This window comes from Phoxinus phoxinus, assembly GCF_949152265.1.
Source record: "Phoxinus phoxinus genome assembly, chromosome: 9".
NCBI classification, from domain to species: domain Eukaryota; kingdom Metazoa; phylum Chordata; class Actinopteri; order Cypriniformes; family Leuciscidae; genus Phoxinus; species Phoxinus phoxinus.
The window spans coordinates 30,867,093-30,939,054 of record NC_136884.1 but is presented as its reverse complement, the minus strand read 5'-3'; the positions used below and the strand labels follow the sequence as shown (position 1 = coordinate 30,939,054).

The following is a 71,962-nucleotide window of genomic DNA, read 5'->3' as shown; positions in this document are numbered from 1 at the left end:
CAAAGCAAGTAGTAGGCCTACATATAACCTACTTTACCTGTGCTGTGTTGTTGTCTCGTCTCTCCTCAGACGCGGTGCTGCAATGGCGAAATTCTCAAAACGCCCACAAGATGGCGCCATCTATCGGTGAATCCGATATTACAAAACTGATACCCGATTATGGGAAATAAAGCTTAAATATCGGTAAAACGATAAATCGGTTGATCACTAATATTTACAATGACAGTTTAAATAAATAAAAGAATGATTTAAACTATGATGCATTTAAACTATGACTACTTTCTACAGTTGCCATTCATTGTGTGCATTTTAGCATTGCTTTAGGTCCCACATTCTTGCACGCCACCATTGGTTGGTCGGTCATGTGCGTAAGGCAAACATTGGTCAAACTGCATCTCAATCATTACCCTCAGCACCACGGCAACAGCCAAGAGACACAGAGCAGTGCTTGCTTGTCAACAGTGTACTAACAACCTCAAAGCCCAGATAAGGAAAGTAATACAAGAGACCATCAGGAGGACTGAAATATTTTTTTTTATGACTGATTTTTTTTTTTTTTTTTTACCAATGGCCATGAAAAGAAACCGTGTCATGTAAAAGGTGTTAGGGGTCTCACACATTTTTAGCGTCCTAATTATTTGGATATATATCAGGTACATCCATGTTTTTCTCAAACAAAGACATAGAAAGGAAAAATGTCAGCAAATTTAAGTTTGACATTAATTGCACTAAACTACAATATTAACAATTATTTTGATCTTTTGACAACTAACCTGTCGTGTCCTACACCCTTTTAAACTCAAACTAAAGACATTTACTAAATTAGAATGCCTACAGTTCACAAAACCTTTGGACTACATGCATGACTGTAGTCTGATTGCATGCATGATTGTAGTCTCGTCTGGAAGAAGACAGACTAGAGTTTGTTATCATCAAGATATTACACATCTCCGGCCTGGATAGTGTGCTGCAGTCGTGACGTCAAAACCGGAAGACTCATCACCGGTTCGAGATTTCATATGGGTTTTTATAATGTCTTTATAATAAGTTTTTTTTATAAGACAAATAAATTAGGAAAAATGTGTTTAAAAAATAGGTGTATATATGGCTTTACATTGGGATCTGATGTGCCTTCCAATCGCACAATAAAGCAGAAAATATTATAAAAAATGTTTTATATAATATTTGTAATGTCTGTCAATATAGCATTGCACTAACTTATTAGAAAAATCTAACTTATGTAATTAGCTTAAACATATTAGGGTCAGTCTTCAATAAAAAAAATTAAAAAATTATAAGCACAAATAAATGTTTAAATTCTTTAATTCTTATAGAAACATGGCACAATGGGGAGGTGTGAGTTCTGTTACCAAATGGAGGCGTGTTCAGAATATACTTGACAAGCTCCGTACTCCACAAAAAAAATTACACTGACACTCCAGTGACAAGTCCCAAGGAATCTCTCACGTCAAATAAACCAACATGTGATGAAGACATGATCTGTGAGAACAACACAGACAACAACATTGACCTTGACAATAACAGTAACATTGATGACGATGACAGATTCACTAACTGTCTCAGCAACTGACTTGCTTGACGAACTGCGTCAATGGGTTGTAGAGTCTGGCGTGACACAAAATGCAGCCGACAGCCTACTTAACATTTTAAACAAACACATCCCCTCACTCCCAAAATGTATAAGAACTTTAATCAAAACATCACATTCACATAAGGTGAAAACAATTGATGGTGGGGAATATGTCCATTTTAGAATATTGGAACATTTGCTCCAAAAGAGAGATGGATTGCTGTCACAAACTGACACAATCAAATTGCAGGTGAATGTAGATGGACTGCCATTATTTAAAAGCTCTCAGAAGCAACTTTGGCCAATTTTAGGAAAATTTCCCTTTGAAAGGGATCCATTTGTTATAGGTGGAAACAGCAAACCACAAAATCCAAACCAATATCTGCAAGACTTTGCTGAGGAGGTTTCCACTCTAGAACAAGGTTTCACTGTCGATGAGAGGATGTTTCATCTGTCCCTGGACTGCTTTATGTGCAATGCACGATCATTCTTAAAGCAAACAAAGGGACATGGAGGCTATAGTGGTTGCGACCGCTGCACGCAGGAGGGATCCTGGGACGAAAAATTAAGTTTCCCGAAACACACCCGGAGAACAGATGATTAATTTGCTGAACTTCGTGATGAAAATCAACACAGAGGTCACTCAATACTCACTAGGGCTGTAACGATTAATCGCGATTAATCAAAATTCAAAATAAAAGTTTGTGTTTACATAATATATGTGTGTGTATTGTGTATAATTATTTTGTATATATAAATACATACACATGCATGTATATATTTGAGAAATATTTGCATTTATATACTGCATATATATTTTTATATGATTTATATTATATATAAATAGAACTATTTTATATATAAATAACACATTTTTATTAAATATATACATGCATGTGTGTGTATTTATATATACAAAATAATTATACACAATACACACACATTTATTATGTAAACACAAACTTTTATTTTGAATTTTGATTAATCGTTACAGCCCTAATACTCACCACTTTACATTTGGGAATGGTCACACAATTCGTGCTGGACTATATTCATGTTGTTTGTCTAGGTGTGACAAGGAAAATTATTAACTTTTGGACCAAAGGCGACTTAAAATACAGACAGAGCTCCCTTAAGATAAAAGCCTAATTGGATCGTTGGAAAGCTACAGAGTTTAGGCAATTTCTCCTGTACACTGGTCCAGTAGTACTGAAAGATGTTCTCCCAACTCCACTTTACAACAACTCCCTTTCACTGTCCATCAGCATCTATTAGACTAAATGTCATCAGTTTTCGTCGACTAAAACTTGACTAGACTAAAAAGAGTATGAACATGACTAAAACTAACAAAAACTAAAATGACAGCTTGACACAAAGACTAGACTAAACTAAAATTAAAACAGGCCGCCTCTCGCTGTCACTTCTCTCATTGAATGGTGAGTACATGCCAGTTAATACTTTTAGTTTGATCCAAGTGAGAACAATACAATCTTAATGCTGATAGGTCTAATAACTTAATCTGCTATAAGGGGAAGTTGATGAGAAGAGATTCAGTGTGGTGATGAGCAGGATCAGTCGACTCCCATGCAGACATGGAGATCCAGAGCTGTTGTTTGTTCATTTGTTTTTAATATCCACCATGCAAAGTTATTTAGTTTTCTGTATCTGAAAAATGCTCATAATTGCTTGAATAAAACAGACTAATGAGAAAAAGAAAATAATAAATAAACAAATAAAATCAGAATAATTATTGTGATTTGTGACTCTTTTAACAAAACAACAACAGTAATAGCAGAGCAAACATTGAGGTCATAACATTGTGGTCGGTGGCCCTTGGCTTTATATTGTCGGCAGAATTTGGCCCTTGGTAAAAACTAATTAAGGAACCCTGGACTACAATGTCCACTCTCTGTGTCATCTGGCAGATGATGTGAGGAGGTTTGGTCCCTTATATACTCGTCGCCGAACCCATTGGTTCCAGATCATTTATAAGTCTTTATTAGGCATATCCCCACCTTATCTTAGCTCACTGGTCACCGTAGCAACATCCACCCGTTGTTTGCGGTCTAGTAGGTATATTTCACTGGCTGTCCCCAAAGTCAACACCTCTTTTGGCCGCCATTCCTTCCAGTTCTCTGCTGCCAATGACTGGAATGATTTGCAGAAATCCTTGAAGTTAGAGGTTCCTATCTCCCTTTCTAACTTTAAGCATCAGCTGATAAAGCTGTCTATCGATCACTGCACTTGTCGACAGCTCTTTTATTTCTGTTTATTGTTCATCCCAGTATGTTTTTTACTGCAATTTTTTTCCGCCATTATGGCCAATTTATTTAGTGTCTTATTTTAATAATTATATTGTATTTTGCTTCACACTTGTATGTTGTATATGGATTGGTTTATTGATTGTATGTGTATTTATTTCTATGTGTAACTGTGTTGTTGTTTTTGTCGCACTGTTTTCGCTCTGTCTTGGCCAGGTCGCAGTTGCAAATGAGAACTTGTTCTCAACTGATTTTACCTGGTTAAACAAAGGTTAAATAAATAAATAAAATAAAAAGACGGTGTGTCTGCATTTTGCTTCGAAAACTTCCTGGGCCAGCTTAAAAGAAAGGTCAGAAAACCACAACACATTCTCCAGCAAATGACACGTGTTGTTGAGAGACAGTCCACACAGAACAAGTCCACGTACCAGTCAGATAAACCCAAACTCGATGGAAATCACTCAAATGGCCCAACAGTGCAAGACGGTGCATCAAGACTGCAATACAAAAGGGTCACACTTAAAAATGCTACAATAAAATGTAGGACAGGAGACAACTGCGTGATGATTGGTGGACAACTTGGTTTGGTTGCGAACATTTTGCATGACACCACCACAGAAGAAACTTTCATTCTGCTGAGAAGGTTTCTGGATCTGGCCCCGCTGTACACAGAGCTAATTATCTCTACAGCTATTGGCATCTACACAGCTTGTGACCTTGCTGCAGAGGTTAAACTGTACAAGCTTTCTGACATTGAGGCAAAATATGTTTTGCTTCCATTTGGTTTGAAATGGGCAGCAACCCCATTGCTACATTTCTATTAAAGCTTCAATTCAACTAATAACTACGAACGAAGTGTACAAACAAACGCAGTCAACCGCTATAAACAACAGGCAGATAGTGTCCACACAGCTCGTTGAGATGACGGTTACTTTGACGGATTCTTTAGCTCAGGTGATCAAAACAGTAGTTCAGTCACTAGGGTACGAACGCAGTGTCAACAACATGCAGAGTCAGTATCAAAATAGTTGCGCTGTTGTGTTCGATGAGAGAAAGCTGAACTGCACCACAACTGTGGCGCCTGACCCAACAGACTTTTCTCTGATCATCCCTCTGGTTCTTCTGGTTCTGATCATCGCTGGACTCTTACGGTTTCTCTGTATGAAGCGCCAGTCTCGAAGGTCAGACAACTTGGCGAAGGAGGAGAACATGGCAATGGCATTGCGGAGACGATGCGTGCTGAGATGTTGCGTGGCAGGGATTGCCGACCCGCACTTCTTTTTACATCAAGAAGGCCGCCTATTGCGTGGTAAAACAAACTTGTCAGCAGCCACATCAACCTACTGATTCAGTGGGCCTACTGTTAAACAGTATAAACGTATAAAACAGTATAAAGTATTCACAATGTGCTCTTCACTCTGTTGCTGCTGATCACTATCGCATTACCTTTGCGAATCTACCTGTCTGGAACCATCTAAACCTCGGAAATCAGTGGAAACATCGGATGAACTGGGCTGGTGTAAACCGGGCTCCTTCCAACTACACAGCGAGCATTGATGCCGCAAGCGTTCGCTACAATCTGCTGGGCTTCTATACAGTCTACTCTTCTGTGCTGGGCCAAGGGCAGGCCATGGTAACGTTAGACCGAGGTAAACAAACCACCAAACGGCAGACACTCACCACCCCAGCTCGAGGGATTCATGCCATTCTACTGTTGATATTGATGCTGTCATGGGATGTTCATTTAAATCCAGGACCAGTTACTCCGGAGGCATCACAAAACACCGGTGCTGAGCTTCGTTTTGAATCCCAGGTAACATCTCCCTTGGAGGTGAGTAACTATGGAATATCTAACGTTATATCCAGTGCCCCCTTAAACAGCGCGGTTTCAGTTGCCATTGGTAACTGTGACTTTTTGACTGACACACAACCGGCAATTGAAGTTTCCCGTGAACATAATCTTACGGATTTAAACCCCACAAGTTACCCGAAGTGTTGCAATCCTGCAGTGATAAAGCAGCGATCTTCTTATTTATTTCAGACTGTTAACCACGCAAAGGTCGTATGGGATCCAAAATTGAAACCTATGGGGCTCTTTGGTGAACACTTGAACATCAGAAGTGTTGTTTCAAAGATTGAACAGTTAACTCATTTACTATTAAATTCCAATCTGGACTATTTATGTTTATCGGAGACGTGGTTACAACAGTCAACCCCAGCTAATGTCTTCTCTGTACCGGGGTATCAGTGCTTCAGACGAGACAGAATTGAGGGGGAGAGGAGGAGGGGTATTGATATACGTCAAAGACGACATCAAATGTGAGCGCATTGCTTTTAAAGCAGCAGACACACTGGAATACATTGCTTTAAAAATTATATTATCCCAACAAATGTCTTTTATTTTAATAGGATTGTATAGACCTCCATCAGCAAATGACACATTTTATGACCAACTCATTGATATGTTAAAAGAGTGTAACCTTAACAAAGAGCTTATTCTCATGGGTGATTTTAATTTAAATTGGAAAGATAAGGGGAAGAGACATTTTTTTTTAAAACAATTACTGACAAATATAACTTACAACAGCTGATCAAAGGCCTAACAAGAATTGCAAAAAATTCAAGTACAGTGTTGGATCTTGTTTCTCTAGTAGGCCAGAGAGGATCACAGAAAGCTACAATTTGATCACTTGTCTATCTGATCATAATTTAACACTAGTAGCAAGGAAATTAACTAAAAACAGATTTAGGAATATAACACCATATCAAACAGACATTATGTCTCGTTTACCTAAAAGTAAACAACCTGCATTTGACAGTGAGATCAGTGGTTTGATCTGGGATGATATTTTGTCAACAGAAGATGTGGAACATGGTTGTGACTTATTTACAACAAAAATTTAATCTGTTAGGAAGAAGTTTATTGTTAAGGTCAAGAGAAAACAGAGAAAGAGAGTTAATCTACCTTGGTTTAATGACAACTTGTGGCAAATGATGAAGTGTAGAGACTCCGCTTTAAAAAAAGCTATTAAGTCTAAAAGAGATACCGATATTTTAATTTATAAAGGTTTGAGGAATAAAGTGGTTAAGGAACTGAGATTAGCCAAGTCACGTTTTTATCTTCAAGTAATAAACGAGGCTAAAGGTAATAGTAAATAAACCTCTAAAAATATTAATAACCTCATAGGACGAGAACCACTTCACACAAGAGATATACATCTCAGATTTCAGGGTCAGACAATTGAAGAAAATGCTACAATTGCCTCTATTTTTAATTATTTTTTCATTGAGTCAGTCCATGAGTTAGGAAACCATTTAAAAAAAAGAGAACTTACTATACATACTAATAAAGGTCAGGGTTTTAATTTGGTGAAAACTAACGAATGACAAGTTAGAAAGATAATCTGTTCTTTAAAGAATTCAAAAAGTAGAGATGCTTTTAACATGGATAGTATGTTAGTTAAGAAACATTTAGAGACTTTAAAAAGAGGATAACACGGTGTAGGCAACACTGATTTTTGTCATTGTTCGCTGTATTGACAGCACTCCAAATTTACTAAAGCTCAATGTTAAAATTGACCGGAGTTCTCCTTTAAGTTACACCTTAAGCTGTACCTTATCGTTAATATACATGTTTCCCGAAACGTTCTTAGTTAAATATACCTTCTTTAAGTCTTACGTTCGTAAGGTTGGTCTGGACCACTCTTAGCTTTACCTTATCACTGTTGCAGGTCTATATACGAATATAATTCTGAAGCTTTAATACAACCAGACAGTGTTCAATTAGGCTAATTCAAGTGTTTTCATGCAAATAATAAAATTGTCATTACACTGATTGTTGTTAGATTTTTAATTATAACATCCAAAGGTACATCAGCTGGCAAACCATTAAAGGCTTAATAGTCTATTTAAAGGTAATGATGGTGGGGAGTTTGGTCAAACTATACCAGCGATATAGCGTATAGCTGCAAAGGCCAGTGAAAGCTGTCAGTTAAGTCCTATTCGGACGCTAATTGTTTCTCATGGGTTCGTACGGTATTTTAAACATTTATATGGGTAAGTCGGTGATTTTATTGCCGTCCAAATCCATAATGTCAGTGTTTTTTTCTCACCCAACCCGCGTAAAAATCCCTGGCCAAATTACCTACTGCTTTTTGACAAACCGGTCGTGTGGCAATTTAATTGCTGTCTGAATCCACATCTCTGAGTTTACAAGAAGAGATTCAAAACTCACTGTTTAAATCATTTTTGATCACTGCCGAGCACCGTACATAAGATGTACACTTTCATTATTGAAATGCTGGAAAGTACAAGAACATTTCATCGCAGCTCCACCTCAGCGAACAAAAGATGGGAAAGAGAAGAAAGCACGTAAAAAAATGAAATGGGTTGGGCAGCAATATATGATACAATTTTAAAATATGTAGGCTAGGCTATTATAGTTTGGATTAATTTAATATCCCACGAGTCCTAATAAATGCATTTTCAACTATTTTATATTAGTTCTTTATAACTATCTATCTATAACTTTTATAAATAACACCGCTTTCTCAAATAATGCAGTGAATTAGCTCCTGCACGAAAGAACAATTGATTCACGAGTCGTCGACAGATTCAGCAGTATAGCCACGGACAGCACCGGGTAACGTCGCACGTAAGAAGGTAAATCTTAAGCAGCTTCCTAAGGTATGGTTCGGGGTACACGCCTAGAAATGGTAAACCTTTAGTTAAGTTATACCTTAAGAGTCTTCGTAGCGCGCTAAAAGACAACGTTCTCAGGAAACGCAGCCCAGGTCACTTCTGTCAAAGAGATTTTTAATCTCAGCTAAAATGGGTGTTTTTCACATATTTAGATTTTTTGACTGTAAAAATTCTAAAACAATGTTATCTTCATGTGCAAGGTCTTATCTATCTTCTTTTTCAGAAAAAGATTAGCTTTCAACAAATTATAGTTATTGACCATTATTGTGTGTGGTGAATTTGTAAATAGAATTTAAATAGACAAAAATAAACGAGAATAAATTTTGCGATTTTTATTTAGAAAAAAACAGAAAAAAAATCACGAACGAAAAAAACTAACACTTTAAAGTTAAAAATTAAGTATAATACAACTATACAAGTCTTTTTTGGGACATTGGGTTACACAGTTTTCATTTAGGACACTTTTTTTCATACACGCACACATACAAATGCGTCCATTCATATTAGGCACGCACACATACACCACATGTACGTGAAAAAGTAATGGCCATCCGCCTCCCAAGTTTCATTAAAAATCATCCCAATCCCCTCTTCTGCTGTCTATCCTTCCTTCCCGCTCTGCCAGAAAGCCCGCTGTCATTTGCTGACGAAAAACATGAAATTACCGTAATAAGCCGTATATTGCCGAAAAGCGCATGTTGTCTACTGTCAGGGGCAATTTGAATGGTTTTGATAGTGCAAACGGTTGAAGAGTTACGGTATAATGAATACAGCTTGATGATCTGTGTCGGCGACGACACATTCAGTTCACATCACGACACATCAATGATTTCTAAGTTTTGAAGACAACATCCTCTCCACAGTCCTTTGCGAAAATGCAGAACTGAAAGGATATAAAGGTTTCAGAATAACTTCTGCTCAAGACACATTTTCAGTGGAGGATCAAGAAACATCTCATCATTATTCATGGCTAAAAAATACTACTTCTAACCACAAGTTGAGAGCTGTTGTTCCAGCTGTTATAACAATCCCCAACTACACTGGGTAAGAGATGTTATAAATCTGAATTTTGGGTGGAGTCAACAACTAACTATAAACATAAATTAAACAGTTTGAACCCAAAACAATTAAGCATAGTGAATTATTTACATTCCATAGGAAGGCATAGTACAAAAGCAACCCAGCAATTGATAAGATACCAAAGTAGATAAATATTAATGAAAGGATGGTTCAGATGATGAGTTATATTGAGATTATGATGAATCGAAGAAACTTTGTTTGAGGTAGTCTTTGAAAGAAAGTTTATCTGGTAATCGATATAATCCGTGCATGTAGTGAGATCCAAAAAAATAGAGAAGAAAAAGAGTCCACCACATAAAATGACAGAAAGCCATGAAATTACACACTACAGGTAACAAAAGGCAGATCTTACTTTGATTGAGCTGCAAAATAGTTTTTCAGTCAAGCCATGCTTCCCTCTGTCCAAACAAATTTGTCTTCCTCTAATTCTTACCTGGCTATCTTCTTCTTCTTCTGGCTTTTTATGGCGGTTGGCAAACAAACAATAGGTGCATTCCCGCCACCTACTGGGCTGGATTGTGGACCATTGATGGAATGTGAAGAACTAAATAAATAAATGAGAAAAAAAATACCTTCTAAATCCTATTAAAGGGTAACTAAACCTCAAAACCTGACTCCACCCATTGGCAATATTTGAAAAATGCTGGAAAAGTGGGCAGAGCCCAGTGGAGGGGGGCGTGCACCTGAGACGTGTCTCTCTGTAGGCAAGGGCGTGGCTAGCTGGTACCCTCTTACATCACAGGGTACCACAACTGCCAATAGGAAAATTCAACTGCAGTAGCCACCGTTCAACCTGAAGAGGGCAGCACTCAGACGTTTTTACACCATATATTGTAGAATTAAAACACTTTATACCCAAATGTCAAAAAAAAAATACTTGAATCAATGAACAGCATTAATAAAGCCCCAGTCTTACAGATTCATTAACTAAAAAAAGTTGTTTTAGGGTTTAGTTACCCTTTAAACAGACATACCTTTCGTATCTCACTAATGCATTATGTTTTATGATGATTCAAGCTATTATATTAAAGCCGTGTATCCACCAAAGCGTTTTTTCACGCGGCTGGCTTTATTTTTCTATTGTTGTCAATGGGAACGCCGCGTTTTTAGAACGCCAGGAGCGTAACGAGGCGCTGAGCGAGTATTTAACGCTCAAGTGCTGAGCGCTCGGCGTTTTTTACAGGTCGCCGAGAGTTGAAGAATGTTCAACTTTAGGTAAAACGCAGCGCTCATCACTGTCACTTTTTAGCCAACCGTCCAATCACAGTGGAGGAGGGGCGGGACTAATACCACACGGACCAACGGATATTCTGTATCATAGCAACGATGCGTCTCAACTGAAAAAAAAACTGCGCTGCCAAAACGCTCTCAAGCGCCCGCAGCTCGGCGTTTTCAGCAGAAAACGCTTTGGTGGACACACGGCCTAAGTGTAATGCCTGGTTCAGATTACACTATTTTTTTGTCTGTTACGATAGCCACTGTGTTAGATTACACAATTTTGACTCCGAAAATCTTGTCGTGTCATGGACAAGAAACATGTCAGACTACTCGTTGCTTTCTGACCAGTCATCGCGAGCCGTCTCACACGCAGACATTCACTCTCACATATAGTATATGTTATACACACGCACTCACTCTCACACGTATACACACACACACACACACACACACACACTAGGGTGAGGGACAGTCCTGAAGTTTGAAGCTTTGTCCTGCAAGTCATAAGCAGTGTCCCGCATTTTAATTTTGTCTACATCATTTTATTTAATCGTCCTTTCAAATTACAATTCTACAATAAAAATGTTAATAAGAAAACACTGAACATGCGCAGCCGTTATTATTGGTTCTAGCCAGAGCGGGAAAACAAACACTGAGAAAAAAAGGAAAAAAATCTGCAACAGAAAAATGGATCTATCCGGAGCTCCCGAGAAGAAAAAGTGTCTTTGTTTGTATGATAAGGAATGGGAGAAAAATATACATGGTTAAAAAACCAGTTACAGGTGACCCTAAAAAATTAGATTACTTTGTAGGCTACGCCACCAAAGTTTCACCATCACGCATGGAAAAGACACAAAAATATACTGAATCCGGTAAGAACGCATTTAATCTGTCTAGTCTTGCCTAATGGAATTTATGTGCTTATATGGAAATGTGCTTTTTAGCGATTGGATTATTATTTTCACATAATTATTTAGATTGAATAGACCCGTGCTGTTGAGTTTTATATTATTAGACGTTCACAGCGCCGGTCAGCACCGTCATAGACTAATATTTTTATAAAGCCTATTAGCAATAAAGACATCTAATATAAAATCAATATTTATTCATCTAGTATAATAATAGTAAGTTATCCCTCGTGTCCCGCGAAATCAGGTCTGACCTGCAACAGAGCAATATAGCCAGGTGGTCCACCTAGCACACACACACACACACACACACACACTCACACAAGTACACTAGCACACACTCTCTCTTGCTCGCTCACTCTCGTTGTGGAGGAGCGAAAAAATATCAAACATGCTAGTCTTTTTGTCGTGAAGTATCGCAGACGCGAAGTAGGTTGTCGCCCACTATGACACACTATTCGAGATGAAACGATCAAATCTTGCGTCCCGACGCCCGTTGCCGTTTACGAATCCCCACGACACCCTACGTCAAACGAATCGTGCCAAAATCGGGCTAAAATCGCGTAATCTGAACCAGGCATAAGATTTCCTATCCCCATTTCTCTTCATTCTTCCATACCCTTTCATGCTCATAAGCAGTACAATATATTACAACATGCTCTACTGTTTCTGCTGATCCACATAAACTACAATGTCCAGACTCGTGTTTGCTCTTTATAGAGAATAATTTAGAGCTGTGTGCCTAGGTCGAAGTCTTGAAATGATTGTATCTTCTCTTCTACTTCCAAAATGATTTATTTTTCCTCATACTTGATTTTAAAGGGCACCTATTATGACATTTAAAATGTTCCTAATGTTGTTTTGGGAGTCCCCAACAACAGTGTTACATGCATGCAATGACAAAAAACACTTTTGTTGTCGTATAATATGCATTTATTTTGACCTGATTTGTAGCCTGGGAAAACCCAGACCACTTCCGGCAAATTTAGATTTGCTCTGCAAGTGGGTCTGGCAAAGAGCGCATTGAAAACCATTTCCAATCCGTCGAAATCGCGGCACCAATCAGAAACGTTGGGGCGGGCTTTACCCGATGACGACAGAGCAGCGACGGTGACGCAGATTTTGTACATTACAAAATTTGATTGGTATAGAGATATGGTGCAGAGATAGTCCGAAACGGAACGACAATCAGTCTTTGTTTGCGTTAGCCCGATGCATAAACATAACGTTTTTACAAAAAAAAAAAAAAATCCAGTTACGTTACTACGAGGTATTACTCTATTCTTTAAGACAACTCCGAAACCATCGACAAACACTTCACATATCTCAATACAATTGTCATTGAAGACCTAGAAGCTAAACGGTGCTTACACAACAAACAAAATAATTATTAAGCATGCTACATAAAACATAAAAGCAACAATTATTAATGACACTTACAGGTTGTGATACGGAGGAGGAAGCTGATGCAAATACACTTGGAACTGAACCTTCCTTCAATATCAGCGGCTCGCGAATCCAAGTTTGATTGCATTTAAGTTGGTAAAGCAATCGTCTTCAAAATGGCGCGAACAAAGCACAAGGCTCGGACTATACTTCTGTGGTATAGTTGTATATATGAATTGTAGCCACTTAGTCTTCAAATGCTCCTCCTTGGGCAGATGAAAAATGTTGGCTTCAGCGTCTCGTCGCCATGATGTTTCCCTGGTCTTGGAGCGCAATAAGTGGGCGTATCGTATTCAAATAACTTGACAAGTTGACGTCATCTAGTCAGAGAAAAAGCTTCGGTCTTCTAACGATTCATAAAAATGACTCAGAGTCGACTCTCACTTTTGAAAGACAATAACTTTATATACGGTGCACTTTCATATTTCAAACTTTGCAGGATGTTTTTGTTCACTTAGATCTATGTTACACACTACATGAAAGGTAAATTTCAAAATTCCATAATAGGTGCCCTTTAAATATTATAAAGATGTTTTCCCTTTCCATTCTCATTCTAAAGTTCTTGCCATTTCTCTTTTACTGGCATTCTGATTTTGGCCTTAACTTCTTTACTTATTGGAATGTTAATTTCTATATATGATCATTTCAGTTTCTGTTTTTCTAAATAGTCAACTTCCTCATTTCCATCCACTCCCACATGTGCTGGTACCCACAGGAAACACATCTTAATTCATAACTTATTCAATATATACATACTTAAAAGAATGCCATATAAAATATCTAGTCTTGATGATCTCCCATTAGATCTTTTGCTATTATCCTATTTTTATCATTAATCATTTCTTGCCAATTAAAATCTACTAATGGAAAAGGAAATAGCCACGGTGAAATGGGTGACACTACTACTGAGCTAGGGCTCATTTCTACATTTATTATTCCACATGATTGCAAAAGCACAACTTGATTTATTCTCATTCTCTCTCGTTTGCTCAATATGTCATGAGCGTACACAGATTAATAATCGATTTAAAAATTATGTAAAAAATAAAAACGGCATTAATTACCACCGTCTCATGGTATGGCGCCACTGATTCGAGATGCTGAAGGTGTCTGCCACATTTATCCCTGTTCATTTAACTTCTAGTTCTTTGTAAAAAAAATTGTGTGTAATGTCACAATTCATGTAATTAATTAATTTTATTCTTAAAAAAAGTGTGTGGACCTAAAATAAAAACATGCCTAATATCAAGTTAAAGTGTGTATGTCAGGTTAAATTTGTAATTATGATTAACACAAAATAGTTAGGGGAAATACACGTTTGACAAATTGATGTATTGTTTTGTATGTTTTTTCAATACCTAAAGGCAGGATATAAGATGAAAAAGTTCGTTATTTTCAGTGCTCACTTAAAACTGCCCCTCCCCCCAAACAAATCGCATGACGTCATATGACGGAGACGTCTCCCCCGCTCGCTGAGCTGTGTTGATAATTGTGCGAGTGATAGAGCGAGAGAATTAGTGATTAGGACATTTATTTATTTAGTTAGTTAGTTATTTAAGTTAGGTAGTTAGTATACGCAGGCGTATTTTCACGATGGTGAATTACTGCGTTTGTGCTGGGTGCAAAAACACCGTTAAAACCGGTCACAGAGTCCACTGTGTTCCGTGCCTGGCTCAACTTTGTTCGGACCAAACGCGCTGACTTCAGTGCTGCTTCGGTATCCAAGACTTTGGTCATTTGCAGCGCCCATTTCACTGAGAAGGACTACGCGGTTGGAGATCTCATGAGTTATAAAATGGGATTTAAAACCCCAGTGAGACTGGTAGCTGATGCCTCTCTCTCTCTCTCTCTCTCTCTCTCTCTCTCTCTCTCTCTCTCTCTCACACACACACACACCAACCAACATATTCCAGCATTGCAATCTTGACACCGCAGCCTGTTCATTATAGCCACGGCGCTTCAGAGCTGAAGCGGAGCTACAGATGAGGTGTCCCTAATTAACCCGCGGATCTAACAGTAGTTCCGCATTAATTAATTTGCACGCGAGTTTTATTTATTTTTATACCTTGTATTATCCGTATTCATGCACCGAACCGTGACGCCCGTACCATTTCGGTTCAATACGAATGTACCGTTCCACCTCTAAGTTATACTTACCAAGACACCTGACCAACTCTCCTCTGGTTCTCTTTACACCAGATATTTATGTTTCTTCGATAGGAATTATTTAAATTTCTGTTTGGCTCCTCGTCTGTCTTACGCCTGGGAGGCTCAAGATTGTATGTCTGTGGGCCATCGTAGGTTTGAGGGGGATTTTGCATCTCCTCAGACTCAAAACTCTCCATACTTGAATAGAACTTTGTTGGCACGTCTCCCTCGTATGACGTCACAGCTCAGCTGTGTTTTAAAAATATGATCTTGACAGAAATGGCTATAAAGCTTATTGTAGGGCAGTTACAGTAATAATTTTAATGATAATTACATTTTCACTTAGACATCTAAACCTTATTTAATAAAAATAAAAAAACATTTTTTAACCTGACATACACACTTTAAGGTATATCACTATATCATTATCATTAATAGCATCTTTCCAATGTAGTTTTCTAAGAAAAAAAAGAAGAAAAAATTAAGAGAGATTTCTAAAGATCTACATTATTTAATTTCAAGTCCCTATTTGTTGTAGAGTTAAATCAGTAAACATGTGAACAAAATACATTAATTGTACACACATTTAATAAAACACACACACACACACACACACACACACACACACACACACACACACATCAATATTGTATAAATGATCTGCAAAATTAAAAAATGATAATAAATAAACAGGTCACGAGAGCAGGAAGAGCATATCTAGCTCCATCTGTTGGTCTACAGAAAGTCTGGTGCCTAAAAAAAACATGTTTACCGGTAGATGGATAATTTTAATATGGTTTAAAACACATATGCACTAACATATACTCACAAAATCATCCTCATCGGCTGTGGAGGTCAAAACAGCACTTATTATTCTAGGAGTGTCTGAAACCTCTCATGACAATCTGATTCATGTATACATACATGTTAAAGGTACTTACATATTTGATTCTTGAGTCCAGAGATTCATATTCTGATGACCCTATGATAATTATCTCTGGAGACTAAATAAATAATGCATGTTAGATGGCAAATTTAGTTCATGGCACTTCTGATACATGTTAAATTGACTGACATGATCAGTCATGATTTGGTACACAGATATTTAGCACTACACAACCTTTTAAAAACATTTAGATAATTTTTTTTTTAAACTAGGAAAAAAATAGATGTATCCGGTACTACAGACTGTACCGCTCAGTTTATGAGGATATCTCGGGTTGAACGAACGGCTCAGCATAGCCTGAAGATAAATTAATTATTAATCGCTTCTGTTTCTCATAATTTGGCCTTTTCCTTGCATTGCAATTTTTTTCTTAATCTAAATGCGATCAACATTTGATGTGTTTGGGGAATTTGGCTAACATGTAACATTTTAAATACATTCTGCTGAAATTAACAAAAATGACTCGAAAAATTATTCGTTCATTTTGATGAACGATATTCAAAGATCCGAGTCAGTAAAATGATCTGCACTTCCCACTACTAGATGCCACTAAACAGTGGGACTTCACTACATTTTAATAAATAAAAAAAACATTAATGGGAAATTTCACCATTTACATTTTTGAGAGAAATGTCTTGTTTTCATATTGTAGAGAATGGGTTAATTTATGACAAATAGCCTATAAAAAAAAAAATAGGGAACCAGATCAAATAAACCATGCATTCGAGTTCTATGAGAGACATTTTCTAGATTTGTACTTGTATGAAAGTGCAATAATTCTGATGAAATGCAAATATAAATTTCTCAAATGACAAAAATTGTCATGATTATAATTTTAAGCAAAATAATTGTTAGCCTTTTATCAATTAAACCATTATGCAGCATGACAAAAATATGACTACATTTTGATGACTAAAACTAGACTAAAATGCCAGGCATTTATAGTCGACTAAAACTTGACTGAATGAAAACAGGGTTGACTAAATATGATAAAAACTAAAAAGTATTTTGGACACAGGACTAAGACTAAATGTAAAAATAGCTGACAAAATTAACAAGTCGTTCCTGGTTCTGAAAACAATGTTGGTGAAAGTGACTGAGGAAATCAACAGGCATGAAGGGGCCGTTTACACCTGGTCACACAAACAGATATAAATCTGATCTTCAATTCCTGCGCTATATGCAGATTTAATGGATTTCACGTCACCGAAAGCAACAGTTATGAGCTTAATTTAATTGATCAGCAGCTAATTTCAAAATCACAGACCGCAATAAGAGAGAGCGGCAACACAATGATCATTTCATATTTTTACTTTTAATAAAGATGAATGTGTGTTAAAGGGCTTACCGGATGGCCAATTTCCACAAGTTGGTGTGATTCTTTAGGGTCTTCATGTAAAGTTTGTAACATACTTTGGTTAAAATTCCTCAATGGTTGTGTAAAACAACACCCTTTTACCTCCTCAAAAACAGCTCTGTTCACAGCGACCCGTTTCGGTGCATCTTTAAATGATAATGAGCAACTGCTCACCCCGCAGACCTCCTGAAGTGGTTTGAGCGATCGGATTTAAATCTGTCTCGAATGTGTTTCTGAGGGAATTTACACCTGGTCTTTTCACGATCGGATAGCTGTCCGATTACAGAAAACGCATGCAGTGGCCAGGTGTAAACAGCCCCGAAGAGTGTGATTCCCAGATAGCAAACTGACAGTGGGTCCTTTTAATCTGTCTATTACACTGGCCAAAAACTAGTAATCTGGCCAAAACTAGCTACAGAAATATTTCAAATCTAATGGACCAACATAAGATAGACTGCTCTATAAAAGCTTGAATAGTTATTAATTAAATGCCTTTATTAATTTTAATAAAACATGAAATCATTAAAAACTTGAAAATCAAAATGTTTAGCCAGTAACAATACAACAATAAAACATTAGGTAATTACAGACTTTACATGTATTTACTATTTTTTAAATAGTTTTATTCATGTATACATTGATTAGAAATTACAGAAAAATGTAATTGTACCAAGAACCAATTGTACCAATTTCACTACATGAAAAATTTTTTTTTGTTTTTATTTGTCAGCACTGTTGGGTCAGGATGCTGACAGTGGGACGGCTCCTTGAGCTCTATCTGTTGGCAGGTTGAACCACCGTATTACATGCTTTGTAATCTTGTCATCGGTGGCGGCACGGGAGACATGGCTCTTTCTCACAGCACCTGTAATACACAAGCAGATTTTCATTAAATGTCATGAAATCACATTTGAGCTACCAGGTTGTTTATTTAAATGATAGACATAACCACAGCCTTTAAAACAAAAGTGTACAATCTGACATTTAGAAGCACACTGTAACTTTTAGCACTTTCGCGGTTAATAAACAGAACCGTATGCGTCTTGCGGTAGAACATTGTAGCCAGAGCTACTTCTCTGTTTATTTCTATGGCGAGTCACTCAGGTAATGGGATACTCCGCAGCGGTTGGCATCCCGCGCTGTCTAAAATGGTCAGAATACACTTATTATAGGTGCAGCCTGCAGTCATGAAAATTAAAATTAGGTTGAATAACTGTTCTTCCAGTTTCACCTGATATTATAACAGTTACTCTAAAATAGTAATTAATTACTACCTACAAATGACATCTTCAACAGTGTAATTAGATTAATGTAATAATTATTATCTTTAGAAAGTATTGGTCTACTTATTATTAATTACTAAGTCCCATATCAACCTCAACCACTTGAACAATACAATGAGGAGAGACAAGAAACTGCACTTTTAATGCTTTCAAAATGAACAATATACAATTGCATGAATTATTCTTGAATTTACCAAAGTGTGTAGAGTGAGAAGGTTACATTAAAAATATACCTTTTAAAAATGTATGTTAAATCCACTATTGTTTTATACAGAATTGTTCTATAGTCTATGCAGTAGTCTATTTAATGTAATTACATCATATTTTATTTTAAATTACAGAATAATTAAGAGTAATCCCTTTAATTAAATTACAATATTTAGATTACTTGGTAATTAATTACACCCAACACTGTATAACAGTAATGACTCTTTGTGTCTGGCGCTGTTGCCATGGTGACTCATAATATCTGCGCTCCATTGATAATGGCTTTTTATAGTTGTGGTGCACACGCTCAACTCAGAGTCAGTCAACTTAGAGTTGATTGAACTAACTAATTTCAGCTGATCTGTAACCGAAAACTCAGTTTCCCATCTCAGGGGAAGTCAACTCAGAGTTCAAGTTTTAACTCAGAGTTGGTTGAACCTCCTTATTGAAACAGGCCCCAGGTTGTGATTCAGTAATCTATATGTGAAAATATAATTGAATGTAGTATTAACTATAACATACTAGTGTAATGAAGTCCACTGGAGACAAGTTGTAGGGAAGCCAAGTGCAGTTTATTTAGGATAACATGAACAAATATAAAACAAAAGCATGGCGTGGTCTGAACTTAGAACAAGACTTAAACATGAACATGAAGCTTACCAGACAGAGGTTACACAAATACAACTTGACAAAGACACAAAGCCCTCACGCAAACATGAGGGCTTAAATACACACAAGACTAATGACAAGACAAGGGACACCTGTGAACAATGACAACATGACACAGACAAGGCAGGATCACATGACTTGAACAAAGGATTACATGACAGACATGAAACAGGAACATGAAACATAACCAAATCGTGACACACAGCATGTGTTTTTTCATACCCCAATGTTAACATGCACTGTAAAAAAAATGTCAGTAATTTTAAAGTGCCCCATTATGTTTTTTGAATATTCCCTTTCATGCAGTGTGTAACATACGTGTTTGTGAATGTAAAAACGTTCAAGTCGAACAAGCCTATTGGCTGCGTTTACACCATTGACATGTGATCACCGTGATCCGATTTAGCGGATTGGATCATAAGCCAATCAGGACACGGTGGGTTTACACCTGTCCACATCAAGTAGCTTCTGTATCTGAATAACAGATGTGATCTCACATTCCCGTGAGAAAAAAAAGGATGACTCTGGTGCAAAGTCGACCTGAAGTGGTGGGCTTTCTTTTAAAAACAGTTTTCAGTCAGGGGACATTTTACAAATCTCGCAAAATGAGGAGGATGAAGAGGCTGCAAGTACTAATAATGTGGATAGATGCCGTAATAGAAACGGTACAGAGAAACGTATGTGTCACATTTTGGGTTTTGTTCCTTCCTTGTTTCTGTTTCATGTATGTCATGTGATCCTGCCATGTGTTCGCTTGTCTGATGTGTCATTGGTTCATTGTTCACAGGTGTTCCTTGTCTAGTCGTTAGTCTTGTGTATTTAAGCCCTCATGTTTGCCCTTTGTCTTTGTCTATTGAATGTTTCCTTTTGATGTTCTTGTCTTTGTTTTGAGTGTCCAGTTTCATGCCTTTGTTTTATGATCACGTTTTGGAATTAAAGTTGCACTTTGGTTCTCACATCAACTTGCCTCCAGTGGACTTTATCATTGCAGTACGGGTCCGAGAACGCAGCCAACTGTGGTGGGAAAAATGCCCGTTCTTTACAGAAAATGAATGGTTCTGCAACTTTTAAGTGCAAAGGCTAACATTTCAGTATATTTGCGATGTAGGGGAGAGCGGGGCACAACCTAACACGGGGCTAGTTGTAACACCCTTGTTTTAAATACTTCCACACATACTAGCATGATGAAACTTAGTGTATTTTCTAATTGCTATATCAACACTATATAGAGAAAAAATTGTGCCAAATTTCAGAAATCTTTGGAAGATATCACTGAACATTTATTTAACCAAAGCAAAAGTACATTTCTTATTTAATTTTTCATCTCTATTTTTGGTGTTTATTTAAAATGAGACAAATATGGTTATTTAATGCGTCGCTAACTAGCAGAAGACACTAGCAGGGTTTAGATCCCACTTGTGAAGGTGGGGCATGTCGTCACACTGTGTTACAATGAACTATGCTATTCTAATCTATACTTTTATTAATTCTATTGAGAAAAAGGTGAATAAAGACAGAGTCAATGTTCAGAAATGATTCATTATTATTATGTTTTGTGTTTTCCGGTGTGTTCGTTGTCAAACTCGAAAAATTATTTAAAAATATATAAAAAATTACCATTATTTTATATGAAAAAGTTAATTATTTTATTTTATTGAGAAAATATTTTAGTTTGTCTTTTATATTTTTTTTTGTAGATCAGATAGCATTTTAAACTGTCATGGTCATGTTACAATGTACCCCACCTTTGGGGCATGTTGTCACATTTCACTTCCATTCTTTCGGGGTATATCAAGAAAAAAGTATACACTGTATTAATAAAACAAAACCACATAAATGTACTATACCTGTGGGAAAAAGTAAATACTCTGAACAGGCTTACAGAAATGGAGAAAGTCAGAAAGCGTTTGGTTGTGTCCCGCTCATATATTAATGACAGTGGGCGGGGTTTGTGTGACATCCACCTGTGAATGCAGACACGATGGCTGGATTGCGTTTACATTACACTGAGATCCGATCACAATGGCCCTCATTTATCAAAAGTGCGTACACCAAATTTCCAGCGTACACCTGGCGTACACCCAAAACCACGGTGACTTTGCGATTTATCAATATGGACGTTGGCGTACGGCACGCTCAAATCCTACGCCAGCTCAGGAGGTGGTGTACATGTACGCACGTTTTGAGTTAGTGCTGAAATGCGCAGAAAAACAATTCCTAACACCACAAAACGCACTGACAAACTAAAGATATGATATATTATGACCCTGTAAAAAAACAACAACAGAAATTATAAACTTCAGTGTTTATTTTTGTGAGTTAAGCCCGGCATGCGCGCACGGACTGGGTTCAGTAATGCGTTTCCATTACCCTTCAAATTGCGCAAATTGAAATTGCGAATTGAAAATACGCCCAATGGAAACACGTCAATTTCGCAAAAACTCGCGTTTATCGCAAAAAAAGTTTTTACGCTCGCATGAGGTGGTTTTTCAGGCAATTCGAAAAAGGAATATTTCGCAAAACTGCAATGGAAACAGTTTTTGCGCATTTACAGTCACCTGAAGACGCGGTGTGTTTGGGGTCCGTGTCCGCAAATAATAATAATTATCATCATTATTACTAGGCTATATTTAGAAGACGCTTTTATCCAAAAAAGGAACAAAGCAATTCGTCAAATGACATTCATAATACGGGTTAGACAATAATAATACAGGACTAAGATTATCACAAATAAACACAAGATTTTGACGCATATCCAAGGGTTTGTGGAGCGGAGTGTGGAACGCGCACTGGATGGCACGGAGGCGCGCGCGCGAACACTTTTTCTTATCAATAGTGAAACAATTTAAAATACTCCATCATTTCTGGTCATACTGAAAATAATAATACATTATTTGTAACTACAAGAAAACGTTGTGCTTTTGTAAAATAAAATAAAACAATCAGTTTCATGATCTCCGTGAACTGGAGCGCGAGAACTGAAACAAAATATAGCCTATCTAAAGCTTGAAATGTCCACTTTAAAACGAACAAATTGGAATCGAAAGCTAATACATTTTGTTCCGATTAAGTAATCCGTATGAAAGGTGCATTTCTCTCTAAAAGCGCATTAACAGCGAAGATGGAGATCTTAGCCGACTTAGAAAACAATAGTTTAATATTGGCTCTTCTCATTCATCACTGCGGGAAAATATCAATTCCAGATTCTAATTTGACCTTAGAAAACCAGTAAAATCGACATGTTTTCCATATTAATTTGTGTATATTTTACATGTTTAATAAAGGGGCAAAAAGTCATTAAACAAAAATCTGAAAATTCGTCGATATTTACTTTTTTTGCGCAGCAGTTGGTGTTGCCAGTTCAAATTAAACTTTTGGTGTTCAACTTTGCGTTTTAAAAAGACAACCGTTAATTTTTCGTTTTTCAATTACGGGTTTAAAAAGGAAAAACGAATAGACACAAAAGTAGCCTACATGGATCTTTTGGAATAAGAGACAGAGTTCTTTATTAAATTAATAAAATAAACAATAATTAGCCTATAGGAATACTGGATTCTAAACCTCAAAGAAATGTCACAATCAAAACCTCAGAGCAGAAATGAGGGGAAACACCCAGAAACTCCTTATATATCGTTCGGAGTAGCCTATAAGGGCCCTGACATTAATGCTTGGATAACACGTAGCCTACGTCTCCTTCCATTAATAATAATAATGTCTAATGCGGTGGCTGTGATATTATATAAACCAACGTCCGTTGCCGTGATTTTTGGAATGACTTATCGCGCGAGAAAAAAGGACGTTTTAGTTGCATAATATCGGTTAATGGAAACGCTGTCATTTCGCAATAGTTTTTTATCGATATTTAGATAATAGCGCAAAACATTTGACATTCTTCTTCTTAAATAATAATAATAATACAAATAATAATAATGACGAAGACATTCTTCTAAATAACAATAAGCGTCATTAATAATCAAAATCATAATAGGCTACTAATAAGAAAAATATTACAAATTGTCATGCAATTATTCACATCATCATCACTATTGTACACCCTATTACATGTGACGTCATACGAAATTCAACGCTAATAGTTTCAAAACACGTGCTGTAAAATAATGCATTGTTTGTGATAGGTGCTCAACCAACCAGCGATTTAAACTGGATTTCCACCGGAGAAGTTTCTCCTCTTTGCCGTCTTCCGCGTGTCCATGGCGTAAAATGAGGGCGTGGGGGAGGCGGAGACGTGAATATATAGGGGCGTGTTAATCTAATGACGATCGTTTTCAGCCGCGGCATTTATCAAGAGGCAGGTTTGCGTACACCTGAATTTCAAAGGTACGCACAGCTTCATAAATCAGGCGGTGAGAGGAGTGTAAGCATAATCTTACGCCAACATATCTTCCGTTTCGACGCAAGATTCGACGCAAGATTTCGTCCGTTTCGACGAAATCTTCCGTTTCGACGCAAGATTGATAAATGAGGGCCAATGCGTCCTTGACTACCTCCGAACCTGGACAAGCTGATCGGATAACATTACTATCAGAAACACATTTACATTTGTCTTGTCAATGTGTATGTGGACAACATCCAGATACAGGTCGCATATTAATGCCAAGTGTAAACGCAGCCATAGTGTTCCCAAAATAAGCCCCTTAAAAAACTGATTCAGGAGAAGAAATGTATACAAGAGTAAATATTAACAATTAATTAAATTATAACGTAAAAAAAATATTCTTATTTAACACGTTACAAAAGTAAAATTCTAGCTTCCAGTCATACGCAGTCTACTTACGCCTAATGCGCAACTTACGAAACTCACATTACTCACATAAGTTGCGCTATATAGACTTAAGTGGAATCCGTATGTTTGTTTGGCTGGAAGCTAGTTATTTTACTTTATAAAGTTTTAAATATTAATATCATTAGTGACTGTCAGTGAACAGTGTCAGTATGCCTTGTACCTGCTGTACCATTTTAATGTCTCTTGAGTGGCTTTAAGATATCTTTTACCTGTTGTTTTTTGTTCCTGTTACGTTTTCCGCAATAAGTCCGCAACAAGCTAAATGAGAGCAAGTTTTTGCATCTCATTTGCAAATCCAGCCGATGACATGGCTCCCCAAACCATCACAGACTGTGGAAACTTCACACTGGACTTCAAGCATCTTGGATTGTGTGCCTCTCCTCTCTTCCTCCAGACTCTGGGACCTTGGTTTCCAGATGAGATGCAAAATTTGCTCTCATCAGAAAAGAGGACTTTGGTCCACTGTGCTTTATTAAATCCAGAGTCAACGCAGCAGTCTACCAGGACATTTCCAGAGCACTTCATGCTTCCTTCATTTTCAATGACCATGGTATTACTGTGTAATTACTGTATGGGTGTCATAAGCTGTAAGCCATAATCATCAAAATTATAACAAATAAAGGCCTGAAATATCTCACTTTGCATGTAATGAGTCTATATATTAGTTTCACCTGTTGAGTTGAATTCTGTAAGTAAGAAAGGGAGATAAGTGCAGTGTAGATCAAAATATGTGTTTTATGGTGGGATGTTGTGAACTCTTTTGGTGGACCAGAAAATGTTAGACCTATCTGGGCCACCCATTTTCGTATGCCTGTCGAGGCATTTAGTCCATTCCCTATACCCGTCCTCCTCCACCAGCGCATTAGTGATTCATAGCTCAGCCCCTTGCTTTGTGGTACAGGAGATTTGCCTTCATAGATGAAAAAATCCCATGTATCCATGTATAAAAATGGGCTTAGTCCACTAAAACAAAGAGCTTTAACCCCCCCTTTGTCGGCTTCTCTTTGTGGTATTGTTTTAGGGAAATCCTGGCCTTAGATGCCACCATTCTCTCATCTATGGTGATATTTTGATGGAGATGTTAAAAAGTATTACATGCATCACACATCTCCCGATACTCTGGCTTCAATTTCCCTAGACGGCCATAAGCAGGTGTTCCTGTTTTTCTCATATTTTCAGCATCCATCTTTGGATCCCTCAGATGAAGTGCTGAGGATATGGCTTGAAACTTCCGTCACGAGATGACAGTGGCAGGAAAGCCAAGACTGTACAGTCTGGATCCATTCCAATAATCCATCAGTGCTGGTAACTTTACCAGACCCTTGTAAATTAGAACTGACAGGTAGGAGTACAGGTCCTTCTGGGTCCTGCCATGGTTTACGTCTGGTGTCCTGATGCTCAGCTGCATATGCATTTGAGTTTTGAATAATGGTCTGACACACTGTGGGTGAAAGGAACAACTGAAACAGCTCCAGAGCACTGTAGGACTCTCGTTGTCTGAGATGGTGGTATGCCTGGTTCATCTGAGGTGTGCCATCTTGCCTCAGAGGAAACAACAGGCTCTGTTAGTCTCCCTCTTCCTCTGGTTTGTACTCTCCCTCACTCGAGGCCACTTGTAGTTCCATGTGCCAGGAGCATACCACTTCTGAAGTTCAAGCCCTTGCTAGAGACACTACTAGCCAAATGGACCCCTGATACATTTGGGTATTTATCTTTGATCATGTGAGCTACCTCTGTCTGCAAAACATCAAGAAGAACTGTTGAGGCAGTCGAAACTTCCAGTGTATGTTTTTCATGACTACTTTTCAAGTGGTAGGAAATCATCAGCTGATGATTTACAGTGAGCGAGTAGGGAATATTTTTGAAGTAATTTGTGTGTCGTGCAACCTGCTTAAAAAAGCTGTGCTTTGCTTCAAAACGCATAGTCCATAGACTGACAAGAGGACCAAACGATTTTACCATCTCAGGGTAATGCTCCAAAAAATGGTGCTTTGGCAGAATTTTGACATTGGGGAAAAGTTCTTGGTACCTCTGCCTGTGTTCAGAAATTTTCATCTCAAGGTAGGATATGGATTCATCTGTGTGTACTGGGGAAACCACCAACTAAACAATATCATTTAGGTCCATTAGCACCTGCCACGCAGGCTCACCTTCAGGCACCACATGCCCAATCAGAAATGGAAGCAATCTGATCAAACTCCAATTTTCATGGGCATTACCACCAATTGTGTAGTGCTGTGAAAATGTACAAGGAATTGCATGAGGCTTGTTCTTCCAACCCACTTGTAGGAAAACTGGAGGATTGATTTATTGAGGCTTTCCAATGAAAAGTATTTCTTTGATATCAGCAAAAGCTAAGCAATGTGCAAGTTCTATAGGGACTACACCCTCAAAAATGTCATGTAGCACATCTGGTGGATATGCAGATAGCACGTTGAAATGAGAGAGGTGCTTAGTAAAAACACATTCTCTTTTCACTCCACAACAGCTTGTGCCATTCTCCAGTGCAGTTTTCACATGAGCTTTTTGAAGATCTTTATCTCTGAGGTTGAATGCACCAGACCGAACTTCTTGTTCCAGGCTGGACATCAGAATTCTTTCCCACACAAAACCGACAAAAGAAATCAGATGAAAAGCTTTCAACAAAGCCAGCAATACCATGTGCCGCCAAGTTGTCTGCCACCACACAATAAACAGTACCTTTAAGAAAGGTTCCAAGAAGATGAACGAATATGCCATCTTTTTCTAGAATTGAAAGGTCACGCAGAAGAGGATCAAGGACTTTCTCATACCCATAGTGCTTTAAATCCTCACTTTTGCACAGGAGAGCCAAATAGATTGAGAAGAGAGATGAATTGGAGCCTGGGGGTAAATTGCTCAAAATCCAGTACACAGCAAAAAGCTTGTGTTTCTTTCGGGACGTCCCAAGTGGGTTACACACCTTAAAATCACCTGCATATAAAGTCAAAGAAATTGTAAAAGGAACTGGAGCAAAATACAGTGTATCACAGATCACAGGTAATCTGTAATGTATCTGCTTGTTTTACACTCTTTGACCACAAGGCTTATTGTGAGCAAATGAAGCCTCGAGAAATTAACCCTTTTGTGAACCATTTGGCTGAAAAGCTTTAATGCTTCACAAGGCTTCATCTCACCACCACTAGGGAATAGTGAATGAGGGTTTAGGGGGCGATTTCGGATTCTACCTTGCTAATTAGCATATCAACTTTACCTGGTGCATACTGGCTGGTGCATTCTGTCTGGTAGGGGTGCAGCCAGTAGTTCGCCCTAAACACACATTGTAATCAAAACACACCAAGCGTTCAATCTCTGAAACTGAAAAATGGTTGGGATAAGGATCATGGTGTTTTCTCCTCTGAGAGGAACACATGGTTGGAATCATTTGAAAGCACCTTATTATTTACAGTTTCAGGAGTGTTTCTCATCTTACTCTTGTACATTGCCGTAAGAGTTTTGATTTTTGTGAGACACTTTAATAATAATAATAAGTTTATTTTATATAGCGCCTTTCTAAAGACTCAAGGTCGCTTTACAATAAATTACAAAAACACATGACATAGAAACATGACATAAAAACATGACATAGAAACTGTGAAGATACATATAGAATCAGAACATAGATCAGGGGTCGGGGAAACAAGTTACAAAAAGATATGTTTTAATGTGGGTTTTGAAGTCATGTAGTGATGAGAGATTACGGATGTGTTGTGGAATGGAATTCCAGAGAGTTGGGGCAGCGGTGCAAAATGCTCTACCACCAAACGATAGTTTGTGCCGTGGGATCATCAACAGACCGGTATCCGAAGATCTAAGTGTGTGAACAGGGGAGTATGTATGGATGAGATCAGAACTATAGTTGGGGGCAAGACCATGGAGTGCTGTAAATGTAATAAGTAGTATCTTGTACTGAATGCGATAGCGAATGGGTAACCAATGTAGACTGCGTAAAATTGGAGTAATGTGGGAAGATTTCCTTGAGTGAGTGAGGACTCTGGCGGCAGAGTTCTGGATATATTGAATTTTATTTAATGATGAATTGACTTTACTGCCATAAGGCTATCATCGAATGCCAAAGTTAGACACATTCCCCATCAACTGATGCTGGTATGACAGAGAATGTTCTTTTAAAGAGCATGTAGAAGAGAAGAGTAAGAACTGGCCATCCAAACTTTTCAAAGCATGTTTTGATAAGTAAGGAATAATTGACGACAGGCCGTTGAATTATTATAAAAATAATGCACACCCGAGGTGGTAATGCGGTCACGACGCGAAGCGGAGTTACACCTCGGGTGTGCATTATTTTTCTAATAATTCAACGGCCTGAAGTCAATTATTCCGCTTATACTACAGTTACCACAACTCGAAATATTGTTCAGATGATGTATTTCAAGACGTTTGTAAAGTTTGTCATTAAAACGCTCTTGTATGTAGGACTAATTCCTTGCGCATCTAAACCCATGCTCCGTTGCTAATTCCAAAATGTCATTTTAGAGTTAGTAACGGAGGCTTGAGTCACTGATAGAGTAATGCTGGGACACACTTAACGACTGACACATTCTCTGACTGTGAATGCAGCAGATTTTAAACACCGCTGTGAACACAGACTGAACGCGCTGAAAACGCCTGCATCATAAGTATCAAATTACATTCATAACCGGCCTTACAGTAAGTGTGTCCCCGGCTTTATGCAGTTATTAATGCAGTTATGAGAGAGAAGCATGTGCGTCAATATTATTATTTATTTATTTAATTCGTTTTAATTCATTCGTTCATTCTATTTTTCTTTTAGTGACAGTAGACTATAGCCTAATAAATGAAACACAAAGCCCTTTTAACAAGTATATGCCTATCAATAATTATTTATTTGTTATATTATCTGCAATAATTCCTGCAGAAACCCGTGCAGCAGGACTATCAATTTATTTAAATATTCAGTTAAATTTTCTATTGATTGGACTTCATTTATTAAAATTAAACTGCATGTTTCCATTGATTGTGAAGTTAGACATTGAACATCGCAGATCAAGCGCATGGGGCTGCATGGTTTTCCTTGTTATGAATTGTATCCTATTTTCCGTTATTACGTTAACTACGTGAAGTGACATGGAACTATAATGCGGTCAAGACCTGCCGGAACTACTTTAGCCGTGCGGTTCCCTGAAAATAATTGCACACCATAGAATGTTAGTCAACCAATCAGATTTAAGCATTCAATGGCCCTGTAGTATAATGATCATTAAAGGTTCTCTAAGCGATCCTGGGTGACGTCACTTCTTGTTGACGTTCGAACTATTGTCAAACAAAACCGAGGCTAGCTAGACCCTCCCTCCTTCTCATCCGCGCACTAACCCCCAAACCCCACCCCACATCATTCTTGTCGGTTATTGGCTGGAACAGTTTGTTATGTTTCATGGTGCGGGTTAGTCCAGTTTGTTTTTGCTGCTGTTTGTGGAGCCTGGGGTGTCTACAGAGACCGCATTTTTTTAGAGTGTGTTCAGGAGACAGACAGCTAGCGGATAGTGAGGAGATATTTGCTGTATGTGACAAAAAAAATTTGGCCTAAAAAATGCGTGACATCGCTTAGAGCACCTTTAAGGTTTGCTTGCATTTAATCTATGTACCGGACTATATGTCGCATTAGTCATAAAATGCGCCATGAAGAGGAAAAAAACATATAAGTCGCACTGGACTATAAGTCGCATTTTTTTTGTTTTAATTCACAAAATCCAAGACCAAGAACAGACATTTAATCTGGAAAGGCAAGTTATTCAGCTACACAATAGCACACAGAACAACAGGCTGAATAGGTGTCCGGCATGTTAACGTAACAGGGTTTCCCGCAGCACTTTGGAACTAAGGCGTCCGCCTAATAACACGCCTGCCGCCTTAACTACGTTGTCAAAAAAATTTATATGAGCGATATCCGCCGTGTTACTCTGTCCTGTTTAGAGCTCAGATTCTCTTCTCGAGCCCGATATTTCCCGCCGCTATACTCGGGCCGGACCCGTGATCTAGAGACGTGCGGCGCGGGACTAGATTTGATGGCCGAGTGCGGACGGTAGCCTAATGCACTCACTCTGTGTGTGCGGCTGCGAGAGAATAAAACGATTAAATATAAATATTTATGAATAAAACATAAAAACTAATACATTTTTCTTCATCTGTTGCAGAAAAGCAACAAGAACAACTAAAACAAAATAGAAACGATTTACAGGCCAGAGTTTCGATTTGTAACATGATTGCAGCGTTGAGTGATGTAGCCAATCACAGACATATGTGTTGATTTCTGGAATCAGAAGCATTTAAAATAGAAACTCCTCACCGCTCAAAACTGACTTTTTGTTCAGTGATGAATTCTGCATGGTGGCAAATCCTCTGATTATAAAATATAGATCTTCTTCTTCGACGTTGTCATCAGGGGCTGGCGGGCTATTGTATGTTACACCGGCGTCGTAGCGAGCTTACTGGCTAACCGGCTAAAGTTAATATGGACAAAGTTTTTTATCTGGAACACTAACAGTAAACCTCACCGGCCGGAGAGAGATTCAGAAGCAGCGTCGGACGAACCGCGGACAAGTGTATGCTGCGTTCACACCAAACACGAATAGAGCGTCTGGCGCGAGTGATTTCAATGTTTAAGTCAATGTGAGGTCCTGCGGCGCGAATGAGGCGTTTACTTAGCACGGTGTGAATTCACCTCATTCGCGCGTCCAGTTTTTTTTTTTTATTGAGTAGGCCTAACTATCATCATTTTCCCAGATAGTGTATAGATTTTTAGGCATTCTATTATCTCAAACAGCCTGAAAAATAGTGCATTTAGCGTAAATGGGAAAAAAAATCTCCCCGGGGGGAGACCCCCTAGGTTTGGGCTAAGCCCCGAATGTTTACATCGTCTGGCTCCGCCCCTGTTTAACTTCATAATAATTTATAATCATTAGTCATTTATTTAGTTGATTTATCATTTATTCTGTAACGAGGTATGTTGTAATGGGAAGGGGGCAAACGTTCAAACACTTTAATAGCCCCTCACGAACGATTGCCGCACACACATAACCAATAAATAGTCCAGGCCTGGTCCTGTCTTGTTCTTCACTGTCGTAGCTTCTCCTTCTATGCTTCAGAAGCTCCTTCGTGAGAGATACGAGACCGGTGCACCGTTCTCTCACGGGTCTCTGCCCCGGTTTTGGTAGGTTGCCCACCAGACAAAACGGATATCTTTTGACAAGTTCCGGCGTCCGGGACTGGATTTGATATTTCTGCTGGGGGGATTCCATCCGTGTGATTTTTCAAGTGCCTGTTAAGACTTCCTTTTAGAATGAAACTTATTCCGCACTGTTGGCAGGTGAAAAGGCTTCTCTCCAGTGTGAGTTCTCATGTGGGCCTTAAGGTTTCCTTTTCGGTTGAAACACATTCCACACTTTAGGCAAGTGTAAGGTTGCTGTCCAGTGTGAATTCTCATGTGGGCATTAATGTTTCCTTTTCGGTTGAAACTTTTTCCACACTGAGGGCAGGTGTAAGGCTTTTCTCCAGTGTGAACTCTCATGTGAGCTTTAAGGTTTTCATGATGATCAAAACTCTTTCCACACTCTGGGCACACGTAAAGCTTCTCTCCAGTGTGAGTTCGAATGTGCCTGTTAAGGCTTCCTTTTAGATTGAAACTTATTCCACACTGTTGGCAGGTGAAAGGCTTCTCTCCAGTGTGAATTCTCATGTGGACATTAAGGTTTCCATGTTCACTGAAACTCTTTCCACACTGAACGCACATGTAAGGCTTCTCTCCAGTGTGAATTCTCATGTGCCTGTTAAGGATTCCTTTTTGATTGAAACTTCTTCCACACTGTTGGCATGTGAAAGGCTTCTCTCCAGTGTGAACTCGCATGTGGTCTTTAAAGCGTCCTTTCTTAGTGAAACTCTTTCCACACTGTTGGCAGATGTAAGGACTACCAGTCCCTGTCTTTTGAGCTGTTTTTCGTGAGGAAATCGTTTCAGTCTGTGAGCAATTAAAAAAAATATCTCCAGTAATTAAATTATGATGATTGTTATATTGACATTTCCCTTCCATTTCATCGAGTACTTCAGTCTCCTCTTTCATTGCCATCAGGTCTAAGGCGAAGAAAGAAGGAAAAAAAGTAAATTCCAGTTTAATGGCACAAATCAACAGACATCCAAACATTAATACATGTAAAGCATCAAAAACTGCAAGAGAGAACAGCAGAACAAAACAAGAGAAAACAAAACAATGATATACAATGAAAATGACCAACATATGTAACACCATTTAGTGTTTAAATATCAGAAAAATGTTGAATGTTTAATTATTATTAATTATTTTTAATATTTAATAATGTTTAATTTAGCAGAAAAACATATGTGTGAAGATTTTTTTTTATCAGGATTGAAGCCCCATCATTGCATTGAAACTGCTTGTTGAAGTTACAAATGACCTGTGGCTTTTATCACCTGATTGTGTATCAAAGTATAATAATGACGAATGTCTTTGAGAAACTTTTTTTTTTTGAATTGCACAAAAAAAATGCGTTGCATTATAAGTGCTTGCATTTTGGGGTGCTGAAATTCTGCATGGTTGTGTATATAAGCTGTGAATATTTCAACTGAAAACATTTTCAACACACAATTACAATGCTAAAAAAGTCTATTCAAATTCACGTTACAAACTTGATTAGCAAAATATGAACTAGGTTTAAAAATACCACCTATAATAATTAAAAGGCAATTTTCAGTCCATTTTATTTTGCTTTACAAATTCACTTCCACAAAATTGTCAGAATATTCAACATTGCACATCTGGGAACAGCAGGAATAGGAGTAGAGCTGCATAAGAACAAGCATTACACCTGAGGAAGACCTATATTGCTCTGTTTCCTTAAAGGTGCTCTAAGCGATCGCGGTTTGCGTAACCTCTTGTTGATGTTTGAATTATTATCAAACAAAACGGAGGCTAGCTAGACCCTCCCTCCTCCTCATACACGCAATAACCCCCCAAACCCCACCCCACATCATTCTTGTCGGTTATTGGCTGGAACAGTTTGTTATGTTTCGTGCTGCCGGGTCGCTCTGTTTATTGATCAGTTTGTTTTTGCTGCTGTTTGTGGAGCTTGGGCTCTCTGCAGAGATCGCGTTTTTTTACAGTGTGTTCAGGGGACAAGCAGCTAGCGGATAGTGACGAGATGTTTGCGGTATGTGAAAAAAAAATGTTTTGGCCTAAAAAACGTGCGAGATCGCTTAGAGCACCTTTAACTTTATATAGTCGTGCTGTATCATGGTTTGTGCGTCACTATGCTGGGGTTGCCCTCATACGTCATACTCCAGGATCACCACAGTTGCTGGACATTCTTAAATGCTTAATGTGAAAAGCGTGTAATGTGGCTTCATGGAATAATAAAAAGACCAAACTCAGTTAGTATATGGAGTATACAGTTGATGAACATACATACTATATACAGGCCACAGATGAGCCCAGAATATGAACGCATGTGCAAAGATTCATGTTAAGCGCATTCCCATAAAGAAAACCCTTGCAGATGTATGAAATCGACCCCAGCACTGCAGCACAGCTGCATTTTAATTTTATTTATTTTAAAGTGCTTTAGTTTACCAGTGTTCATTCACGCTTAAAGGTATAGTAGAAGATTTTCTTTTTCCGGGTGGATCATCAAGACTATTGGTCCTATTAGTTGTCAATCATTCTGGTGATGTTTACGTAAGGCCGTCGTACGTGCTCATATATGTGATTTTTATTTCTGTGCCCCTGAGAGTACGGTGCCATATGTTCAGTGACGTCGAATAACGGCCAGATTCAAGCTGTGCTTGCGCGCGTTGGTTGAAGCTGAGCCTGAGTCGGACGCGTTTAGCGCTGTCATATATCACAACTATGCAGTGTTTTCAACCACATAATGTTTATTTGAGGTTTCAGACATTTAAATACACATAAGCACGAGTAAAACAATACATTTGGAGTTTGTAAAATACACACTGATGTCTGTGGAGGCAGCAATAACAATCATGGCGGCGCCCATCTCACGTTATAGATCAAGATTATTTATAAAGGTTTTTAAATGACCAATGTGATGGAAATTTTACTTCTAGATGTGTTTCTTTTATTCTAGATGTGTTCTTTTATTTTAGAAGTGTTTTTATTTCTGGATACATACAACTTGTATTAACGTTGAACCTTTATTTACTCATAAGCATTTAAAGAAATATAATCATATAAGCTAAAGCACAATATTAAAATATGTAACCAAGCTTTTAGAAATGCATAAGTTTAGAACAAGCTTGCAGGAACAATATGTTCTGGGTTATAGAAAAAACTAAGTAGCGACAGACTATGTGTACTCCGAGTAACCTTTTGTACTCCAAGTGTGAAAAGTATGTGCGCAGCTTTGTTCGAACTAAAGATAGGCAATAGGTGTGAAAAAAGAGCAGTAGCTGAGAGCGGGGATTTTTTTGCAGGCTGGCATTGTTCTGTCTAAGATAGAATTTATGTTAGAAGAGATCTTGAACACAGACGTACACAGACGTTTCCTTTTAAGGTAAACGAGACAAATATTTTGACAAATGCAGCCCACTCAGGATATGTTGGGGGTATATAACCTTGGCAAAGAGGACTGACCTTTGCTTTCTCATATCAGACGTTCTCTGTATGTGAATGCCAATTTCTTGCAAGAAATAAACCTTTTTGATACTTTGACTTTTCAAAGGTTCCACTTGTCTGTTTTCCTCCTCACTTTTCAAATAGAATAATTTCCACAACACCAAACACACTCACTTACAAGTATTTGAGAATCAGAATATCAGATAGTTGATGACACGGTAAGCAAGTGAGTTAATACTTTGAATAAAAAAAGAAAATATTTTGAATAAAAAAAGAAAAACTAAATAAAAGCGACACATTTGTCATACAGTGTTATTGTGGCTGCAGTGTATCGTGTGACACGTCGCCATGGAAGCATTAAAGGAAACGGTCTGACACCATGTCCTAACTACACGCGATGCGACACGCAATGAAAGGTATCTTTTCCATGTTAATTAGAGTTTTTGTCTTAACCAGCCGCGATGGCGACACGTCACGCTGGAACAACAATTACACAATTTTATTTGTGTGGGAATGATAATCTCAGTTACTGTTTATGTGCTTTATTTAATGTTAAAAGCATGTAATGTGACTTTGAATATCATTTAGTGCTGCCAGATTTGTAGCTGTAAATGCAATAATGGATAACCCCCCTTAGATCTTGAAATGAAACAAATGGAAACAAGAACGTTCAAACTGTAAAGAAACAAATGTATTATTTGACAAACATTGTTTTAGTAACTCAGTAGCCTATGTATTTGATTAATGTTTAATGGTGTGATATTTGTGAATTTGATTATACAGCTACTTATCCATTTTCTTGCAATTGCCGTCAAGATTACTCTCTGGTGCAGTGCAATCGCCGCAAGAGTCCGCCCACACACTGTTCTGATTGGCTGTGGGGTTTGATTGACTTGTACGCATCTCGCAGTCGCGTCACGTCTAGTGTGGACAGAGAAATTATTTGTCGCTGTATGGCTGTATAATGGTCGCCTTGAAAAAAAACTCACTATGGGGGGTCAGTTAGAATGAAACTTGCGTGTGAAAGGGTTACAGAAAAGATAGAAAATAAATATTTGTGTGTGCTGTGAAGTGGTTAGAAAAAATGTAATCCGTATCGGCAGGTCAAACTCAATGAAAAATCGGAATCGGCCTAGAAAATTGTTATCGGTGCATCTCTTGTTTCTTTTTCAATATCTTTGTTGATGTATTTTTACCAACAACAGAATGAAATATTAAAATAATTTCATTATCATCATGATGCCATACAAACATGACAGAATTGTCCATTCCGAATATGTGTGTAATGTTATTGAACGCTTTTCTATCCATGTTGGATCTGCTTATTTAAGGCAATAATCTTAATTAAAATCTCTCTTAAGATAGTCTCGCAAGGCTAGAGAATCAGACTAACAGCAGAAGGTCTGGACTCAATCACAGCTTTCATTGAACAAGGATAGACCAAGAGGCGGTTTGACTGACATGTAAAGCAACCATCACGGTATGTTTCGTTCAGTGTCATGTTTAGTGGTGTGGAAAATGTAAAGTCAATTCCCCTTCAATAACAGAACGGTGTGTAAAAACTCTTAGACGTATTTTAAAGCGTTTATGTCATTAACTTCATATACCGTATTTTCCGGACTATAAGTCACACTTTTTTTCATAGGTTTGCTGGTCCTGCGAATTATATATCAAATTTAATTCATACTGACTGAGATGAACCAAGAGAAAACAACCAGCAACCTGCAGAATACAAACAGATAGTAAAAAAAAAAACTGTTTTTTTTGCGCTCCCTTAATAATTCCTAAAAAGCTGACATCAGTTCATCGCGATCTCACACATCTCTGTTATTATCAATGAAGCTGCCTGCATGCAGAATTCAGCACTGAACAAAAAGTCAGTTTTGAGTGGTGAGGGGATTCTATCTTAAATGCTTCTGATTGGCCATTGCGTTCCAGAAATCAACACATATGTCTGTGATTGGCTACATCGCTCAACGCTGCAAACATGTTACAAATAGAAACTCTGGCCTGTAAATGTTTCTATTTTGTTTTAGTTGTTCTTGTTGCTTTTCTGCAACAGATGAATAACAATTTATTAGTTTTTATATGTTTTATTCATAGATATTTATATTTAATCGTGTTATTCTCCCGCAGCCCGCACACACAGAGTAAGTGCATTAGGCTACCGCTAAGGCGACAGGCGTGTGTTGCTTAGGTGGCCAAAGTTCTGCGGGAAACCCTGTGTTACGTTAACATGCCGGACACCTATTCAGCCTGTTGTTCTGTGTGCTATTGTGGAGCTGAATAACTTACCTTTCCAGATTAAATGTCTGTTCAGTTCTTGGTCTTGGATTTTGTGAAAAAAAATTCTAAATCAATGCGACTTATATATGTTTTTTTCCTCTTCATGACGCATTTTTTGACTGATGCGACTTATACTACGGAGCGACTTATAGTCCGGAAAATACGGTACTTTTGAAAACCCAGCGTTTAATTTATCCTGATACGCGCGCTCATTGTCACAGTTGTAGGGTGTTTTCACACCTAGTTCGCTTGAACCCTTCAAACACTCTCTGAGCGGTTCAGCGTGTGAACAAACCAAGTGATCTCAGACCCAACTAAAGGGACCAAAAAGCAAACCGTACTCAGACCACCATTCGTGGGTCCGTTTGTGGTTCGATTTCTTTGTGATATGTGAAAGCAATGAGCTCCCGGTCCACTTTGCGTTTCAACATAAGTACTGCTTTTGAAGAAATATCGAACTATTCTATGCAGTTCTGTCCCAACATACTGTGCAACACAAAATGCATTCACCTCACGTTAACGCAGCGGTTGTCACATTGTTAATGTGTTTTCTGTTGTGTCCATGGACTTTTAGGTTGTTTTTCTCATTCAGTGTTTTTCCTCATCTCTGTCGTCATTTTCATTAGTTCATTTTCGTCACCTGTTTAGTTAATTAGTCATTGTTAATCATCATCATCATCACCTGTCGTCACTCGTTGTCATCTGTGTATTTAAGTTCCTGTCTTTCACCCTTCAGTTGTCGGTCAATGCTAATGCTTATGCTTATGTCTGTTTATGTTACGTTGTATGGAGAGTTTTACCCTTGCCTGTACCAGTTTTGTTTAAGTTTGATTCTAGTAAAAGTTTGAATTGGAACTATTGTGCCTCTGCCTGTCTTCATCCGCACCATACCCGTGACAGATTGACCGACCCCCCTAAAATGGACGATTGGGTAAAAATTTTCGTCCTGGCCAAGGAGAGCCAAGATCTCCCAGCCTTTGCCCATGGAGGGTCGTTTGAGGGAACCCGTCTGGCCAGATTTCGCGGGACCCGTGGAGGCCGCAGTAGAGGCGGTGGTCGAGATGGACCCCGACACCATTCTCCGCTTTGGTCCCTCTTCGACCCTGGACGGTTGACGTCCAGCTCCAAGCCGCCTGCACCGCTGGTCCCGTCCAGCCCAGTGCTTCCTGCGCCAGAGCCCGCTGATCCTGCGCCAGAGCCCGCTGATCCTGCACCAGAGGCCGCTAATCCTGCGCCAGAGCCCTCATCACTGCCCAGCACAGAGCCCTCATCGCTGCCCAGCACAGAGCCCTCATCACTGCCCAGCACAGAGCCCTCATCGCTGCCCAGCACAGAGCCCTCATCGCTGCCCAGCACAGAGCCCTCATCGCTGCCCAGCACAGAGCCCTCATCGCTGCCCAGCACAGAGCCCTCATCGCTGCCCAGCACAGAGCCCTCATCGCTGCCCAGCACAGAGCCCTCATCGCTGCCCAGCACAGAGCCCTCATCGCTGCCCAGCACAGAGCCCTCATCGCTGCCCAGCACAGAGCCCTCATCGCTGCCCAGCACAGAGCCCTCATCGCTGCCCAGCACAGAGCCCTCATCGCTGCCCAGCACAGAGCCCTCATCGCTGCCCAGCACAGAGCCCTCATCGCTGCCCAGCACAGAGCCCTCATCGCTGCCCAGCACAGAGCCCTCATCGCTGCCCAGCACAGAGCCCTCATCGCTGCCCAGCACAGAGCCCTCATCGCTGCCCGGCACAGAGCCCTCATCGCTGCCCGGCACAGAGCTTCCTGCACCGCTGGTCCCGTCCAGCCCAGAGCTTCCTGCACCGCTGGTTCCGTCCAGTCCAGAGCTTCCTGTACCGCTGGTCCCGTCCAGCCCAGAGCTTCCTGCACCGCTGGTCCCGTCCAGCCCAGAGCTTCCTGCACCGCTGGTCCCGTCCAGCCCTGAGCTTCCTGCACCGCTGGTCCCGTCCAGCCCAGAGCTTCCTGCACCGCTGGTCCCGTCCAGCCCAGAGCTTCCTGCACCGCTGGTCCCGTCCAGCCCAGAGCTTCCTGCACCGCTGGTCCCGTCCAGCCCAGAGCTTCCTGCACCGCTGGTTCCGTCCAGTCCAGAGCTTCCTGTACCGCTGGTCCCGTCCAGCCCAGAGCTTCCTGCACCGCTGGTCCCGTCCAGCCCAGAGCTTCCTGCACCGCTGGTCCCGTCCAGCCCAGGACCGCCTTCGCCGCTGGCCCCGGTCAGCTCAGAGTCCTCTTCGCCGCGGGTCCAGTCCAGTGCTGACCTCCCCAAGAAAATTTTGGGGGGGGGGCAATAAGTCCTCTGAGGGGATCGTGGAGGCCCTGCCGACGCGGTCGCCATGGCCGCCCGAAGGGTCCTCACCGCCATGGCCGCCCGAAGGGTCCTCACCGCCATGGCCGCCCGAAGGGTCCTCACCGCCATGGCCGCCCGAAGGGTCCTCACCGCCATGGCCGCCCGAAGGGTCCTCTCCGCCATGGCCGCCCGAAGGGTCCTCACCGCCATGGCCGCCCGAAGGGTCCTCACCGCCATGGCCGCCCGAAGGGTCCTCACCGCCGTGGCCGCCCGAAGTGTCCTCACCACCGTGGCCGCCCGAAGGGTCGTCTCCGCCGTGGCCACTCGAAGGGTCCTCACCGCCGTGGCCGCCCGAAGGGTCCTCACCACCGTGGCCGCCCGAAGGGTCGTCTCCGCCGTGGCCGCCCGAAGGGTCCTCACCACCATGGACGCCTGAGGGTCCGTCTGCTCCGCCATGGCCACGCCCTCATCCTGCTCCGCCCTGCCCACCTGCACGTCCTGCTCCGCCCTGGAGGCTTCCTGCTCCAGATCGGCCACCTGTTCATCAGCCTCCAGGGCGCCCACCCTCCCACCCCTTTGGATGTTTTACGGCGCGAGGACGCGCCTGGGGGGAGGGGGGGGTTCTGTCACATTGTTAATGTGTTTTCTGTTGTGTCCATGGACTTTTAGGTTGTTTTTCTCATTCAGTGTTTTTCCTCATCTCTGTCGTCATTTTCATTAGTTCATTTTCGTCACCTGTTTAGTTAATTAGTCATTGTTAATCATCATCATCATCACCTGTCGTCACTCGTTGTCATCTGTGTATTTAAGTTCCTGTCTTTCACCCTTCAGTTGTCGGTCAATGCTAATGCTTATGCTTATGTCTGTTTATGTTACGTTGTATGGAGAGTGTTACCCTTGCCTGTACCAGTTTTGTTTAAGTTTGATTCTAGTAAAAGTTTGAATTGGAACTATTGTGCCTCTGCCTGTCTTCATCCGCACCATACCCGTGACAGCGGTAGAGTTATGCTCACGTGACACTGCAGTTGTTTACAGTCATGAACGTGTATAATTTGCATGTGTAAATAAATGCATAACTTAACATTGCATAACATTCATTCGCGTGCTGTTCTGAGCGCGTAGCCTACACATGAAACGCGCACTCTAGAAGCTTGAAGCGCGTACTGAGCTAAGATATCTTTCTTGTCTTATTGGGCTTAAACTGTCAAATACACACAAAAATACATAAACAGTTGGGATACATAATCAGATGTGTGTCTATCCGTTCTGCGTTGGTGGCAGCAACCAAATAATACACATGCTGCCGCAAGTCCTCAATTAAAACAACAAAAGAGAAAAGGTTGTATCAGCGATTTCAGGCCCAAACATAAATTATCACATTCATCTAATCTTTCCTAACGATCCGCTAGCTGCCCGCCCCATAAGCAAGCTGTCAAAAAAACGTGTCTCTGTAGGCAGCCGAGGCTCTGAGATTTACACACAAAAACAATTGGTTTCACCAACCACTCAAAACCAAAATAAACAGTGTTTTCCGACCAATCACCAACAGGGGCTGGGTGTTGAGGTTTTGCGCTCGTGCACGGCTGCACGCGAAGTCGGAGCTGAAGAAGAAGCCAGCGTCTATCAACAAGAGAAATTGTCAAGAGTCAAGCCCCAAGAGGAGGAGGAGGAGGGCGAGGGAATACCATCGTGTTTATTCCAAGACACATATAGTTGTCAGGAAGGCTTTTGAACAGTGGAAAGAAATTAAAGATAAAAAAAATAAAATACTCTTATTTTTATTTTTAATCGGCCGCCGAGGTGTCACTGTTTCTTCTGGACGGGTGAGTCGCTGCTAGTGCTGACTTGTTTGGATGTGAACTGTGTGTGACAATATCTTTCTTGAAATAATATGAGCGAAGCTCGACTAAACTTGGGTAGCTCTAGCTAAGAAATGCGTGTGCATGATCGTTTTTTCATGATGCACGAAACAGGAGGGAGGGGCGAGCTAACTTGGTTTGTTTGGGATCTCGCTTCAAACACAAACAGAAGTGACGTCACCCACAATCGCTGATACAACCTTTAACTGAAAAACTTCAGTAGCTTAAATAAGAATCAATGTATAATTTTTATAGTGAGGTCTGTGTAGCAGTTTAATTTTTACATGCGTTTATTCAATTTCATATTTGAATGGTGCTGTTATATATATTTACTGTGGCTGAAAAAATAAAGCACTGTTTATTTCATTTGATTAGTATGTTTTGTTTTTGTAATGTGCAGCTTTGTTCTTATTTTTAATAACAAAGATAAAATATTTTATAATTTATAATGTTTTATAATACATTTTTTTAGGGCCAACCCCTAAAAGAGTGTATTCACTATTCACCCAAGAACAGCGTTACAATGTCACGTAAAAGTAAAAAAGGTTACATGAGCACCAGTGACAAAATGCGTTTAAGTGGGGAGTCCGCTTAATTATTTTAAGGTGATTAAGGATCCATATCCCTTCTACGACAACCTGGATGAAATTTTGGGGGCAAGCGTTGAGGGCAAGAAGAACATGGGGCGCATGCGCAAGTGCTGACCCAGACGCTGGCCTGTTTGTGTCTGTTTGTTTGTATTTAAAGTTTGTTTCTGATGCTGTTTTATTCTCAAAACTTGGAGATATGTTTTTCAAACTGATAGTGATATGGATTTGGATCTGGAGCTTGGAATATACCGTCGATGGTGCTTTTGCACTCGAAGCCGACATGGAGTTGGGAGGTTTGAGAAACGGCAAATTGATTATCTACAGCCGGGAGGATTTACTGAGTCTTCGCTACAATGCAAGAGTTATGCCGAAACTTCCTTGCGATATTCCCCATGAAATCATGTATTCTCCACAAATAATTTGCAGGAGAAGGAAAAGGAGAAGGAGAGGTACTAGAGGGGGAATTAGGAATCGATTGAAACGACGCGGCAGCCGCTTTCCTCTGCCCACGATTACTCTAACTAATGCTCGATCACTTAAGAATAAAATGCCTGAACTTGAGGCATTATTTAAACACAACAGAGACTATAAAAAAACAAGCCTGCTTTGCATCACTGAAACATGGCTAACGGAGGAGACGGATGATATAAACCTCGAGGGATATACTCTAATTCGACTGGACCGTGATAGTCAGAAATCATCCAAAACCATCGGAGGAGGATTGTGTATGTTTGTCAATAACAGCTGGGCAACAAACATCACGGTACGTGGAACTTACTGCTCAACCCATTGCGAACTTCTATCGGTGTCCTTCAGGCCACACTATCTGCCCCGTGAGTTCGGACAAATAACTGTTATCTTAGTTTATGTACCTGGGCCGAATTTTGTATTCGCAGCCGAGGGCATTGCTGCCAAAAAAATCTGCGTTTTTGCCGAATTTGGAACAGTATATAACTTGTCCGACGAGACTGAGTAAAACCTTGGATAAATGTTTTGGTAATGTGGACGGGGCTTATGTACCAAGGCTGCACCCACCATTAGGACGTTCAGACCATAATGTTATCCACCTTCTTCCAAAATATAGACAGATACTAAAAAGGACTGAACCTGTCATTCAGCAGGTCCAGTCATGGACTAAAGACTCAATTGAAAACCTCAGAGATTGCTTTGGAAGTACTGATTGGAATCTGTTTTTTAATGATTTTAATGGTTGCAATGTCGATCATGAGTCTTTGAATGACATTAACATTACCAGTTATATCAACTTTTGGCAGTGGTTCAAACAAAAAATATTAGAATATTTCCAAACAATAAACCTTGGATCAACAAAGATCTTAAACAAACTTTAAACAAGAAGAGAATGGCCTTTTTAAGGAATGAGACAGACATGGTAAGAGAATTAAATAAATAAATTAAATGTAAGATAAAGGAGGCCCAAATACAGTATAAAGATAAAGTTGAAAATAAATGTAAAACCGGTAATGTCAGAGACGCATGGAAAGGACTAAATATTATGATGGGCAAACAACAGAAACGGGCACAACTGGTTGTTGATGATGATCCTCATAGTTTTGTAAATAATTTAAATGTTTTTTACTCAAGGTTTGACAATCATGTAGATACTGAGCATAATGTTACTCTGATAGAATCTGAACCTATGAGAATAGAGGTAGGGGAGGTTATCAAAGTGCTCCGTAGAATTAAACCAAAGAAGGCTAGCGGTCCAGATGGCCTTAAGGGTATTGTTCTAAAAGAGTGTGCAGTCCAACTTGGGCATGTATGCACTAGGCTGTTTCAGATCTTTTTAGACGATGGCTTTGTGCCGGTAGCATGGAAAAACACCACTGCCTTGCCTTGCCTTGCCTTGATTATAAGCCCAATCGGAGCACCACTGATGCCTGCCTGACCTTACTTCATAAAGCACAGCATCATTTAGATAAAACAAATGCTCATGTCAGAATGTTTTTTATGGATTTTACATCAGCATTTAATACTGTACAGCTACACATTTTAATAGAAAGGTTGCGAGATTTAGGTGTACATAGCTGGTTAATTTTATGGATTGAGAATTTTTTAAGCAATAGGCCCCAAAGAGTCCGTGTTAACCGAATCTTATCTGATTGCATAGTCTTACATTCTGGATTACCTCAGGGATGTGTATTATCCCCTCTGCTCTTTTCTGTTTATACTAATGAGCTTACGTGTAACAGTGATGATCTTACCTTGATTAAATATGCAGATGATTTGTTTTTAATTTCGTGCCAAACAGACAAGAACTGTCCCACCTATTTTGAGTATATTGAAAGTCTTGTACAATGGTTTGACAATAGTCATCTACGGTTGAACATTGAGAAGACAAAGGAATTATGCTGTGGGAATCAGAATAAGAAATGTACAGTTGTGCTCCCATAAGAAGAAGTAACTATACAAGGTGTAAAGATTGAGCAAGTTAAAACATTTAAATATTTAGGCATAATCATTGATGACAAACTTTCGTTTTTGGATAATGTGAACTATGTACATAAGAAATCAAGACAGCGTTTAAGCCTACTTAGAAAGTTGCGAAACCTTGACATCGAAAGGAGGATCTTAACTATTGTATATAGATCGATGATTGAAACCATTTTAACCTACAATATTGTCTCATGGTATGGAAATTTAACAATGAAATTAAAGAATAAATTAACACGAGTAATTAACGAAGCAAATAAGATTATCGGCCACAGGCACGTGCAGAGGGGGGGGCTTTGGGTGCTCGAGCCCCTGCCCTTTTTCAAAATTAATCAAAAGTGCCCTTTTCAAACAAATATCATTGATAATATTGTGGTCAATAAAACAAAATGCATTTGCTTATAATTTACATGACAATGTGTACAAGACTAAAGTAGCCTAAATTCACGTTTATTTTTACGTTTCTGTCAGTCTGAGGTGTCGTTGCTATAACGCGTTGCTATGGGTTGCGTCACTTGCGTCAAGTTGTGCGTGTCTTGCTTCGGTCTTGACTGACGGTCTCCTTTTTAGAGGGTCTAAAACTCCGGAGTAGTGTGTGGACGGCAGGCATAACCGTAGCAAAAGTTATGCGTTTTAAAATGAAAATGTACACGTAGGTATCCCACACAGTCTGCTTGGGAACCGATGCTCTCGAGCGTCTTTCAGTGAGTATGGCTCGACGGCAGAAAAAGAAAAAAGAAAAGCTTTTTTTATTATTATTTTTTTTTTTATAATAAAAGGTTGCGTGTCGATTCCTGTTTGTCATGCATAATACACCGACCAATCGTCATCTGGCACAAGAAGTTCAAATATCATTGGACGGTCATTTATAAATAAATCATTTGAAAATTACATGGACAGACGAATTTACATTAAAGTGATCTGAATCTCCGTCGTTGACCTAATGGATGTTAATTGACTACAAACCAGCACCAAAAGTAGCATTAATGGTAAGTATAATATTAAAGTCACTTGTAGGCTATTTAGTCTATATTGATACACCGTTTACCATTATGAAACTATCATAGTTTGTTAAATGAAGCCCAGGCCTACTGCAGGCTGCCTGACAACAACACACTAAATGGTGAATTTATTATTTTAACATTTTTGCACACACACACATTACTTTTTTTTTTTTTAAAGAAGTCCCTTATGCGCTTTAAGCCTGCATTTATTTGATCAAAAATACAGAAAAATACTACAATTTAAAATAATGGTTCTCTATTTTAATATACTTTAAAAAATATAATTTATTTCTGTGATGCAAAGCACACACACACACACATACACATACATACATACATACACATACATATATATATATATATATATATATATGCCCCTTTTTATATTTGAGCCCCTGCCCCTGAGGAACTCTCTGCACGTCCCTGATCGGCCATAAACAAAGCACATTGCAAGAACTATTCTCAAATTTTATGGAGAAAAAGGCGCTAGTTGTGTATTCCGATCAGACTCATCCCCTTCATTCCTGCTTTGAAGTCCTCCCTTCGGGTCGCAGGCTACGTACACCGTATGCTAGAAAGAATATTTTTAAAAGATCATTTGTCCCATTGGCAGTGACTGTTTTAAACCAAATTCTCAATTAGGGTTGTTATTGTGAATAATGTACACTGTACTTTACTGCATCATGTATTTATCAATTATTATGTGTGTATTATGTGTTTAATGTGGTTGTATAATGTTGTTGAAGCCAGTATCAAAGATGAATTTCTGTCTAGTAAATCTGAACAGACAATAAAGTTAAAACAAACAAACAAACAAACAGCTAGTGTTTGTCTGACAGATGTCGTCAAAGGTGGAAGTGTAAAAAATGAACAGAAAGGATCTGAGTTCTTTTGAGGTTGTGGTGTGAACAACAAAAGGTCTGAGATCACTTCAATGCAGAAGAGGATCAAAAAAGGATCCGGGTTCTCTTCTGAGTCCACTATATTGCCAATGCATCCAATCAGATGATGACTTTGAACCTCCTGAAGTGCGTCACATGCATCAAACGTTTAGCTCTTACAGCCACACGGTGCCATCTTTAATGTTTATGTTATTATTCTAATGTTCATGCACACAAAAACTGCAGAGTGCTGCTAATTTTATTTTGTTGGTCTAATATAAAACTTTATATTAGGAATAATTTCAATGGGTGTGCAAGTAGAGGAATTGTTCCGTGTGTGATTTATTTATTTTAGCCTGTAGAAAGAATCACGAGAAGGGATTTCCCAGATCCCCGACAGTGGAGCGACGTCACACAGAGATTTCTACTATTGAAACGGCGATGGCGTTGATGGACCCTCTCTTTGATCGCTGGCTCCCCGCCTCTCCTCTACCTGATGGACCGATCCAGTTTTTTATTATATTTTGACTTTTTGTTTTTGTCTTTTTCTGTAACAGGTAGTGGATTTATTAGTTCACGTTTTGTTATTTAGTTAGATCAGCGAGGCACGCAATACCCACCTGTTTTATTCTCCTTTTGAGATTAATCTTTTGTTTTGTTTATCTTGTGTGTGTGAATTTTTAATCATTGCTTGTTCTTTGTATTAAAACCTTATGGAGTAATCAGACGTCAAAACTAATCAATTGTCTGTGAATTTGTGTGTGTTCAGTCCTTGCCTTTTAAAATGGTTTAAAAAAGCTAAAGTTGGTTTTGGGCAGTAACAGTGTATTTTGAACATTTGCAGCACATCTTAACAAAAATATATAACTGTTAATTGTAAAAAATTTAATTTAATGTCATACATGACATGATCTTACATGATCTTGACAGAAGATGTTCAAGTCAAGTGCTCAATTTGTCTTTGATTTAAACAGTTTGTGTCGCTCACAAACATCCTAACAGTTGTGGGTTTTAATGGGACGTAAAAACTACCGACTTATTCAATGAATATTTATGTTCAGGTATGTTAAAATGTATTATGATAACATTTTGTTTATTAGTCTTTTTTTTTTCATTTGATTATCTGACTTTTAATGGTTTTCCTTGTTTTTCATTCAGGAGTTGATTTGGGGTTTAAATGTTATGGAAAATAATGTTGTCTGAATTATTTTTCCCAATTTAATGCGTAATAACGAACACCAAACATGGAAATCGGATCTCCTCAGGTTGAAGGCAGCACTAGTTTGTCTGGTCATGTGATCTCAACATGTCTGTCCACATGAGGCGACCCGCTCGAATAATCAAATCATTTTGACATTCATATGACATTTTTAAAAAATATAATTAATTTCTGTAGAGCTGGACATTTACATAAGGATCAAATGACTGAGTTCAACTTTGAGAATGAAACCAACCTGTTTGTTCCTCAGGATCTTCATGTTTCACTCTAAATGTCTCTTCAATCTTCACGTCTTCACTCTCCTCTTTAATATACGCCGTCTTTGCTTGTTCCTCTGTATCTTCAGGTTTCACTCTAAATGTTTCTTCAATCTGTACATCTTCACTCTCCACTTTAATAAACGCCATCTTTATAATAGTGTCATGTGGATCTCAGTCGCTTCACCAGGAGTTTTTCTGTGTGTTTTTCCTGTTTAAGATGAGAATAATTAACAGAAAGAAAATTAAATCGACATTAAATCTGTGTGTGTCTCAATCAGCTCTAGTTCAGTTCACTGGTAAGAGAGTCAGTCAGAGAGAGAGTTAATAGACTTTAATCACCTGATTAAAATATACAAATAATACCTGAAATTTCATTTTATATTTAATATTTGGGTAACACTTTACAATAAGGTTCATTAGTTAATGTATTAACTAACATGAACTTACCATGAGCAGTACATTTGTAACTGTATTTGTTAATCTTTGTTAACGTTAGTTAATAGAAATACAGCTGTTCATTGTTAGTTCATGTTAACTAATGTAGTTAACTAATGTTAACTAACGAACCTTATTGTAAAGTGTTACCAATATTTGTTACAATTAATAAATTACTCATTCATGAAAACAGCAGCTGGTTTGTAAAAGTTGTCATTACACATTGTGTTTGATGTTCTCGTTCATGTTTCATTTGTTTTCAGCAGCGCTTTTAATCACTGAATCATGTCAAGAAACAACTCGAAAGACGTTTCTCTAATCACTTCTTGACGATAAACTTTATTTGCGTTATTGAGTGTGAAATGAGATGCTAATTTTCTGTTAATCAAGGGTGGATGGGATGTACTCCCAAAAATAACGTTCATTATTGTTAAATAAAAATACTTTCAAGAGTGGTTCATTTATTGTACATATATTTTATAAATGATGAAATTGACTAAACAGTTTGCATTTTTTAAACACTTCAAATGCGTATAAAACACAAACCTTTCTTTATCAGAATCACAACAGATGCAGGAGCGCGGCACAGCCTGATGACGTCATATACCAGACCAAAATAAAAGTCCCGTTCACAAGATGCTGTCTGTCTGTCTGTATACAAGAGTAATCCTAGAACTGAGGTTATATTTGAAGTCTCCCAGATAAACCTGTTACTTAAAAGAAGAAAAAAAAATCAGTTTTGAATAATAACACAAATCATATTACACTATCACTAAAAATAATGCTTTATGTATATTTATTTAGTGACATTTTTTATATATTAACTAAATAACTCCCACTCCACCTATTATATATTTGATTCATGCATTCAACTTGAATTAATATGAAATAATTAAGTTTAATTTTCAACTTTTTTGTGCTTACTCTTAAGTTATTAGCAATTGCATAGAATATATATTTTCTGTATTATTTGCAGTGTGAGTAATGTATTACAAAAATAATGCCAATACAGTAATATTGTGATGAACGCTGGGGATTTCTCTTTTTGTTTGGGTTTGGCCCTGCCCATCTAAACAGCACGTTTTCGTTCCATGGACTGTAGGCAGGGATAATTGAACTCACCTGGGGCCTCATTTATAAAATTGTGCGTACTAGATCCTTACTAAAAGTGTACGTGCGGCCAAAAGCCAAAAATGGCGTGCGCCAAAAAAATATTCAGAGTTATAAAACCGTGCGTACGCCAGAACCTGCGCAGAATTCACTTTATAAATCCCACTCAGCAGAAGATTGCGCGCACATGCGTCTCCTCCCTGAAATAACCATATATGGAGCTTACAACGCCTAGTTATACTATGCAGATCCTCATCTGCATATCATTTACATATGATTATTCATCCATGTGATAACATGTTTAACGGTACAAGACATTATGAAATACGGATGTGCCGTCAAATTACATTAATAAAAATCATTTAGTAGCCTATTCTTGCCTTGTTTTTGAATAAATAAATCAAAAAATACATTTCAGAGAAAGTTTTTCTTAATCTTTTCTACTGGCGAAATAGTATTTTTAATTGATTTATATTTTTAATGGAAACAGATAGACCTTGTTGTGCATTATATTTGCACAATCTGCTATTATCATGAGAAGCAATTATCTCTGTAGCTAAAACATTGAAACACAGCATGCCAAAGGAAAAGTGTTCAAAAGCATTGCATCCACAACAAATATTTATAGGCTATTTATTGAATATATATATTATTTTTTTTTCAGTAAATGTCATGTAGGCTAGTTTAAGTGTTTAACTCCGTTAATGAGAATGGCATATTTAATCTAACTGTTTATATCAGAAATAAAACAGTTTAAATCATTGTTTTATATAAACTGTAGCCTATTTATGATTAGGACTCATAATGAAGATTTACAGTTTTACTTCATCTGCCGTTAGATATGCATCAGTTTCACTAAACGGCCAAACGCGCTCGCTGGCGCAGACATTTAAGATGTGGATATTTGCTTCAAGTGATAGGCTTGGTGAGTGGAATTATATTTGTATAATCTTTCTGTATATTGTAAGAAATTATAGTCTGCCCCGATCCAACTTCCACTCCAATATATACATTTATATCAAAATGTTCCTTTACTTAAAAGAGTTTAATTATCATATAGAGACAATTCCATCCAATCTCAGTAATATGTAAATAAATAGTTTCACAGAGGGCAACCAACCACCATTTTGATTACAGGCTTTTGTGTACCTTGCCACTACTTTACTGTAATAAACTTCATTTTTGAGATCTTCGACGTCCACATAATTTTTTCTTACAATATGTATAATTTTATTTAGATTTTCTGTCTAAAAGTGACCAAAAAGACATTTAACTCCAGCTTCACCATCGGCGTCGCCAAACTGCTCCATCTCCAAAACGTTCGTACGCTTGGGTCAGAGTTTGCGTGCAGGTGCGCACATTTTCCCGTGAAGTTTGTTTTTATAAATCACAACTTATGCGTCGGAAGTGACGTACGCCTCTTTCTGGGCCTGTTTTGTGTGTACGCAACGGTTATAAATGAGGCCCCTGGAGTGGGAGGACATTTAAGAGATGAGAGAAAAAGCAGCTCGGCAGAAGTGAACGTGATCACGTGAACGTGATGACTGGCTTCTCGCGCTCAGGGGAAGATGGGGACGCTTTGTGTTGCTCAAGACCATTAGGGATTGTCCAGCAACAACCCTTTGTCTGGCCTAACCCTAAGATGGGTAACCCTGCAACCCTAACTAGAGTGCAGTGCCGTGTTGGAGTACACTTGTGTATCGCTGTTTGTCCTAGTGAGGGCGTACATAGTAAATGTTTGTTTACATAATGGTTATATTTTTCTCAATAAAATTCTCAATAATACGATATTTTTCCATAAAGTCTGGTGTTGTGATGTACCATAAATCTGGTTAAACGCTTTAGAAGAAATCAAGAGGTTTACCTTGAAGAAACACCTGGACAGGTGCCACGCTAACGCTCAGCTTTCCGAGAGAGATGCAGTTCAAGAAGTTCAACAGAAATTAAGTTTCTCTCGGTCTGCCATGCTGTTTGAACTCCGAGAAGTGAAGAGACTTGTGTCTACCCAATGCATGCCAAGTTTGTGCTGTGAACTTAAATGAAAAGAAAAGAAAATGCCTTAATGTTAAATTGTAAAATTTTAAAAAATGACGTGAATGACTATAATGCGTTAAGAGCTCGCTCAAGTACTGCGGAGCTAAACCATTTAATGCTTTGTAAGTGATCAGCAATATTTAAAAATGTATACGATGTTTAATAGGCAGCCAATGCAGTGTTGACAGAACGGGGCTAATATGGTCATACTTCCTGGTTCTGGTTCATTTGTTTATTAAGCGTGCAGGGCAACCACCCAGTAGAGCATTACAATAATCTAGCCTTGAGGTCATGAATGCATGAACTAATTGTTCATGCATTCATGAGAGCATATGAGAGTCAATGAGAGCATATGGCATAATTTAGATATATTTTTAAGATGGAAAAATGGGGTTTTACAGACACTAGACACGTGACTTTCAAATGAAAGATTGGTATCAAAGAGCACACCCAGGTTCCTAACCGACGACGAAGACTTAACAGAGCAGCCATCAAGTGTTAGACAGTACTCTAGGTTATTACGTGTGGAAGTTTTTTTGTCCAATAATTAGAATCTCTGTTTTTTCTGAATTTAGTAGTAGGAAATTACTAGTCATCCAATTTTTTATATCAGCTATGCATTCCGTTAATTTTGTGAATTGGTAGGTTTCGTTAGGTTTTGAAGAATACAGCTGAGGATCGTCGGCATAACAGTGAAAGCTAATTCCATGTTTCCTAATGATATCTCCTAATGGTAGCATGTACAGAGGGAACAGCGGCGGTCCTAGTACTGAGCCTTGTGGTACGCCATTCTGAACTTGTGATCGCTAAGACATCTCTTCATTTACTGCTACAAACTGATAACGGTCAGATAAGTGTGATTTAAACCATGCTATTGCAATTCCACTAATGCCAACATAGTTTTCTAGTCTATTTAAAAGGATGTTGTGGTCAATGGTGTCAAATGCAGCACTAAGATCAAGTAATACTAATAGAGAGATACAACCACGATCGGATAATAAGAGCAAATCATTTGTGTCCCGTCTGAATCTGTAAAGGAAATAACATATGTCGAGTGATAAGAATTGTAACTTAACTGTTGTTTAGAAAACTACTCCTGTTCGAATAGACAATAACACTACATTTTAGATACCAGTGCAATTTCACAATTCTCAATTCCAATTTTGATACCACAGCAACTACAAGCCTAACGAATATACATTTCAAATATTATTAAAGACAAATGATCAGTCAGAAATTGAATAATCAAGTATAAAAAATCTAATCCTTATTAAATTACACGTTATTCAGTCAAGAGCAGTGAGTGTTTTTTTCTTTTTCCTTTGTTGCTTGATTAACATTAATAATTTCAGATATTTTGAAGTGTGAAAAAACAGTGAAATAGAAAGTGGCTAGTGATTTAGATAAACTTGAACTGTATGTTTGGTCACTGGGGCTGATTGCATAAATGAGTCACGGTCATATCGCCACCAACTGGCAGCAGGAAGTGTCACTTACAACATACTTTGAATAAGTCCTCCTATTTTTACCTAAATTGCCTCAAACTTTGTCAGAATAATGTCATGACAAGGCTGACAATGGTGTTGCCATGGTGATGCATCAAATATTAACACTATTCTTTAAATATTCAGGTTTCAAGAAATTAAGCACATTAATCATAGTTTTTGGCCATTACACGCAGATGTCACGTACTGCTCTGAGACACAAAGGTTGAGGTTAGATTCAGTATTTATTTAAAGGGTTGTCCACAACCCTAATCCAAATCCAGGCAAGGGTCATACACAAAGAAACAATCCAAACAATAACAGATCAGGGCTGAGGCAGAGAGAAATCCGAGGCAACAGGCAGAGAATCAAGAGAAGGACACGGGAGAAACAGGATACAAACACGCTCAGAAATGAATGAGTGTACATGGTGTAAATAGGCTGAGACTGACAAGGTAATGAGACACAGGTGGATGCAATCAGTGATGATAAGTCCAGGCAGTGAGTTATGGTAAATGTAGTTTCATGAGGGAATGACAATAGTCCAGGGTGGAGTGCCCTCTGGTGGTAATGCCGGGCACTCTCACTGGTGACCGTGACATAGCCCACCCTCAAAGGAGGGAGATGGAGCGTAGGCAGACCCGGGGGCGGGATGGAGGGCCTGGAGACTGAGGCGGAGGAGGCTGAGCAGATGGCCTTGCAGACGGGCTTGAAGAACCCCACGACAAAGCAGACGTCCACCAAAGCAGTGAAACTGGGGAACAGAGCACAGAGAGGTTAAAATTGGCCTCAGAGGCCCTGTCAAAACAGGAAGGGAGCTCAAAGGCATCCTCCATGGTCTCAATGGGACCGACAGGGTGTTTCCGGTCAGATACGACCTCTGCGGCTGCGTCAAAGCAGACAGGGAACTCAGGGGCAACCTCTGTGGTCGTCTCAACGCAGACAGGAAAGGAAGTTCATAGGTTACGAGGCAGGGTTTTGGGACTGGAGCGAACTCTGGAGTGGACTCATGAACTGGGTTGGACTCTGGAACTGACTCTTGGACTGAAGAGCAGCGCACGGCCCAAACACACAGAATAGGGGAGTACTGTCGACAGTGGGACCACCTCAGAAACCCCTACGCTTGGCTTTATTGCTGAGATGCCAGCTCCTCGTACTGACGTCAATGGTGTGTCCTCCAGATTTGAAGCCAGTATTAAACGCCTAGGGGCTGCCTTAATGTCTTAGATTTTCGCCTACTATATAGTATGAATTGAAAAAATACTGTTTTCGCCTACTATATAGTAGGAAAGTAGACATATTCGAACGCACTATTAGAATACGTACGTCCGAATCTCGCGATTAGTATGTCACCCAGGTAATTCTCACCTACTCTTTTATGAATACAGAGGATTCGTACATACTTTTTCACTCGTCTACTCCTTTTCCCTACTATATAGTAGGGAAGTATGCGGTTTCTAACGCAGCCAGAGTGTCCTGTGGTGTACTTCTTTTTCTCAATTGAAGAACTGTTTGCCTGATGGAATAAATTCAGGACCACCATGTATTTGTCTGGTTGTGCACCTTAAAGGGTGTTGGATGTTGATTGTTAGTCGCTGTTCTCTTATATTGTTTTTTTGTGTGTGTGTCTTATGTTTGTTTGGTTTTATGTGACAATTGTTAAATTGACTGCTCCCTGACTTATTTGTAGTAATTAATTTCCTAGCCAGCTTTATGTGTGGTTTTTGTTTGTTTATTGTTTTTTGTTTAATGTATTGGTTGATTTGATCGCTGGCTAGAGGAATTGTTTATTTATCTATTTTTTTCTTTAAATTATGTATATATTTAAACTGCTTTTCACCCTTGATTAAGCAGCAGGGGGTAGTTTCCCATCGTGGTCAGTGGAGAACTGGGAGTACAATTTAATAGAGCCTTTGTAGGTCTTGTGGGTTGATTTGTGTGGTTACTAATTGTGAACGTGTTTGTAGTGAAGGGCTTATGGGGGTTTGCTGCGGTTTTCACAGAATACAGTGAAGTATCCCCTGTATCGGTAGCTCAGGTTTTTTTGTATTCCTAGTTGGACAAATTGACAAATTGCTGCCCCTGTCAGCTGAATTAGTTCATGTCCTGAATAATTTGATGGTATTGTTTAATTATACTAAAAAAATTCTACAACTTATTGTCTTAAATGACTGTGATATATCTGTTTCTTTTCCTTTTTTGGGGCTCTAGCGGGTGTCACATGTCTTTCTATTATTCTTTAGATAGCTGGTGTTTAAAGCTGGTTGCTGTAGCCTGTGCTGGTGCTTGGATGAAAGAGATCTTGTTCTCAATGTTCATATTCGATAGATTCCTCAAATTGTTATTTCTGACATTTTCTTTTTGTGGACATTTTAAGCTTTTGTTCTATTATCACATAGTCTTAATGGAGATACGCATTGCATCATTCATCTTCTGTAGTTTGCAATATCTAGTGTTGCTTGCAATGTACTTATGTAACTGATTCATGAGAACTTCAACTGAGAACTTTTTGTCTCCTTATTCTCTCTGCTTACAACTGGATTCACCTTTACATGTTTACATAATTGTTGATTATATAAGCACTAAAGTGCAGTAAATGTACAGTAGCCATCCTAAATATTCTACGGTTTTCTTTAACCTGAGGACAAATTATTTAGAAGTTTTTTGTGACCTCTTAAACTTTTAACCACATCTGCAGATTCCTACACAATGTATCTTTAAATTTGGCTAACACTACAAATATAATTATCTCCAAGCAGATATTCTGTTAAATATTCTGCACTCTTACCTAATGTGCTTGATACTCAATAAAACATATGGTTTACTTTAAAGAAATCATTAAATAAATAATTTATATCATTTACTTATTATATATTATAAAGGTTTTTATAAATAAATTCATCTGAAAGTTCATCTAAACCCACAAAAAAAATAAAAAAAAAATAATTTTAGCCATTTCCACCACTGTTTATAACTATAATATATAATATTTTACATTATAGTTTTTCCTTGTAGTCAAAATCACACTCTTTCCTCGGTAGTTAATACTTAATATTTTCATCAAATGTTGGACAACATGTATTTAAATATTTCACCACGTATTTAAATATGTATCTCAAGAGTGTGGGGAAAGGACTTTTATTTTGGTGTGGTAATATGACGTCATAAGGCTGCGCCGCGCTCCTGCGTGCGTCTGTTGTGATTCGGTTGAAGAAAGGTTTGTCTTTTTAAAAATTTAACTGTGTTTAAATCTATACAAACCGTTCAGGAAGTTTTATAGTTGTATATGCTATGCAAGATAGCTTTTATCACTATTATTGAATTTAACAGTGTAATACTTGCAAATCAAATACACGAAATGATTCAGTGATTGGCTCGAATCACCGCACGCTGACGTCACCAGCTGCTTAAAACAGTTTGAATGCAACTAGAACAAACACTTAATGTGTAATGACAACTTGTACAAAAGTTGTATGAAAGTGTAGCATTAAATACATATACATACCATATGTGAATCATATATTTTTTTAAAAGACTTTGTATAATTGGCATTCTGCTATTAATTTTTAAGATAGTTATTTTTTCGTTTTTGAGTGAAGTCCATTAACTCAGTGAACTGAACTACTGAACTAGAGCTGATTGAGACTTAGAGATTTAGGTTTTGAGTGTTTTTAGTCTAATCTGGTGATTTTTAGTCCCATTAACTCTAACTTTGACTGACTCTCTTTTACCAGTGAACTGAACTAGAGATTTAGTGTGGATTTATTTTTCTTTCTGTTAATTATTCTAATTTTAAACAGGACAAACACACACAGAAGCGACTGAGATCCACGTGACTATTTTAAAGATGGTGTTTATTAAAGAGGAGATTGAAGACGTGAAGATTGAAGAAACATTCAGAGTAAAACATGAAAAAACAGAGGAACAAACAGGTTGGTTTCATTCTCAAAGCTTCTCAAGATCTTTTCTGTTTCTTCATGTAATCACAGACAGACTCGATGATGGTGAGATCAGATCAGACCGGCTGTTGTCAGACTCCTTGTGCAGACAAAAACCTCACTGAATTATTACAATTAATGGCAAAATGAATGTTTGGAAATGTAAACTGATATTTCCTACTGACACACTACAGCAAAATAACTTTTTTCTTTGTGAAAATACTAATGGCAAAGTACTGTATATGCCTCAATTTAGCACACTTAGACATCACATAGATGCAGCATATTACATATTTCTTGTGTTACGTGATCGAGATCGGCCAGCAAGTAGCTTGCGCTGCACTGTCTATGGCAGTGTTCTGCTAAAATGCTGTGAACCAAACACACACACACACACACATACACTCAAAAGGAAAGAGCTGTGCAAATGACAACAAATTAAAATAACGTTTTAACATGAGAAAATAAAGAAACTTCACCTTGTGTTAGCAAGGCACGTTACTTCACACTCTGTTTTGGTGCATTGTCTCCATATGCCCAAGTAGTCAGCTCTATAGTTTAGCCTTGACACAAATATCAATTTCAATCTTGATTCAGTATTTATATGTATGTAGCCTATATAAGGGAAACAAATCTTGTCAGATGTAGTTTGCCTTTTTTAGCACTATTTTAAACTTTCCTTAAATTCCGTATTTGCTTCCATTCATAAATATTCACTTGTGTGTGTGTGTGTGTGTGTGTGTGTGTGCTTATTCGAGTATCATTAAAACATGTTAGGATGCAAGTAACTTACCTTTTTATATTTCTCATTCAAAAAATCTAGTGTTCATGTCTAGATGTTTATTCAAATGCAAAACCTAAAAATAAGTAGGTAGTTATAACCTGCAATATTCTTTTGAGCAACTAGACTAGTAGATACATTTATTAAAGACCCATACAGGCACCTAGTGGGCAAACATGGCATTACAAATGAAAATTATAATTTTTTTCTGGCCACGGCAGAATGATTGGTGCGTAAACAATGATCTGTTAAAGAATAGGTGGTGGGAGATGGTGGAGGGGAGGAGAGAGTTTGATGTTTTGAAGAGTTTGCATGTGTCTTTAGTGCTGTTGATCTTGGTATAAGTAAAAGGGAGTTTTGTAATAAGTCATAATAAGTCAAAATAATTTGTGAAAAGCACGTAAAAGTCCTGGCAGAAAGCGATGCATAAAGGATGTAGTGTAACAGCAAATAATAAAAAAATTTCCGAACTGTTAACAACTTACTGTTAACTAATAATTGTTGCAAACTGGTACTACCAACAAAATATGAGTGCATTCCTGGAACTGGGCATTGTTACACTACATCCTTATGCATCGCTTTCTGCCAGGACTTTTTTACATGCTTTTCTCTAATCACAGTTTGGCTTGAGGTCTTGGTGCAAAAGACCCTAGGTTGATTTTACTCCGAACCATCCCTTTAATCCCACATGAAACATTGAAAGGAGATTAAATACCTTTGAATAAATTCAAGAGTGCATGCAGACTCTTCTGGATATTGAAGATTCAAACAGTAGTAACTGGAAAACAGCGAAACAATACCAGTGATAAAGTCTGCGTGTGGCCCCATGACAACTTGTCCTTCGATGGAGAGCAACCATGCTGCAGGCTTAATCATATCACCTGAAATAAACAAAAGTACCAAACATTAGGCAGGACCTGTAAGACCTGCACTCACAAAACAAGAGGAACTAATGGTCAAGCATTTTAAAGGGATGGTTTGGAGTAAAATCAACATAGGCTCCTTTAAATGCTTGATGAGGGAGGTTAAGCTGTTACACACAATTTCACAAGATTGAGCTACACACTTTAATGGAGCATCAAATTGCTTGCTAAGAGATGGGCCCGATCCTTTATGATCTCTATACATGTGTGCTTTCAGAACGCTATCTTTATTGTACATGCGAGTACATGGAGAAATGCCACACTGATATCTGAAATTTGGAGTATTACTATGGAGCTTTGTGTGCAGGATAAACTGGACAACAGTCTCAGACACATGCTCACACTGACTGAATTTACAGTGAAACATTGCAAACTGAAAAGAAGCCTAGAATATACCAAAGAAAAAAAGAAAGAAGGCTTTAGTAAAATTTACAAGTAGGCTATATTTGAGTGACATTCCAGAAAATGGTGAATAATATTTCAGAAATTATCTTTTCGTGGCATGTGTCGTGTTTGAATTGAAGTTCACAGGAATTATTCAAAATGGACGATGGCCAACTGAGTTTTTTTCAGATACGAAAGTCGAGGGGGAGAACAAAATAATTTTTAAAAAGAAAGTAACAAAAGTACAAAGACGGGACAATAGCCAAATTTACCTATAAAACTGAAGTAAAGTTACAGTCAATCGCAAATAATCTCTCAGAAATATATTTTCGTTGCACGTGCGCCGTCTTTGAAATTGAATTGAAGTTCACAGGAATTATTCAAAATTGATGATGACGATAGTTTTTCCAGATATCCTAACTATACGAAGATCAACGGGGAGAATTAACACATTCTTAAAACACAAATAATAAAAGTACAAAGACGGAATTAGTCCATTTTACCTATGAAGTGCAACCGAACGTTAACATTAAAGTTACAGAATCTCTCAAAAATGATATGTTCGATGCGCGTTGTCTTTGAATTGAAATTCAAAGGAATTATAGCTATTCCAAATGGATGATGACGCACTTTTTTTCACTCATACGAAAGTCTACACGAAAGAATAAAATTAAAAAATGCAAATAATAAAAGTACAATGACAGAAATGTTACCTCTGAAGCAATAACTGAAGTAAAGATACAGTCAACACGGTAAATAATATCTCAGCAATTATTCTCGTGTGCGTCGTCTTCCAAGTTCACAGTGATCATGCAAAATGGATGACCAACCGTGTTGAGCTAATACCCTGGGACATCCCGCCCATTCTTCAAGTTCAAACTGTGTAACGTTAGCCATGTACTAGAGATAGCCTATTTTGTCGTCGTGAGCTGGATCAAAGAGAGCATATTATGTCAGACTTATTAAAGTACGGAATTTTCGCTATTGGAACGTTATGAAATAATTTCAAATAGGTTAAACTATTACATTACTATTTGTTGGAATAATATTTTCTTTTTTTGAAGAGAGACCATACTTACATGTAAAGTAGCCAGACTGAAGATGGCGCCTTCGTTCTCAGCTGAATAGGTATTTTTACAGTAATTTGCTGTCATATCACAGCAGATTGTTAATAGTCAGTGAGCGAATCCGCATTACTGTGATATTACAGTAAAACAATAAAAACAGTTTTACTGTAAAAAAACAGTTAAATATTGTGAAAGTCTGGAAATACTTTACAGTGTAGGTAAGAAATGTGTTAGTTAATGCCAGAGGTGGACAGTAACAAAGTTTACTTGAGTACTGTACTTAAGTACACTTTTTGAGTATCTGTACTTTACTTGAGTATAATTTTTTCTGGAAACTTTTACTTTAACTTCACTACATTTGAAAGACAAATATCGTACTTTTTACTCCACTACATTTCTGTCAAGGGCCTTGGGTAGAAAGTAGTAACGTCAGGGATGATTTTGGTTGCATTTTGGTTGGAAATGAAAGTCGAGTTGACGTCAGAACTCGAGTGATGTTGGTTTCTGACGTCAACCGATTTTCAACCACAATACAACGTTTGTCCAATGTTGGAGATTAATGTCAATCTGACATTGGATTCTGACATCAATATGATTTTAATTTGATTTAAATTGTTTTGGAGCACACTAGCTTATAGATAACAAGGCTAACATATTCATACCAAAAGCCAAAAAACTGGGAACAGCCATTTGGGTGTCCGAAACCATTGTGGACGTTATTGAGTACACTTATTCAATCCCACTACAGGAACTGTGTTCTAGAAATACATGTGATATTGATATGAGTTTAGGCAGGCATAGATTCAGAGGCATAAGGTACTGTTACATGCAACAATGCAACGATAATAAAACAATGCATTGACATTTACTTTTATACTTAAGTACTTTTAAAAATGAGTACTTCTGTACTTTTACTTAAGTAAACATCGGTCTTTACAACTTTTACTTGTAACGGAGTAATATTTGACCAGTAGTATCTGTACTTTTACTCAAGTAAGGAAGTTGTGTAATTTGTCCACCTCTGGAGGAGGAAATTACGTTGTCTTTCGTTGCTCCCTTCGCCAAGTGCATTCCAAACGTCTACCTGCTCCCTCCAAAGTCCTCTCTTCAAGGGCTCAAAAGGAGTAGGGCATAGGGATGCTCACTTCCGTTTGGAATTTGCCTGAAGGCAAGACACCCCTACGCTCCTAAAACCTAAGAATCAAATTAAATCGACACAATCAAAAGTATGAAGCCGTTACACAAAAGAACATGATCAAAGGAAGGTTTTGGGATCTGGAGCTCTTCACGCCACAAGACCAACGCCAGAATGAGCTCCACATCTTTGAATAGATCCATCAGTAGATCCGCCAATCAGGTTCCTCTGTCGGCAACCAATCCCTGCACACATATACAGAAAAAAACGCACACAAAAACACATTCATTCAAATACTGGGCAGTCTCTGTACTTGCTCTGCAGCAGCAGCGTAGCGGATCTATTCCTCCAAGAACAAAATACATTAACAATGTCATATCCATTACCATGCCCATTTCTCAGAGAGTTTTCATCATTCTGTTGTTCTCTCGCTTTCATCTCTGAGTGTTTTGCTTACAGGTTTGTTTGATTGGGGAGTTTTAACTCCACCTGCCAGTGTCGTCTGGACCTTTGTGTTGGGTCATTCTAAAGTTATGACAAACATATTCTGCTTGTTCCCTGACTAAAATATTGCCATTTTATTTTAAATAAATTGCATGGAATTACTGTGATACATTTTTAGTCTGATGGTTGAGCGGGGAGTTGCGCTCAGTCCTTTCCCCCCTCGTTTCTTTATTTAAATTTTTTTCAACTTTTCAACCCTGCTCCTCGAGGGTTACCATCCTGCAGAGTTTAGCTCCAATGCCCCGAACCCCCCTAGAGGGACAGAGGTCCCCCCATCACAGCTTTACCAAAGATCCAATGCAGCTTATAGCTTGTTTTTTGGATGCATCACTGTGGAGTATAGTTCAATTGTAGGCTATTAATAAATGACAATTTTGTACTTATTTCATCTGTTAACTCTCTCTCATTCCTACTCACTCATTACATGGCATTAGTGGTTTTAATGAATAGGAGTTGAACAAAAACATATTCAAGTGCGTGCAAAGATGGGTGGTGTTTATATGATCATATGTAGTGGGCCAGTCTGGGCCAAAATGCCCGGGCCAATTTTTTGTCCCAGTCCAGCCCTGATGCTTGTATAAATGTTTTGATGTCTGTTGCTTTGTGGCATTTAAGTGGGGTTTACTTGTATTTGTCTTTTTTTAGACCTGATGGCACCGAAAGAGGATACTGAAGTACTCGATGAAATGGAAGAGAAAGATAAATATAAGAATCATGATTTCATAACTGGAGAAAAATCTTTCAGTTGCTCACAGGCTGAAAAGACTTCCTCACGAAAAAGAGCTCAAAGGGCAAGGACTATAAATCAGTTCATATGTCAACAGTGTGGAAAGAGTTTCAATCAAAAAGGACACTTTAAAGACCACATGATAGTTCATACTGGAGAGAAACCCTACGCCTGCCAACAGTGTGGAAAAAGTTTCACTCGAAAAGGAAACCTTAATTACCACATGATAATTCACATTGGAGAGAAGGCTGATACATACCTTCAGTGTGGAAAGACAATCGTTCAAGGCAGGAACCTTGAAGTCCACAAGCGAGTTTACACTGGAGAGAGACCTTTCACCTGCCAGCAGTGTGGAAAAGGATTCACTCAAAAAGGAAACCTTGACAGGCACATGATAATTCACACTGGAGAGAAGCCTTTCACATGCCCTCAGTGTGGAAAGAGTTTTTATCAAAAAGGACACTTTAAACTCCACTTAAGAAGTCATTCTGGAGAGAAACCCTACATGTGTGTTCAGTGTGGAAAGAGTTTCAATCAAATAGGACACTTTAAAGACCACGTAAGAATTCACACTGGAGAGAAGCCTTTCACATGCAAACATTGTGGAAAAAGTTTCAAACGAAAAGCACATCTTAATTACCACATGATATTGCACACTGGAGAGAGCCCTTTTACCTGCCAGCAGTGTGGAAAAGGATTCACTCAAAAAGGAAGCCTTAACAGGCACATGAGAATTCACACTGGAGAGAAGCCTTTCACATGCCCTCAGTGTGGAAAGAGTTTTTATCAAAACGGACACCTCAAACTCCACTTGAGAAGTCATTCTGGAGAGAAACCCTACATGTGTGTTCAGTGTGGAAAGAGTTTCAATCAAATAGGACACTTTAAAGACCACATAAGAATTCACACTGGAGAGAAGCCTTTCTCCTGCAAACAATGTGGGAAAAATTTCAACCAAAAAGGAATCCTTCACAGGCACATGAGAACTCACACTGGAGGAGCTGTTTATATGTTGTGAAAAGACTGTGAAAAGACTTTCAGATATAAAGTAACCCTGAAGTACCACATGAGGATTCATGTTTGAAAGAGTTTTATGTCATTAGTGTGGAATGAGTTTCACAGACATTGATCATCTTAAGAATCATGTAATAACTCGCACCAGAGAGAAGCCTTAAATGTGCTATCACTGTGGAAAGACTTGCAGAAATAAAGCAAAACTTGAGGTTCACATAAACATTCCCGACAAGCGTTATTTTTCGATCTTTGCTTGACGTTTAAAAGGTTTAAAATACTTGGTGAACGAATGTGTGTGTGTGTATGTATATATATATATATATATATATATATATAATTTTAATGAAATAGCTTTAAAATAACTGGATTGAAAAGGGGCCTATAATGCAAATGATGTGTGTCAACAGTGTGTGTAACAACAACTACAAAAAATTCTACCTGGCAGCGTCTCTACTAAAAGTGACGGTGTGGGTTTTAGTTAAGAAATATATTCAATTCAATTCAAATTTATTTGTATAGCGCTTTTCACAATACATATTGTTTCAAAGCAGCTTTACAGAAAATGCATTTCAGAAATGTACATTCAAAAATACAGTTAGTTAATCATAAATCACATATATCACTTTTCTGTTTCTAAGCTATATAATTGATATATCACAAAACAGTGTAGAGTATGCATTTATTTGTCATTTTAACTATTTGGAAACAGAGCATAAAAGTAGATTTATTATCCTGTTGCGGCAATGATCAGCGACTAGTCAACCTCAAGCTAAAAGCGCCATGGCAGAGCATTAAAGTGGACAAGTCTGTGCAACCCCTCAATTGTTAAGAAAGTAATGACATTTTGAGATCTGGTTGGCACTATTTTGGATGCAAGGAAACCTACACAATATTAGGCAGGCGATTTTAATTTCAGTGTTTCAAGTGGTGTGTTTGACACCTAAAATATATAGGTATCCAATAATGTTATTGTTTTTTAGTGTTGAATGTGTTTGCAATGTGAAACATAAAAATACCTCACATCACAGCATGAAGATGCATTTAATGCAAATTGGTTCTAAAAACATTTCAACAATTTCCACAACAGGTGTCATATAGTGTCTTCTTTATAAAACAAGAGTTATACGAGCCCAAAAATTAACCTGTTAAATGTATGTCAGTGATGACACCTCATTTTTATAATGAGGAACTTTCTAATAATGGATTGTTTTTGAACTGCGATTGAAAGTTTTGCATGTTGAGTGTAGCACTGTTCTGGGTTTTCTATATATCTCTTCAGAACTGCATCTTTGGAAATCAATTGTTAATAAAAAAAATAAGCAGGAGAAATAAAACATCTGCTTCATTAACAACTCATGCAAAGTTATCTATGGTCATTCACAATTTTGGCCAACGAGGATGGTTGAAAACTATTAAGTCATACAAACAAGTTCATACCATGGTTACCGTCATCATGAAGAGGGTTCACTGTTTGGATTAAATTTGCAATGGTGTTATTACGCCCCGAGTCTAGGGAAAATAAAACACTAAGGAGGTATAATAAATAATTGTTGGGTTGTGGAAAAGGAATCCCAGCACGCATCACTCCGGTCGATAATCAAAAACGAATGCACGAAATTGAAGAAAAGTAATATATTTATTAAAGAATAACAGGTGAAATAAAGAGCAAATCTTCAGGGTGTCCAAAAGGCCAAAATAACAAACAAAACAACTATAGAAAGAAAAGAAGGGAAAATGAGTAACCTAATCCAATAACAAAGAAGAATACATTTATCTTACCTAACTCCCTGCCCAAAAACAGAGATCAAACAATTTCAAAATAAACAAGGCAGGACACCCCTACCGCTCCACACTGTTGTCATGGTTAAGACATATAGAGAACGGTTAGAGGTTTTCACAAAATGCCCGTTCACTTAACTAATAAAAACAAAAGAAAGAAATCACTAAGACAAAATTTGATCATCGGCCGGAGGAGGGATTCCGGAGCTCTCAACCCACGTGCGACCGAACCAAGAATGAGCTCCTCGATGAGTGTCAGCAGCGTTCTTTTAAAGAGCCCGCCCTGACTGGGCGACCAATGGCTGCTTACAACCCATGATCGGAATGATTGGAGTCACCTGTTTGAAATTAGAGAAAACAAGAAAAGAAGAAAACAGAGCAAATAGAAAACAAACTAACACAGGTCGTAACAGTGTCATTTACATGGAAATTGTTTTCTGGAATAACAACGTTGTTGTTAGTGTCTAACACAGAAAGAGGACCATCGTCTTCAACTCTAAAGTCTCCATCAATTTGGAAAACCTCATCAATAGCAGGGTTAGGAAACTCTGCAGTACCGTGAACACCTGTCCGCCACAGTCGCAGGAATGTCTGTCCTCTCGGAGTAGAAAAGCCATGGTTGTTCCTTTGATCTCTAAACTCACAGCATCTCTATGAATGCTTGGAAAGTGAATGAGATGTAAGCAAAACATATGAAACTTATTGGTGGAATCTAGAACACCATAGTTCTCCATGAATGTAAACAGATTACTAAAATGAAACCTCAAGTTCTGCCCTGCGACCAGTGATGACACTACTGTCTATTAAGTCAGGCCTACTGTCAGACCTTCTTTCCAACATGTATCGAGCAACTTCTGTGTTGTCCATGCCATGATCGCAGCGAACTCTTGATGGTAAGACAAAATTAGCCACACCCTCACGAAAAAGTTCTAAGACACTTGATGTTCTGTTGTTGTTCATACAGTGCAAGTAGATGATTGTTCGACTAAAACCATCCTCCATCTGACAAGCTTGTGGTTTCTATCGTATGCCTGTTTAAAAAAATTATATGATGAACATTTGATGAAAATATCATAAATATGAATTTAATCCATTGTAGTGTGACTTAATCATTACCTTATGAGCTACCTTACGAACCATCTAGGTGCCATAGAGAGTTTAGAAGTTTTTGTATACTACGCGGTATGTTTTGCACCGTAGTCTTTGTGACGTAGCTCTCAAAACAGCTGCATATGAATTGGTTCGAAGCATAATCGGCCTCCTCCTTTGCACAAGACAAGTACTGCTGCACAGATGTGTATGTTGTTCTATAGTTTCCTGACAACACTGGTTGTGATTAAAACATGAGTTCACCTATTCACACTAATGTGTTATTTGGAAATTATCTTAGACGGTAATTAGTCATGAGTTCTGTTTTAACCCCTGTGCTCACATAAACATTTACAGTAATTTTATGGCATGCACAATGTAATATGTGTTAGACACTGGCTGAACCTGGCCTTAGTCGCCATCGCACAGTGGATCGTGACACATCAAGGATTTCAGCAATGTGCTTTGAGGTAAATCCAGACCCCACCAGAAGTTCTAGTTGTGGCCTGGTTATATCACAGGGCGAAGGACCATTACCATAATGAATCAATGGTACTTGATAACCACGTGCACCTTCTGGAAGTATAGAAAAAACAGACAGCATTTTCTATAAGCTTGTAGCGTCTGGACGAAATCACTATGACTTATTCATTCTAAGCTTCAGAAAGTTTTAAGCTATTGGTCTCATTTATGTAAATCACAGGCCTAGCGCAGATGAGTCTGGATCAAATTACCCCATTGTCACTTTAGTGGCATGGCAGAGGCTAAACAGAAACACCTCCAAACTCCTTCGCAAGGTTAAAAAAGATCTTAAATCAGCTCAACTCCCCTCCCACGGCAGGCAAGAAGGCCAGGTGGCATGGATGGACCTCTGAGAGACAACCCAATATACATACACAGACTGTCATGAACCACGAGCGGAAGCAAAGATGCAAGTAAACTCTTTTATTAATAGTAGAAAATGGTCACGGAACAAGTCCAATTCACGGGTGGGCTAGTGGCGCAGGGACCAGATGATCAGCGTGATGGTGAATCCAGTGCAGGTGAAACATCTGACAAAGAGAGAAGAGTACGATGAGTCTTTATATCCGATAGAATTGACAGCAGCTGGTGCGGGGAATGAGATTCAGCTGGCGCGCTGATGGCCAGAATTAGCGGTAACGCCCACTCACACACGCTCATACACACAGAACAACAAATACACGAGACATGAAGGAAACAGTGAATTCATGAACCGTGACAGTACCCCTCCTCCTTGGAACGCCTCCTGGCGTCCCCAGACTCCCTTACCTGTCGATTGTAATCATCAATAAGGGAGTGATCCAGAATGTCTCTAGCAGGTACCCAACTTCTCTCCTCCGGACCATAACCTTCCCAGTCCACCAAGTACTGGACTCCTCGTCCCCTCCGCCTTGAGTCCAGAATACGATTAACCGAATAAGTGGCCTCCCCTTCTACGAGTCGCGGCGGTGGGGGAACCGGGACTGGCGGATTAATGCGTGAAAAAAACACGGGCTTGATTTTAGATACATAAAAAACGGGATGAATTTTCCTGTACACCGGAGGAAGATTGAGGCGGACTGTCACCGGACTAATGATCTTGGTGACAGAGAACGGGCCAATGAATTTGGGAGCAAGCTTATTAGAGACGGAGCGGAGAGGAATGTTCTTGGTAGAAAGCCACACTTTGGAGCCGACGACATAAACGGGAGGTCTAGACCGGTGGCGATCGGCTTTGACCTTGGTGCGCGCTCCCACTTGGAGTAGAGTCTCGCGGGCTCTAGTCCAAGTGCGATGACACCTCTGGACGAAGGCGTGAGCGGAGGGGACCGCGACTTCGGATTCCAGACTAGGAAAAATAGGTGGCTGGTAACTTAAACTACACTCAAACGGAGATAGGCCCGTAGATGACACTGGTAACAAATTGTGGGCGTACTCCACCATTGACAATTGTTGGCTCCATGAGGAAGGATTCTTGGAGACCAGACATCGCAGCGTTCTCTCCAAATCCTGGTTGGCTCTCTCAGTTTGACCATTGCTCTGGGGGTGAAACCCAGAAGATAGACTAACAGTCGCCCCCAGTAATCTACAAAACTCTTGCCAAAATTTGGACACGAACTGGGGTCCCCTGTCGGAAACCACGTCCGCCGGGAGGCCATGTAACCGAAAGACGTGGTTAACGACTGTTAACGCTGTCTCCTTGGCTGAGGGTAATTTGGGCAAGGGAATAAAATGGGCTGCCTTCGAGAACCGGTCCACCACGGTCAAAACTACCGTGTTACCCTGAGAGGGTGGGAGGGCGGTGACAAAATCTAGAGCGATATGGGACCAGGGTCTCGAAGGAACCGGCAGTGGTTGAAGGAGCCCATCTGGAGGTCGATTGGAAGTCTTACCAGTGGCACAAACTGAGCAAGCCAAAACAAAACTGTGAACATCGCGAGCCATACGTGGCCACCAAAATCGTTGCTTGACTAAAGATGTAGTACGACTGACTCCTGGATGACAAGCCACATTGGAACAATGCCCCCACTGAATAACATCGGACCGTAATCCCTCTGGCACAAATAAACGGTTCGGTGGGCAACCGACCGGAGGCGTTACCCCTTGTAAGGCCGTCTTGACCTTCGATTCAACCTCCCATGAGAGTGTGGAGATAATTAGGGTCTCCGGAAAAATGCACTCGGGAGTAGACGGGCGATCGGAACGGTCAAAAATGCGCGATAAAGAATCGGGTTTGATGTTTTTGGAACCCGGGCGGTACGAGAGAGAAAAGTCAAAACGTCCGAAAAAAAGTGCCCACCGAGCCTGCCTGGAGTTCAATCTTTTAGCGGTTCTAATATATTCCAGATTCTTATGATCGGTCCAAACGATAAAAGGTACCCCCGAGCCTTCTAACCAGTGACGCCATTCCTCCAATGCTAACTTGACTGCCAACAACTCTCTGTTACCAATGTCATAATTACGTTCGGCAGGAGACAAATGGTGAGACAAAAACGCGCAGGGATGCATTCTGTCGTCTGTAGGAGAACGTTGGGATAGCACTGCTCCTACCCCCACCTCTGACGCATCGACCTCCAGCACGAACTGACGTGATGGATCAGAGGTAACCAAGATGGGGGCTAAAACAAAGCGGCCTTTTAGTTTGGCAAACGCAGCCTCGGCTGCATCTGACCACCTGAACGTAGTTTTAGGGGAGGTCAATGAAGTCAGAGGTGAGGCTAGTTGGCTGAAATTGCGAATGAATCGCCGGTAGAAATTGGCGAACCCCAGAAACCTCTGTAGGGCCTTACGGGAATCTGGACTTGGCCACTCTACCACAGCCTTAACCTTCTCAGGATCCATACGCATTCCTTCAGCCAACACAATGTACCCTAAGAAAGGAACAGACTGTGCATGAAAAGCGCATTTCTCTGCCTTGACAAAAAGCCCATTCTCTAGCAGCCTCTGAAGCACTCGTCGAACGTGCTGCACGTGCTCCTGGAGAGAAGAAGAAAAAATCAATATGTCATCAAGGTAGACATATGAACTGATCGACCATATCTCGCAGCACGTCGTTGACGAGTGCCTGGAAGACTGCTGGGGAGTTGGACAAACCGAAAGGCATGACCAAGTATTCAAAGTGCCCCCTGGGGGTGTTAAAAGCAGTCTTCCATTCATCCCCCTTCCTGATGCGGACCAAATGATGAGCATTACGTAAGTCCAATTTCGTGAAGACCGACGCTCCCTGCAACCTCTCGAAGGCTGAAGACATCAACGGCAAAGGATAAGTATTCTTTACCGTGATGTTGTTCAGCCCTCGGTAATCAATGCGAGGTCGCAGAGAACCGTCCTTCTTCCCCACAAAAACGAACCCCGCCCCCGCTGGAGAAGAGGAAGGGCGAATGAACTTGGATGCCAGAGAATCAGAAATATATTTCTCCATGGCCTCCCTCTCGGGAACGGACAGAGAGTAAAGCTTGCCCTTGGGCGGAGACGTACCTGGCAGTAGATCTATAGCACAGTCATAGGGACGATGCGGAGGGAGAGAAGCAGCACGAGACTTACTGAACACCTCCTTCAAGTCTTGATACTCCGTGGGCACGTTTGACAAATCCACTGCCTCCTCCTGAAAAACAGAGACAGACACAGACGAACAGGCAGACACAAGACAAGACTCATGACATTTACTGCTCCATTCCACCACTGATTTCTGCTGCCAGTCTATCTTGGGGTTGTGTTCGATGAGCCAGGGGTGCCCTAGAACAATGGGTGCGAGAGGGGAGTCCAGAATGTAGAAGGAAATGGTTTCAGTGTGGTTGCCGGAAACGATGAGTGTGACAGGTCCGGTAGTGAGTGAAATGGTAGGAAGAACTTGACCGTTGAGAGCGTGAACTGAGATGGTACGGGGAAGGGGTAAGGGGAGCCTGAATCTTGAGTGCAAATGTATGGTCCATGAAGTTACCTTCTGCCCCGGAGTCCAGTAGTGCCTGACAGTCGTGATGGTGAGCTGACCATCTTAGTCTTACCGGGAGGAGCGTAGATGTTGATGAGGTCTTCTCAGCGGAGATCCCACCCGACAGATTTACCGCCGGGCTTGGCCTTTTACCGGGCAGTTAAAAGCCAGATGTCCTGCTGCGCCACAGTAAAGGCAGAGGCCCTGGGATCTCCGCCTTTCCTTCTCCTCCCGGGAAAGCCGAGCTCGCTCGACCTGCATGGGCTCGTGATCGTAGACGGGGCTGACCGCGCCCCCGCCGCTGCCTCGCAACGTCTCAGCCACTCCAGGAAAACGAGCAGGTAACATCCGCCGTTCAACTCGGGAGAGTCGAGCATCCACATGGAGCGCCAGTTCGATCAATCCATTGAGGGTAGTGGGTAGGTCCAGAGCATAGATCTCTCTCTGGACGCGGTCAGCCAGCCCATGCAGGAACATGTCCCACTGCGCCTCCTCGTTCCACTGACACTCTGCCGCCAAGGTCCGAAACTCGATAGCGTAGTCAGATACAGATCTTTCGCCTTGCTTGAGGTCCGCGAGAACCCTTGCCGCCTCTCTTCCTGCGACCGCACGGTCGAAAACTCTCTTCATCTCGGCGGAGAGTGTCTGGAACAAGGTACAGCACGGGTCTTGGTTCTCCCACACCGCTGTCCCCCATAGCGCTGCCTTTCCAGTCAGAAGCGTGAGCACAAACGCAACCTTACTCTGTTCACTCACAAAGGTTCTGGGCTGCAAGGAAAAGTGCATAGAACAGTGTGCTAGAAATGCTCAGCAATAGTTGGGCTCACCGTTGTAGGACTCGGGAACAGGTAGACGGGGCTCTGACTGGGAGGCGCCTCCTGGTGGCCCAGTTGCAGATGTTGAAGCTGTTGGGTGAGCTCGGACAACTGCGCCACAGGAGCTTGAATAGCCCGACCCGATTCATTCATATGTCTCTCCTGGGAATCCATCCGTGCAATGCTGGTCTTGACGAATTCCTCCAGGTAAGAT

At 39.4% G+C, this 71,962-nt stretch overlaps 2 protein-coding genes across 3 annotated transcripts; one reads left to right on the top strand and one right to left on the bottom strand.

Moving 5' to 3' along the window:
* Positions 1 to 18,131: 18,131 nt before the first annotated feature.
* LOC307004674 (uncharacterized protein) lies at positions 18,132 to 49,191 on the bottom strand. Of its 2 annotated transcripts, none has more exons than XM_079624067.1 (3): positions 49,079 to 49,155; positions 48,073 to 48,305; positions 18,132 to 18,521 (listed from the first exon to the last, which is right to left on the bottom strand). In XM_079624067.1, the coding sequence occupies exons 2-3, from the start codon at positions 48,242 to 48,244 to the stop codon at positions 18,397 to 18,399; spliced, it is 297 nt and encodes a 98-aa protein (XP_079480193.1). In that variant the 5' UTR covers positions 48,245 to 48,305; positions 49,079 to 49,155; the 3' UTR covers positions 18,132 to 18,396. The 2 variants fall into 2 exon arrangements, with proteins under 2 accessions (XP_079480193.1, XP_079480192.1); XM_079624066.1 differs by lacking the exon at positions 18,132 to 18,521 and adding an exon at positions 28,967 to 32,743 and having other exon boundaries at positions 49,079 to 49,191.
* A 7,097-nt stretch (positions 49,192 to 56,288) lies between these two features.
* On the top strand, positions 56,289 to 63,858 carry LOC307004671 (uncharacterized protein). The gene is made up of 3 exons (XM_079624063.1): positions 56,289 to 56,377; positions 56,961 to 57,092; positions 62,538 to 63,858. The coding sequence occupies exons 2-3, from the start codon at positions 57,008 to 57,010 to the stop codon at positions 63,635 to 63,637; spliced, it is 1,185 nt and encodes a 394-aa protein (XP_079480189.1). The 5' UTR covers positions 56,289 to 56,377; positions 56,961 to 57,007; the 3' UTR covers positions 63,638 to 63,858.
* Positions 63,859 to 71,962: the final 8,104 nt, after the last annotated feature.

What these genes read in the sequence shown, in the direction of transcription:
- LOC307004671 (XM_079624063.1), top strand. Translation starts at nt 57,008, where the DNA reads ATGGTGTTTATTAAAGAGGAGATTGAAGACGTGAAGATTGAAGAAACA. An exon ending in AAAAACAGAGGAACAAACAG is followed by an intron (nt 57,093 to 62,537) that starts GTTGGTTTCATT and finishes GTCTTTTTTTAG; the next exon opens with ACCTGATGGCACCGAAAGAG.
- LOC307004674 (XM_079624066.1), bottom strand. Translation starts at nt 48,244, where the DNA reads ATGGCGTTTATTAAAGTGGAGAGTGAAGATGTACAGATTGAAGAAACA. An exon ending in AGATCCTGAGGAACAAACAG is followed by an intron (nt 32,744 to 48,072) that starts GTTGGTTTCATT and finishes TCTTCGCCTTAG; the next exon opens with ACCTGATGGCAATGAAAGAG.